The sequence below is a fragment of the Pinus tabuliformis genome, chromosome 8 (genome assembly GCF_031772625.1).
Source record: "Pinus tabuliformis cultivar Carrire ecotype Pingquan chromosome 8, CPIR1, whole genome shotgun sequence".
Lineage (NCBI taxonomy): Eukaryota > Viridiplantae > Streptophyta > Pinopsida > Pinales > Pinaceae > Pinus > Pinus tabuliformis.
In genome coordinates, this window is record NC_142294.1 from 432,589,346 (window position 1) to 432,661,434 (window position 72,089).

Sequence of the window (72,089 nt, forward strand, 5' to 3'; positions counted from 1 at the left end):
ACGACAAGGAATTCTATGCTGTCGTCCAAGCACTGAAGCATTGGAGACACTATTTGTTGGGGAATGAATTGTTTTATTTTCAGATAATTCTGCACTGTAATATGTGATGCAACAATATAAGCTAAATCACAAGCATGCTAAGTCAGTTGAATATTTATAGAGTTTCACCTTTGTGTTGAAACACATTAGCAGGCAGGCCAACAAGGTGGCAGATGCGTTGAGCAGAAGGGCCTTGCTCTTGTAGGAGAGTATGTTACAAGTGTTGGGCTTTGAGCATTTGAAAGACTTGTATCAGACTGACATGGATTTCAAAGAGGCTTATGAAGCCTGTCAGAATCCTTTGCTGAGAAACAATAGTCCATGGTTGGACTATAACTTGCAGGAGAAGCTATTGTTTAAAGGGGGACAATTATGCATTCCTGATTGTTCAATGAGAGAGAATATCATTCGGGAGAAGCACAGTGGAGGTCTAGCCAGACATTTCGGCATAGACAAAACATTAGAGCAGCTCAACCATTTTTATTATTGGCCAAGAATGTAAAGGGATGTGCAGAGATTTGTGACCAGATGTAAAGTGTGTCAGTTGGCAAAAGGACACAATCAGAATACGGGACTCTACACACCATTACCCATTCCGCGTAGACCGTGGGACTAAGTTAACATGGACTTCGTCTTGGGTCTACCAAGGACGAAGTGGGGTTATGATTCGGTGATGGTAGTAGTAGATCGGTTTTCAAAGATGGCACATTTCATCCCTTGCAGAAAAACCTGCGATGCGACTCACGTGGCCCGCTTGTTCTTCACAGAGATCGTCAGGCTACACGGCCTACCTAAGTCCATTCTTTCTGACAGGGATGTGAAGTTTGCAGGGCACTTCTGGTGCACCTTGTGGAAGAAGATGGACACACAGTTAAGTTTCAACTCTACTTATCACCCGTAGACCGACGGGCAAACAGAGGTGGTAAACAGGAGCTTGGGGAACCTGCTACGAAGTTTGATCGGGGAAAACTCACGAATGTGGGATCGAGTACTTGCCTAGGCGGAGTTCGCTTACAACGACTCGCCCAACCGCAACACGGGTTACAGTCCTTTTCAGATCTTATATGGCATGCATCCTCGCAGAGTGCATGAGTTACGAGATCTAGGACAACAAGAAAGATGGAGTGCTGATGGGGAAGATTTCGCCAAAGCAATGAATGATCTACACGAGCAGGTGAAAATGAAGTTGCAGGACAACAGTAAAAAATATAAGCAGCAAGCAAATTTGAAACGGAAAGAGGTACAGTTTAATGTGGGGGATGAAGTCCTCGCGCATTTGCGTAAGGAGCGTTTTCCTAGAGGTGCATACAACAAAATGAAGTACAAAAAGATAGGCCCCCAGAAAATTCTCCGGACATTTTCAGCAAATGCTTATGAATTACAGCTGCCACCAGGAATATGCATCTTGCCCATCTTGAATGTGGCAGACCTGTTTCCATATACTGCTAGTCCAGAGGAGGACAACACAACATGGACTACACGGGACACACAGGAAGGGAGTGAGACTTGGATGAGACAAATGCCTTACGCTCAGCCCCTCAAGATCGAGAGGATCCTCGACAGTCAGGTGGCTAAACGAATACGGCGGAAAGAATATCTACAATATCTGGTCAAGTGGAAGAATCGTCCCATTGAGTACAGTTCGTGGCTTAACACCAGACAGATAGAGCAGGTGGGCTATTCAGTCGAGAAGCTCATGGACCGGAGTCATGAATTTTTCTTACCCCGGGAGCCTGATGCAGGAGCATCCAGCTAAGAGAACCATGACCCGGTGTTGGTCTCAACTAAGGAGGACAGGTTCAATGTCTTTTAGTTTCATTTACATTTATTGAATAAAACAGTGTCTAGAAACTAGTTTTTATTATTATTATTATTATTATTATTAGTTAAGGAATATTAGGAATAGTATAGTTAGGATTGTTTCATTACAGGTATGTTGTTCTGTCATTTTCTTAATCCATTTTATAGCTGTCTGTTCATAAAAAAATATAATATTGTAAATCCTACAGTACAAGAAAACCCAACATAGTCATCGATAGTGTAACTATAAAAGTAACTGAAGGGTAACCGAAAATAGTTCAAGTAACTGTCTAAATACAATAAAAAAACCAATGTAATACATTCTGGAGGGGTTCAATGCATGAGAAGAGAAATACAATAAAGAGAAAGTAATTTTTCATTCGAATATCTGAATCCATCTGTAACAGTTTGTCCATGACATTCATTTACTTTCCTCTAACTATTGAGTATGCAAACTAAATAGCACTATGCATTCCTATCTATTGTATTTTTGTTTCCCTTCTATAAAATAGAGAGAGCAAACGGAGAAACCAAACGAGCATTCCCAGCACGGAGTTTCGGCAACAACCACAATGGAGTCCAAATAAACGAAAGCAAACAACAGTACGAGCAGTTTGGAATCGAATGAGAATGTAATCACTGAATAACGACCCCAAAACAGAGGTAAACAAATTACACAATTTTTTTTCCCGTTAATTCCTTTTATAACCAAAAATATTTGTATACATTCAAACAGTCCCGAATACTCAGTTAAGAACAGAGGAAAAGATAACACGATATAGAAAACCCTGAAAGTGAGGGTTTAGTCGGCCACCATAGAAAGGTGGACAAAAATTACAAGTGTTCAGAGCACAATCAAAATTTATATACAAATTGAATTCCAAGTCGCACAACAACAAGAATAATCAAACGAAGGAGTACTGGAACATTGCCCAGTAACCTGACAGAGACAACCAAACTATAAATTGACAACAGTAGCAGAGAACGACCCTACCGGAGCCATTGCTCATAGCAGTTACGTAGACCACGCCTGGGAACAAACCCTCACCTGCACAGTGAGCCAACGGAGTACTGTCAGTCAAATGTATGCTGAGTATAGCAAGGAAGTAACAAAAGAAAAAGAGAATTGAAAGCACAATCAGGAAAATCGTTTACCTGAAGAGCATTCGCGTTGGAGGAGTGAAACCCCACTAAGCGACAGTCAACGGTGAAACCTTGTAGACCAAGGAGCGAACATTGATAGTGCTGAAGAAAACTGAAGAGGGTAAGAAATAGCATGAAGGAACAACTTACCTTGCTAGGACCACGACACTGAGGAAGCCACCGTGACTGCGACCTGTTAGAATATAGAACAGTCATCCATCAACCATAAGCTAACAACCAAAAAGACTGTAACAAAACGAAACAATGGAATAGGGGAAGGTATAATAAGCAAGCAGACGGAACAACAATAACCCTCTCACACAGACCAAGAAACCTTCCATACAGTGCCCAGGCAACCAAGTGACAAAGCCACAAGTGCAGGCAGAGATATCTCGCTAATGGACAAAAGAACTCATAGCTGGGTGCAAACAGAACCTTGCCGCCAAGTTCTACACAATCGCAGCACAAACCCTCGTTGCAGGTATAAACCCTCATCGTAGCAAAAACACAAATGAGAAATGACCAAATGACAAAGAATCGAGGGTTTTGGTAACAACAAATAGCGGGAAAACAGTAACCGACGCGGGTACAACCAACAAACATCATTGAATTCCGATATAAATGCCAACAAATAAATATCCAGAACAATCATTTGTTTAGAGCCTAATCAAATGTATTGACCTCCGATTATTTGCTAATAATACAATTGTTGATTAAAGGATTGGTGCATTATTATTAATAGTATTAAAATATAAGTTACGGGCTGGTCCCATCATATTGGTATCAGAGCAGGATTTAGAGTTTTCCTGAGAGATGGAAGTTGGAAGATGAGGACGTGGAAGAGGTGCTTGGAGAGCAGCAGAGGAAGGATTGCGGGAGGAAATCAGGATCCTTACTGCCCGTTTGGAGGCAGTTGAAGCAGGAAGGAGAAGGGATCCAGAGGTAGGAGATGACAACGAAGAAGAAGGCATAGTGACAACAGATGGATCGGATGAAGAAGGGCCAGAAATGAGATTGTTGAGGCCGGAAATGAGATTGTTGAGGTCGGTCGTATTGGCTAGTAGCAAGCCTAAACCAGAAATCCCAAATTATGACAACAGCTTGTCCACAGAAGTTTTGCTGGACTGGATTAGCAAATCGGAAAAATATTTTGAGTGTGAAGAGGTCAGTGAGGATCGGAGAGTTAAGTTCGCTATAGCAAAGCTGAAGGGACACGCAGCCCTGTGGTGGGACAGTGTCCAAGCGGAGAGAAGAAGGATGAACAAGTTGCCAATAAAGAAATGGCCAAGGATGGTGGCCAGGTTGAAGGGAAGATTTCTGCCCAAGGATTACCAGATTGCACTGCATCAGTTAAATTGGTGTTCCACTAGATTCATTGGCTCGCACACTTGAAAAATCAGAAATGACAAAAATAAAAAATAGGGCTTCATTGAGAAAGACAACTGTTTTTAGGTGTTTCTCCTCCATGGCCATATTCTCTGGAACTTCCAATGCTTCACCATGAACTAATACATCATTATCCTCTGCATCAACAACTACATCATTATCCTCTACATCAACAACTGGCACTTCACTTCCAGACATTCCCTATTCTTCGAATGAAATAATAATCTCAATCTCAGGGCAATTTTTTTTATAAAAGACCAAGAAAACACAAGGACCATTAATATACTTCAAATAGAACAAAAGTCCAGAGCAATGGACTCAAAATATGTGAATATAAGATATCAAGCAGAAGCGTGTTGAGTAGCCAGGGCTCTAGAAAGAACGTGGTGACAAATGGCGTGTTGAGTAGCCAGGGCTTGAGAAAGAACATGGTCACAAATGGCGTGTTGAGTAGCCAGGGCTTGAGAAAGAACATGGTCACAACTGAGCAATGTTCTTTACGTGTCACATCCCAAACACACTACCAAACCTAAGTACCATGCAGTGATGGACAGAAATTTCAGTACAATTGAGAAAACATAAATACATATTTACCTAGATATAGGTGAATGTGCAACTCTTTTGAAATTGGAGGTTGAATCTAACATAAATACATATTTACCTAGACATAGGTGAATGTGCAACTCTTTTGAAATTAGAGATTGAATCTTTTTCCATTTTTAAAATCTGTATTGTGATTGTAAAAACAAAACCCACCATTTTTTATTTCAAAGTTCAATATCATATGAATAATAAACATGCCACAGTAATAAGAACATCCAAGACAATAAACTATGACTCATATATTTTAACCTTGCAATAAGACTATTTATATAATCATTATATCTTGATCAATCAACTCGGAACTGGTGTCCTTGATAAGCCATGATGCTGAACCAAATTTCAAATATACGATCTCATTATAGAAATTCATTTCAAGAAACAAATTTTTGGCAGATGAAAATAATAACTACATTAATAATTTAAAGAAAGATATTCCATCATAAGCAAAGCAATAGCATCACGTTTCCCTCTCTAATAATAATTTGGACAAATGGCCAATATGCCTTAATGATTGCTAAGAAATTATTAGCTGAATGGAGCTAATAATACACATTTATAAAAGTGATTTTCTAGCGATTCAAACAGCAAACCTGAAGACTCCACTTATGTATATGCTCATTGGTTGTCGGATATGCTAAATACTAATTATGAACATGAACATGAACATGGTACCTTTGACGGATATGCCTCTTAGAACATAGCACCTTTGAGCCAGACAGATAACATACCAATATAATGACAAAGTATATACCCTCCATCTAACTCAAAAGGATACGCTGTTTAAGGTTAATTTCACATTATGAAGCTTTACATATTTTGTCATCATGCAAGCCAATGACTGTTTTTTAATATGATTTTGTTAACATCACGCTATGTTAAATTTATAGTTATTTAAAATACTTTTCAGAAAGGATATCAAGTTATTAATCAGCATCTATGCGACATTCAAATAACCTACACGATGTTGTAACTGATAAAACTGATAAATAATAGGAGAATAGATTCTTGAAGCACATGCATAAAGGACTCTAGAGACAGTTCAGTTTTATCCTTCACACTCATATGCTATGCAAACACTAGAGGAGCCTGATATTGTGATTTCAGGCAGTCCATTGAAAAGCTTCCCACAGAGAAAAGGGAAAATGGAGACATAAACCATCCTCGAAGATCTTGAAAATGGTCAACTAAAAAGGTCCAAGATGGGCCAAGAACTAGTTTTAAATGAAACATTTTGAAAAGAAATTTTTGCATTCTAAAAGAAGAGAAGGCCAATATGCAAATGTATTGGATTATGGCCATGGGGTTGGATTGAATCTCAGTGGAATTTGAAAAGTAAGGGGCTACTTTGATATTAGATTCTCATTTACAAGTGAGGTTTACAAGTGAGGTTTTGAAATGAAGGCCATATTATCAAAATTGGGTTGGATTGAATCTCAGTGGAATTTGAAAAGTAAGGGGCTACTTTGATATTAGATTCTCATTCACAAGCGAGGTTTTGAAATGAAGGCCATATTATCAAAATGGTGCAAGTTCTGTCTGTTTATGACACATCAGGATGCTGGATTCACAACATTGCAGGCTCCTTGGTGGACTCTAACAGGGATAACATTACACGTTCAATAGCTTGATTGTTGGGAAGAATAGTTGATCAAATTGATTCACAATAATTTGGGAAGGCACCTTAAGGCCTGCTTCAATTGTGATTCAAGTGCAAAGGATAAAAGTTTGTGAAAAGAAGCGATGAATTTAAGGACACTATTATATAAGTTCATATAGCAGATTTTGAAAGCAAGAAGCGATGAATTTAAGGACACTATTACATAAGTTCATATAGCAGATTTTGAAAGCAAGTCCTTTGAAAATATGCGTTTGGGTGCAACACATACCACAAGTATGGTCATGTAAACCATTAATTCCCAATTTGGGGGGGTGGAAGAACTAAATGAATGACGTCAAGAAACTCTTTCCTATGATTTTGGTGGTGAAGCTTAGGGCTAATACATAACACCATGTGATCTATGTGCAATTCGTGCAAACTGCTTTAATGGTGATCTATGTGCAATTCGTACAAACTGCTTTAATGTAGATCTGCCCACTCTGCATTTGTACCAAAATGAGAATCGATCATTTTTCCTCCGCATTTTTGGCAACCTCCAAGGTAAGTAACACCAACCTCAGCAACACTGTTGGAAGTGAACCTATGCACTGTCAAATCCATAATCAGCACTATTGGTAGTGAACAAATCCATAATCAACACTATTGGCAGTGAACCTATGCGCTGTCAAATCCATCATCAAAGATGCACTTTAGAAACAAACTAAAGGAGATATATTAACACATCTAAGATCCTCCACAGAATTTAACCCCAAAAAGCACTCATTACAACCGTGTGCACCAGATCTAGAATTTTTGGAGGCTACGTTGCAGGAAATGCCTAACGCACCAAACTTGCAAAAACACCTAGAAATTGGCCTAAGCCATACCATATTGTGCTTTTCCACCAGTGTATACAAAAGGGATCAGGAGTCTTTTCAAGGCAGCTTCGCATGGAGGAATGTAGCTTTGTTAAAGATCGAATAAATTTAAATAGGACTGCAGGTTCCATGTCATTGCATGTTCACTCTGTGATTTATACTACGCCGGCAGGACATATAGGTTGCAAACAAGGGATGACAATTTATTGCATGTTCACTCTGTGATTTATACTACGCCATGTCATTGCATGTTCACTCTGTGATTTATACTACGCCAGCAGGACATATAGGTTGCAAACAAGGGATGGCAATTTGACTTTCAACTACAATGTTTAGAATTCATTGACTTTGCCAAATAGTGAATTCAACAGTCTTAGATTTCACCATTTGAAAATAAAATGTTCCTTGCAATTTCCAAATAGCTGAAAGTGTAAAAAAAAATTAACCCTTGGGCATAAAAAAAAAGTGTAAAAAATTTAACCCTTGGGGCATAAGAGAAAAAGAAAAAGGTGTAAAAAAATTAACCCTTGGGCACAAAAGAAAAAGAAAAAGAAAAAGGGTGCCAAAGAGCAGAAACAACTCATGAAAAAAAGAAGAGAAATTTTGCAATATGTGACATCTGTATTTGAATTGAAAAAGTGCATTAGATACCCAAAAATGCATATCTACAATAAGGAAGGGAAGGTATGAAATTGGGGCATGTAAATCTAAAGTCTATGCAATGCCAAAAAAAAATTGTCAATTTGCTCAGTAAGTTCAAGATTGTTGGGAGCAGAGAAAAAAAAATATCAATCTGCTTAGTAAGTTCAAGATTGTTGGGAGCAGAGAACGGGAGTGGGAGTCTCGTTCAAGCAGAATTAAATTACAATCATAAGGTACCCAGGCACAGTCCAGAATTCCTATGAGGCCCATTACATTGATTTTCACAAATAAACAAATAGCGAAAAATATGGTAACTAAATAGAAAATACCCCTATAATGATAATTGAATGATATAGAGCTTAAATGTTCTTGATTTGCTTGTATTCAGTCGTGTAAATTCTAAATGGTATCTCATGGGTGATTTGTTAATTGGTGGGAACAATTACATAGTTGTATACATCACTCTTCTCTGTACTGTTCATTGTGTAGCCATACTCTGCAAGTAAGCAAATCGTTTAGTCTCCGGTACCAGGTTGTAACACCCCTTGTGAAAAGTAAATGCTGGTAACTAGTGAAGTAATTATGATACAAAGACTTTATTTAAAAATGTGTAATTTTGTTGTTAATGTTTTTATTAATAAAAAGACATTTGTGTTGGTACCATGTGGAATTGAGTTATGATTAATCATAGTTAGTAACTGGGAAATCAGTTACCCTAACTACCTGGAGGTAGTTGAAACCCCAAGGAAAAGGGGAATGATGCCAAGTCTGGTTGGGATCAGATGGCAGAAAGAAAAAATGAAAGCTATGCTGGTTAGGATCAGATAGCAGAAAGGAAAAAGGAAATTTTCCTGTGCACGCTACGTCTGGTTAGGATCAGATAGCGTTGACTGGCAAAGTCCAGTGATATTGCGGTCGAGTAGGACCTGCAAGTGCTTGGGGGTGGAAGCTCAGAGAAGACTTCCTACGGACGGGAGGATTGACAAGCATTATAAGAGGTTTGGCACAGAAGCAGGTAAGGCTTCATGCTTATGTAACTGTGAAAAGTTGAACTATTTACTGTTGGTTCTGTACAGAGGAACAATGAAAATATGCTGAACGTTAATTGTATTTATTATGGAATAATGTCAGAAAATAATCGGATGTTTTATGTACATTTCGGGTATCAAATCTAGCCTTAGAGAGTAGGCTCGGATTACTGAGTAAGTGAAATAGGTAGAGTCTGCGACTACAACACTCTCATGAAACCCTTATCAGTATTCCTTTAAAGAATATATTTACTGTGTAAATTATCCCTGGAACAGAACTCTGTATATATGAACATGAATGAGGGAAACCAACGAGATATTCCAAGAAACTGGAAACATCAACATGCAGACATATGTATAAATAAGCGTTATAGCAAAACCCTGTGTATATGTTACAGGAAGGGGGAAAATGCGAGTGAACCTACTCAAGAAAGGTGTTGTGACACATGCAGTTAGAAATACTTTAACTGAATAGCAAAAGCAGCGAAACACATAAGTCATGGTAACTTAAACAGGGTAAAACCCTGGAATATAATCCTACAAACTGTAGTCGGCCTAAAGGCACGAGTATTCTGTAAATATTACCAAGAAATAAACCTTGAGGATTCATGTATATTTCCAGCATCATTACGAGAGAGGCCCGCGGCCGAATAGAAGAAAGAGATAACGAACTAACAGTATAACAAAGCTAAAACAGAAATTGCATTATTTCTTGGAGACAGAGTAATCATCTGAGACATTACATTAATATGTTCATTGAAATATCTGAGAGGAAAACGCATCTAGAAATGATAACATATACATACATTGCCAATGCTTATTCTTGCCATTAAATACATTAAATATATTGATGAGAGAAAAGAATGAAAGTTGAGGCCGGCCATGGTAACCGCGAATAACAAGTAACCCTTTGGCCGGTTGGCAGCAGGTATCCGCTGCGATGAAACCCCTCATGCCGAGCCATGGCTCACGCTTGGCTGGCTGAGGCATCGAGCCGGATAACACAAAACCCATGTCATTTATCAAGCAAAAGAAACCAAATCGGAACAGAGAACCCGAATAGGAATACACAGATGCATTCAACTTGGAACAGCCATCAAATTAAATATGTGGAAGAGCGAATGCTCTCAGTAATACAAAGACATAGTATAACTCAAAACTGAAATCATTTATCACTTGTATATTTATACAATAGAAACCATCGAGTCAAACCCTTACGGGTTAAGAGGATTATAACTCAGTAGAAGTCAGGGCTGCATTCTGGAGAACCAGCAAATACCTTACAAAAGAAAGGAAACAGTCTATAGAGTATTGAAAATAGAAACTAAGGCTAGCAAGCCTCAGGGCGGAATTGAGCGAACCCGCCGTCCCTGTCATGGGAATAACCTCTTAGCACAGGTCCGAGACAAAAACTGCAAACGAGAGCTAAGCCTCAGAGACTTACCAGAGGTTGTCGTTTAGATACAAGGGATAACCCCGATTCCGTGAGGAGTATCTCCGCTTGTCTAGAGGAAGTGGCAATACCCACCTGTGCAAATAAACACCCGAATCTTATTAACCTGTGCAGAGAAACATGGAACAACATGGAACTGAAATCGAACCTCAGCTGTAGAAAAATCTCAGAGAACTGTAACATGAGTCCGGAAGGGAATTAGCAATTACCTGAACATTCACACAGAGGATATGCATGGTAGAATGATTACCTTCACGTAGGTGGGAGGTCGAAGACCTATGTAACCATAGAAGAGCATTAAGGAGCCGCGCTCTGCCAATACACTGAACAATGTGAAAATGAAATAAAACAAGCGCCGAAGACGGAGCCCCTCTATATATATCAGAGACTGTGTTTACCGTTTCGTGGCACCATGGTAGCCATTGATCTGTAGAAGGACAAACTCCACCGTCAGATAGCCGGTGATCCTCCAAGTAGCTTTGGCGCGAAGCTGCCTAGCCAAGCGGACATGCTGTAAAGCACCGTGTGTCACGTGGGCTAGTGACATCCGGCCGTTGAACAAAACAAATGGACGAAGATGCATCAACCACGCCAGAACCGGACAACGAACTGCAAGCTCGAGGTATCTCGGGAGTGGAGACTTTAAAAGGGTAATGAATGGCAGAGTGAGCTGACCCTTGTACTTATAACATGACATGGATTGCATTCGGTGGACTACAAAAACCTGGACTGTGTATTGTGCGTATCTTATAAACATGGATATAATCAATGTCATTACCTCTGTGTATTATGCACCCATTCGGTGATTCGTATGATTATTTAAAACAGGCATTATATATATATTGTGTAGGTGTTTCGTATGTTTAATTAAAGATGCATTATCCTATATATTATTGCGTAGGATATCTGGTGATGTAGGTAAAAGTAAAATGGAATGGTTAATAGATGTTAAATAAAAAAAAAATTCTTTATGTCATGTTTGGAGCGTGACAAATTGGTATCAGAGCCCAAGGTTTACAACTCTGTGACCTTTGGGAAAATTTTTTTAAGATTATAACCAGTTTATGGTAACAGTTCAGCAATACCCAAGATGAACTAAATTTGTATAATGAGTTGTGCAGAAGCAAAATGAGGAGAGCAAACAGTGCTCCTTATGGGAATCCGGAACCTCCGGATAATGTGGAACAACCTCAAGGGAATTCTGAGTTTTGGGTGCAACTGGGAGCAGCAGAACGCACCACCGATTCAACACTACAGAGGACATTGCAGGAACTAAAAGAGGAAATGGCTCAGCTGCGTGCAGATAACGCCAGATTGAACGTGGAACAGGAGAGGATCCTGAAAAGCTTATCTGATAAACAACATCAGCAACAATCACATCCGAGGCCGGAAGAAGCACCAATAACAGATGAACAAAGCTATCATACTGAACAGGAGGAAGCAGAAGACAGAGGAGAGACGCGAGGAGAAAAGTCTGTTAACGCCTCTGAATACCAGACTCCAAAAAGACCCCGGATGGAATTACACGGGGAATTCCGGAAGATTAAACCGCCTCATTTTGACGGAGAGTCTGAGGAAGCTGCAGAAGCCTGGCTGATTAACATGAACAAGTATTTTCAAGTGTACGAATACGATCATCATCTTAAGGCAAGACTGGCTATATTCCAGTTGCAAGCCAAAGCCACGCTGTGGTGGGAAGAAGTCAAAATGGTGCGGGGAATAAGTGAACAGGATGTGACATGGGAAAGGTTTCAGGGGTATTTTAAAGAAAAGTACCTGACAGAGCGATTTTATGATGAAAAGGCGCGAGAATTTCACGATTTACGACTGGGACAGCAAACTATTGATGAGTTTGTAACCAAGTTTACATCCCTGCTTCGCTATGTGCCCTATATTCGTGAAGAGAAGGCTAAAGTGCAAAGATTTGTTAGTAGCCTACCCTTAACAATGCGGGAAAGGATAGAGTTCGACAATCCAAAAACCATGGATGAAGCTATTCGAAAGGCAAGGCTGTGTTATCAGCAGAATAAATCCAAAGGAGAAAACCCTGGAAAGCGTTGGACAGATAAACGAGGCAGCAAAATACCTACGGGTAGTAAAGGAGCACGCAGTAATTTTCAGAAAGGATTTTCGAAAAGCGCCAGTGCTAAAAATCCAACCAGAACTCAAAGCAGATTCAAACCTCCTGCAGATTCCAAATACAGTGAGCAGCAAGTTAGATTGGATCCTGAAGGTGCTGCCCGACCACCTGTTCAGTGTTGGGGCTGTGGAGGACCCCATTATATCAGAAACTGCCCTCATCGAAAGGACAGCGATCAGCTATCTCAAATTTACGAAGCTTCAACAGTAGGAGATGTGGCCCGATCCATGCCCAGAATAAATGCAGCACTGGAAGATCGGCAAGCTGACTACCAGCCAACTATGATTGAGTTTGAAGGTAAGATCTTTGACCGAGCTGTTTCTGTTTTAGTAGACCCAGGAGCTACTTTAAGCTATATAAGTCCTAAAGTGGTAGAAAGCTGTGGTTTGCAAACCACTAAATTTAAAAGTCCTTGGCTAGTACAGCTGGCCACCGGGACCAAAAGAAGAGTTTTAACCAAAGTCAGCAATTGTCCATTAAAGTTAGCTGGCCAAATCATAACAACTGAGTTAAATGTACTGCCTCTTGGTTCCTATGACGTGCTGATAGGAATGGACTGGTTGGAAAGACGGTGGTCTATAATTAATTGCAAAACAAAAACAGTTTCGTATAGAGATGAGCTGGGTATGGGAAAGGAAATCCAAGGCATCCAGAAACCAGTTCAGATTCGTCCCATCACAGCCTCTCAGCTGGTTAAATGTATCCAGAACAAGTGCCAGATTTATGCAGTGCAAGTGGGGTTTGCAGATTCAATGGATAAGGCTGCAACTGTTAAGGATATACCTGTAGTGCAAGAATTTGCAGATGTATTTCCTGAGGAGATTCCGGGGCTGCCACCCAGAAGGGATTTGGATTTCACTATTGAGCTGATACCCGGAGCAGCCCCAGTATCCCGGGCACCCTATCGGATGAGTGTGCCAGAGTTGACTGAGTTAAAGATGCAGCTGCAAGAGCTGCTAGAGAAGAAGTACATCCGTCCCAGTGTCTCTCCTTGGGGAGCACCTGTGCTGTTTGTGAGGAAGAAAGATGGGACTCTGCGAATGTGCATAGACTATAGACAGCTGAATAAACTAACAATCAAAAACAAATATCCCTTACCCCGCATTGATGAGCTGTTTGATCAAGTGAAGGGGGCGACCATCTTCTCAAAAATCGATTTGAGGTCAGGATACCACCAAATCAGGATAAAGGACGAGGACATAGCCAAAACTGCTTTTCGTACTCGTTACGGACATTACGAGTTTGTGGTACTGCCTTTTGGGCTAACTAATGCGCCTGCAACATTTATGTGTTTAATGAATAGTGTATTCCATCAATACTTAGACAAATTTGTATTAATCTTTATTGATGACATACTTATCTATTCCCGGAATAGGAAAGAGCATGAGGAACATTTGAGGATAGTGTTACAGACATTACGGGAGCACCAGCTGTATGGAAAATTCAGCAAATGTGATTTCTATAAAGAGCAGATCCAATATTTGGGTCACATTATTACAAAAGAAGGTATAGCTGTGGATCCCGAAAAGATTAAAACTATAATGGAGTGGCCCACACCCAAGGATGTAGCAGACATTCGATCTTTTATGGGATTGGCTGGGTACTACCGGCGGTTCGTAGAGGGTTTTTCTAGAGTTGCCTATCCTATTACCTCCTTGCAAAAGAAGGGAAAAGCATTTAGATGGACAACAGACTGTCAACGGAGCTTTGAACAGCTCAAGCATCTACTTACTACAGCTCCTGTGTTGTGTGTGGCAGATCCCGAAAAGGAATATGTAGTTTGTACAGATGCCAGCAAAGAAGGCGTGGGTGGAGTACTAATGCAGGAAGGCAAGGTGATTTCTTATGAATCCAGAAAGTTAAAAGAACATGAGCAGAAATATTCTGCCTATGATCTGGAATTAACAGCTGTGATCCATGCCTTGAAGATGTGGCGTCATTACTTAATAGGGAGGAAATTTTTGTTGATGACAGATCACCACAGTCTGACTAGTTACTTTAGTCAACCTACCTTAAACGCAAGACAGGCAAGATGGGTGGACTTTCTAGGAAATTTCGATTTCGAAATTAAGCACCTAAAGGGTAAAGAGAACAGAGTTGCTGATGCACTAAGTCGAAAAGTGCATTGCATTTATGAGATTGGCATTAGCCAAGGATGGTCCACTCTTAACCAGGAAATTGAGGAGGCTGCGACACAAGATCAGATTTATATGCAAAAGAGACATTTGGTGCAAAATTCAGATGCTCGTTCAATACAACAAGGTTACACCTTGAATGCAGCCGGTATGTTGTGTTTTCAGAAGAAAATTTACATACCCAATCAGAGCAGTATTAAGGAAAAGATTCTGGATGAAAATCATAGAAGCCCCTATGCAGGGCATCCTGGGTACCAGAAATTAATCACCTCACTAAGGAAGGAGTATTACTGGCCAGGCATGAAGAAAGATGTGATAGAATATCTGGCGCGTTGCTTGGAATGTCAGCAAGTGAAAGCTGAGCATCAGCATCCTGCGGGACTGCTACAACCAATACCCATACCAGAATGGAAATGGGAGACCATAACCATGGACTTTATCACCGGATTGCCGAAATCTAAAAGGAGTAATGATTCAATAATGGTAGTGGTGGACAAACTCAGCAAGTCAGCCCACTTTATACCGGTTCAATCAACTTATCGTGCAGCTCAAATCGCAAACATTTTCATGCAAAATATATTTAAACTTCATGGGTTGCCGAAAGTAATAATATCTGACCGGGATGTTAAGTTTACCTCAGCTTTTTGGAGAACCTTATTTGAAGGTTTAGGAACTCAATTGAGTTTCAGCACCGCATACCATCCGCAAACCGACGGACAGACGGAGCGGGTGAATCAAGTACTGGAGGATATGTTGAGGTCTTATGTGATGCAGCAACCTGCACGGTGGGAGGAATATCTACATCTAGTGGAATTCGCCTATAATAACGGCTACCACTCATCCTTGAAGATGAGCCCATTCGAAGTACTATATGGCCGGAAGTGCCGCACACCCTCCAGTTGGGGTGGACCGGAAGACAAACTCTTGTTAGGACCTGAAATGCTGGAAGAAATGGAGGTCATGGTAAAAAGGGTCCGAGCTAATCTAAAGATGGCACAAGATAGGCAGAAAAACTTTGCAGCCCGAAAGAGAACATTTAAAGAATATCAAGTTGGTGAACATGTATACATCAGAATTCGAGCTAGAAAGAGCACTCTTCAATGGAATGCATGTGCCAAACTGGCACCACGCTTTTGTGGACCATTCCAAATTCTGGCACGAGTAGGGCCGGTAGCTTATCAGCTCGCCCTACCCAGCCATATACGGGTTCACAATGTCTTCCATGTATCTGTTTTAAAGAAATATGTGTACGACCCTAAGCATATTATAAGTTGGCAGGACATTCAGGTAAAGAAAGTCTGTCATCAAATGTAAACTGAAATGAAAGACTAGTAAAACAACTGATTTAATTGTTATGTGTTTCAGGTGGAACCGGAAGGAGAGTTCCTGGTCGAACCAGTGAACATATTAGATCAGAGAAGAGTAGAGCTACGAAGAAAGGTCATCAGCCAGGTTAAAGTGCAGTGGCAGCACTTTGGGCCTGAAGAGGCCACCTGGGAAGATGAACAAATGATGAGGGATACTTATCCCAGACTGTTTTTAAATGAGCAGCAACATCGGGACGATGTCGACTTTCAGGAGGGGGAGATGTAACACCCCTTGTGAAAAGTAAATGCTGGTAACTAGTGAAGTAATTATGATACAAAGACTTTATTTAAAAATGTGTAATTTTGTTGTTAATGTTTTTATTAATAAAAAGACATTTGTGTTGGTACCATGTGGAATTGAGTTATGATTAATCATAGTTAGTAACTGGGAAATCAGTTGCCCTAACTACCTGGAGGTAGTTGAAACCCCAAGGAAAAGGGGAATGATGCCAAGTCTGGTTGGGATCAGATGGCAGAAAGAAAAAATGAAAGCTATGCTGGTTAGGATCAGATAGCAGAAAGGAAAAAGGAAATTTTCCTGTGCACGCTACGTCTGGTTAGGATCAGATAGCGTTGACTGGCAAAGTCCAGTGATATTGCGGTCGAGTAGGACCTACAAGTGCTTGGGGGTGGAAGCTCAGAGAAGACTTCCTACGGACGGGAGGATTGACAAGCATTATAAAGAGGTTTGACACAGAAGCAGGTAAGGCTTCATGCTTATGTAACTGTGAAAAGTTGAATTGTTTACTGTTGTTCTGTACAGAGGAAAATGAAAATATGCCGAACGTTAACTGCATCTATTATGGAATAATGTCGAGAAAATAATAGGATGTTTTATGTACATTACGGGCAACAAATCCAGCCTTAGAGAGTAGGCACGGATTACTGTGTAAATTAAATGGTAGAGTCTGCGACTACAACACTCTCATGAAACCCTTATCGGTATTCCTTTAAAGTTTGTATTTACTGTGTAATTATCTCTGGGACAGAACTCTGTATATACGAACAAGAATGAGGAAACCAAACGAGTTTATTCCAAGAAACTGGAAATAATAACACATGCAGACATATGTATAAATAAGCGTTATAGCAAAACCCTGTGTATATGATACAGGAAGTAGGAAAACGCGAGTGAATCTACTCAAGAGCGGAGTAGTGACACATGCAGTTAGAAATATATTAACTGTATAGCAAAGGCAACGAAGCACATAAGTCATTGCAACTTAAATAGGGTAAAACCCTGGAACATAATCTTCAAACTGTAGTCGGCCGAAAGGCACAAATATTCTGTAAATATTACAAAGAAATAAACCCTGAGTATTCATGTATATTTCCAACATCATTACGAGAGAGGCCCACGGCCGAATGAAAAGAAAGAGATAACGGGCTAACAGTATTAACAAGGTTAAATACATAAATTGCATTATTTCTTGCTAAATCGTCGAAGACAGAATAACCATCTGAGACATTACATTAACATGTTCATTGAAATATCTGAGAGAGAAACGCATCTAGAAATGATAACCTATACATACATTGCCAATGCTTATTCTTGCCATTAAATACATTAAATATATTGATGAGAGAAAAGAATGAAAGCTGAGGCCGGCCATGGTAACTGCGAATAACAAGTAACCCTTTGGCCGGTTGGCAGCAGGTATCCGCTGCGATGAAACCCCTCATGCCGAGCCATGGCTCACGCTTGGCTGGCTGAGGCATCGAGCCAGATAACACAAAACCCATGTCATTTATCAAGCAAAAGAAACCAAATTGGAACAGAGAACCCGAATAGGAATACACAGATGCATTCAACTTGGAACAGCCATCAAATTAAATATGTGGAAGAGCGAATGCTCTCAATAATACAAAGACATAGTATAACTCAAAACTGAAATCATTTATCACTTGTATATTTATACAATAGAAACCATCGAGTCAAACCCTTACGGGTTAAGAGGATTATAACTCAGTAGAAGTCAGGGCTGCGTTCTGGAGAACCAGCAAATACCTTACAAAAGAAAGGAAACAATCTATAGAGTATTGAAAATAGAAACTAAGGCTAGCAAGCCTCAGGGCGGAATTGAGCGAACCCGCCGTCCCTGTCATGGGAATAACCTCTTAGCACAGGTCCGAGACAAAAACTGCAAACGAGAGCTAAGCCTCAGAGACTTACCAGAGGTTGTCGTTTAGATACAAGGGATAACCCCGATTCCGTGAGGAGTATCTCCGCCTGTCCAGAGGAAGTGGCAATACCCACCTGTGCAAATAAACACCCGAATCTTATTAACCTGTGCAGAGAAACATGGAACAACATGGAACTGAAATCGAACCTCAGCTGTAGAAAAATCTCAAAGAACTGTAACATGAGTCCGGAAGGGAATTAGCAATTACCTGAACATTCACACAGAGGATATGCATGGTAGAATGATTACCTTCACGTAGGTGGGAGGTCGAAGACCTGTGTAACCATAGAAGAGCATTAAGGAGCCGCGCTCTGCCAATACACTGAACAATGTGAAAATGAAATAAAACAAGCGCCGAAGACGGAGCCCCTCTATATATATCAGAGACTGTGTTTACCGTTTCGTGGCACCATGGTAGCCATTGATCTGTAGAAGGACAAACTCCACCGTCAGATAACCGGTGATCCTCCAAGTAGCTTTGGCGCGAAGCTGCCTAGCCAAGCGGACATGCTGTAAAGCACCGTGTGTCACGTGGGCTAGTGACATCCGGCCGTTGAACAAAACAAATGGACGAAGATGCATCAACCACGCCAGAACCGGACAGCGAACTGCAAGCTCGAGGTATCTCGGGAGTGGAGACTTTAAAAGGGTAATGAATGGCAGAGTGAGCTGACCCTTGTACTTATAACATGACATGGATTGCATTCGGTGGACTACAAAAACCTGGACTGTGTATTGTGCGTATCTTATAAACATGGATATAATCAATGTCATTACCTCTGTGTATTATGCACCCATTCGGTGATTCGTATGATTATTTAAAACAGGCATTATATATATATTGTGTAGGTGTTTCGTATGTTTAATTAAAGATGCATTATCCTATATATTATTGCGTAGGATATCTGGTGATGTAGGTAAAAGTAAAATGGAATGGTTAATAGATGTTAAATAAAAAAAAAATTCTTTATGTCATGTTTGGAGCGTGACACAGGTCCAAGGGTTAACTACTCCTCGAACATCCCCTGGATGTTTTCCTGGCCTTGTTTTCTTTTGAGACGTACCATTTGGATGGGGACAGAAAACAACCAGTGCAGATAAATCCTCTTTTGATCTTACCAGTGAACCGAGGTTCCTTTGGCACAGTACCAATCATTTTAATAGGAAGGGCTTCCCAATATGCACTTTTCCATTGGACAAAACAGGGCCACATTTGCCTTATTGGACCAAAGTAGTATGAACCAAACTGACTGACTAAATGATATTCCCGTTTTTCACTGAATGTGAAGCACACTGATACTATGCTTCTGAAAATGAGCAAACATAATGCCAATGTTGAAAGGTGTTGAAATATTAATTTCAACCGCACATTTATTGTAGCGTTGTTTTGGCAAAACCACCCAGACTTCCCCGCACCACCTATTGGCAAAAGTGGTATCCGTAAGAAGGGCTCCGAACACCCCAACCAATTGACACGTGTCTAGTGTACAACTCCGAAACCACCAATTCCCCAGACATTAAACTTTGATTAAGTTATGTGGCTTTAGCTTGCGTTGTTTTGGCAAAACCACCCAGACTTCCCCGCACCACCTATTGGCAAAAGTGATATCCATAAGAAAGGCTCCGAACACCCCAACCAATTGACACGCGTGTAGTGTACAACTCCGAAACCATCAATTCCCCAGACATTAAACTTCGATTAAGTTGTGTGGCTTTAGCTTGCGAAATGCGTCCGATCAAGTCAATGGACCAGGATCTTCTTCAACTTGCATGAACCTTTTTGGTTTTACCGAACGGTTTTAACTTTAATGCACTGTCATAGTCGTTGGTAAATGTTTTAATTTTTGTTTGCACGGAAGTATGGGGAATTTAAAATAGGTATGGGCAAGTCAACGAACATTTAAAAAATCCTTTTGTTTTGGTATATGTTTTCGTTTTTGTGTTTTTTATCGTGTATTGTAACAGGGGATGAAAAGAGGGCTCGCGCCTGTAAAGAAAACAACAAGAAATCCAACGCACAGCAGTGCCAATAAAATTGTGGAGCATATGCATTGAAACGAAATGGATGGTGTGGCGTAGTAGCTCAAATGTAATTGTTTTTTAATGTGTAATGTGAATGATCAGCAGATTGAATGTAATGAAAATTTCACACAGGGATGAATGTAAAGGATTTCTTTTACAGCAGTAAATTCATGTAAATTTATTTTACAGCAGTAAATGTACAAACTTTTTTTTACAGCAGTAAATATGAGTGAAGATTTTATATAGCAATGTAAAAATGAGTTGTAAAAGAGGCAGACCATTTTTTTTGGTGAAAGTTTTTGGTGAATCCCTCTGAATGAGAGGAAGAAAATTGTACCAGACAGTTTATAAATTAATACAAGTTTATTTTGGTTGAGAAACTTTGTTCTGCTCAGAAATTTTTTTAAGCTTCCCGGTGCAAAAAATCCTGTGGCAGAAACAGAGTATTTCCTCTGTTCAATATTTGTTTGAAATTACCAGAAATTTCCAACAAAAGACAGCCCCACTTCTGAGACAAGAGAGAAATATGTTGTTGAAAGTAAAAAAATGAAACAGAGGCAGAGAACCACATCAGTAAAAACGCGCTGGCTAAAAATGCACGATAAATCTTGTAAAAACGCGCTGGCTAAAAATGCACGATAAATCTTGTATCGGTGTGGACAAGTGATCAAGAGACTGACCCACAAATTTATTTATAATTAATTAATTACTTTACATATGCCCTACATATATCTTGTCCTGGTGTGTTTCTCTATGTGTGTCCACAATATTAGCGCAAGTGGCACCTTCTATGTCCAAGAATTGAACACTAAGGCAAATCAAACTCCTATTTACCAAGATTCATGTTTGAGAGAGGGAAAAGCCCATAATGAATCGGATTCATGTTTATCCTTCTCTTGCAAGGAAGAAGGATTCCAATATCTTAGCTTGGGTGAAATGCTTGGTTGAATGGGTGAAATAAAGTTCAAAAAGTTTATGTAACAACAATCAAGTACATACCTCGCGTTGTGCTGTGTTGTAGGGTATCAAATTAAGGGTTTGGTCGAATATCGTCTCAGTCATCCTCCATTCCCACTCCCTGCTCGTGCTTGAGCAACAATGAGAAATAACAAGGAAGTTAATACCCGGGTGAGTTTGAGTAGTTGAGATGTCATAAATTATAAAAGGTTACAAATTTATTACAGAAGCATATACAATCGTTTAAAGTTTCGAACCAGAAACTGTATTCTAATTGAACTCTGAAACAGATTTAATAACTGTTGTTCCCAAAACAATTTGAACATCCAATAATTCTTTATAATTGATTGCAGGCATCGTCATATAAACTTACTCTGGAGTCTGGGCTGGGATGTTCTGGCTGGACAAGGGATGGAATTGTTTCATTGGCTTCAGAAACCGCTACAAATATATTTGCCTCTACCTTCAATGTAAGACAATTGACACAGAAGTTTGCACTGAGAATTCCCAGCAGAAGAGAATAATATCCTAGCAGAAAAGAACAATATCCCAGTAGGCGTACAGGTACGAGAATTTTGGCCCGACTTCTCTGTTAGAATTAAATGAGAGCACTACTTACTCCATGAATACCCTTTGGTCTCTCGGCACCCATTCAAATAAGTCATAGCTATGAAATGAAATGAATCACAGTTGCGAAGGACGAGCCCCATTATTTCACTGGCTTCAGAAATCGCTACAAATATACCTGCCGCTACCTTCAATGTAAGCCAGTTGATACAGAGGTTTGCACGGAAAATTCCCAGCAGAAGAGAACAATATTGCAGCAGGCGTAGAACGTTGGCCCGCCTTCTCGGTTAGAATTAAATGACAGCACTTATAATCAGGTATACTTACTCCCAGCCTTCTCGGTTAGAACTAAATGACAGCACTTATAGTCAAGTATATACTTATCCATGAATGCCCTCTGGTCTCACGGCACCAATTCAAATGAGTCATATCTGCTAAATGAAATGAATCACAACTGCAAAGTGTACGATGTGAAATGTGAATGAGTGTACAATGCGAAATGTGAATTAAGTTAGGTTCTGAACACTCAACACAAAATCAAAATTTTTCCTAAAATATATAAAATAAGCTGTGGGAGTGAACATATTTTATGATTGGATTGGGGACTCGGTTGCTGTTGTCTTGTCCAAAGATTGTTCAGAAGATTATATTGTTGGGGTAAACCCAAATAGCCGTAGCGATGCTGATCTGTTTCCACATCACTTTTTTGGTATCAGCAGCGACAGGTAATTTAATTTGCACATCTACCGGCAGCACTTCCAGATTGGATATACTGTAGCACATTTCCTCCCACCCCATATCTTCCTCTACCACCACTACGTCTCCATCTTTCTTGTATTTGATGCGTATCTCAGTTGATTCTTCCAACTCAAAGACCCTGCGAACAAATTGTGCCAAATCTGAAAAAGAGATAGCGGGAGGGTCTTTGGATTTCTTGCGAACCACTAAACGCCGAGCGGAGCCATTGGGGTCTCCGAACTGACACATACACATGATATTAGATGTTACAACAAAAAGTATGATTATGATACAATGCAAATAAAATAAAAGTAAAGAGATCCATTCAGTCCTGAAAAGGAATTAATGACCGGGAAAATCCATTTTTAAGGAGCACAACACACACAGAGAACTCCAGACCTTTATCACGGCATGCTCCATGATGCTGAATTTTCTCTACAAAATTACACGAGATAATTGAAGATATCGAAAACCTTGGAGAAGAGGGATTATATAGTGTAACGGAACGGCATGCTCCATGATGCTGAATTTTCTCTACAAAATTACACGAGATAATTGAAGATATCGAAAACCTTGGAGAAGAGGGATTATATAGTGTAACGGAAGATGATAAAAGGGGGCTTATTATTAATATTATATTATTAGTAATGGTTTCTAAAAGTGAAAAGATACACCAAAGGAAGAGTGGTTTTGAAAAGATTATCTGGTCAAAAATAAAATCCAAAATTGAATGATGCTCGTAACGAAATTCTAAGTTATAACTAAATTTTAATTTCAAAAAACCTTTTAATATCACAAAAATTCATAAATTTTTATTTATAAATTTTACAACTTAAAAGAGATTTTTATTTAATGTAAGTGCCACAAGTTCTTATTTTTTTGTCGCCTACAAAATAAGATGTTATAATGGATTCCATTTTTCTTTTATTTTTCACTAAGGGAAATACAACATATATTATTTGAAAAAGATATACATAATGGCACAATGAAAGTTACAACACTCTAAAGTCATGACTACAAGGAAATTCAAGCCCTTAAAAAGCTAGAAATGGTAACATATGAAGCATTGACTCTACACATTGAAGCCAAAAACTAATGTTCTATCTTCATAGTTGGAAATCAACATTTGACATTTGGACATAGGAAAACATTTAACATTTGGACACATCCACAATGTTAAATGACACATCCACATACTGTAAAAGATAAATAGATTGAACTTGTAAAAGGTAGTTTTTCTTTGTTGGTTATGCCATACTCTTAGTTTTGTATCCCTCCTTTTATTGAACAAAAAAATACAAACTCGAGTAATCAAATGCACCTCTCATATAATTATAGTCTAAAACCTAACAAAATTCTCAAAACTACTGAGATCACACACAAAAGGAAAAAAATAATAATTTTAATACAGAAGAACATGAAAACATTTTGAAGCAAAGTTCACACAAACTACAGTAGTTCTCACAAACTCTAGTAACCAAATGCACCTCTCATATAATTATAGTCTAAAACTTAACAAAATTCCCACTGAGATTACACACAAAAGGAAAAAAATAATAATTTTAATACAGAAAAACATGAAAACATTTTGAAGCAAAGTTCACACACCTTCGTGATTTAAAAGACAAAATAAATGTAAATTTATTATTTTTGATAATATATACATAAAATTTTAAAGATTCATATTTATCTTATGTAGAATTCAAAGTAAATATTATTCATTTTCAAAATACTAACCATAAAAATGCATAATATTATCAAAAAAATCTAAATTTATAAAAAATAATTCATTTTTTTATAAACATTTAAAAAAATCCTAGTAATAATAAAATCTATATTATAAAAAATTAAATAAAAATTTAATAATCAAGTAAAAAAATTAATGAGATAAACTAATTTAAAAATGGAGTGAATATCTATCTATATATAATAAAAAAATTACAAATACAAATACAAATAAATAAATAAATAAATAAATATATATATATATATATATATATATATATAATATTAATTATAAAAATAAATCTTAAAATATATATATATATATATATAATATATATTAATTATAAAAATAAATCTTAAAAATTATAATATTAAAATATATGTAAAAATTTTAAAATTTATTTTTAGTATAATACAAAATAATGATTTCATGTTTAATTCTTGGATTTTTATTAATACAAACAAAATACAAAATATATGATGTTGACCACTTATCAAAACTAAGCAAAAAAAAATTAGTTGTATGATATTACTAGCATTTGCACCTTATGTTGCAAAGGAAACGCCGTAAGGCATAGAGTGGGGAAGAATAGCGACATGTGAATGGGCATTGTTGAAAGCAAGGGTGGACGATAATGTGTATTCTGAAAATGGATATTTTGTTATGGTCAACCTAATGCATTCATTAATTAGATGACAACAAAAAAGTTTCGAGCCCAGGTTGAACCAACACAAATCTTTTCTACAAGACTGAAATTGCCTAAATGATTCCTCAATTAATGGAAATAACCATTTCCCTCCTCTAATACCTAAAATACATTGTAGGAGACCGATTTTTCAAGTAACTTAATATAACTAGCAATTGCCCCAAAAAGTGCAAAGAGAGGTCGATTACAAACAAGTTTTTTTATGTATAAAGTGTTGAGAATGGAGGATCTCGGATTAGACTTTAGTTGGACTCTGTTGGTTTGGGAGATGTATCATGTGTTACCATTTGTGCATATTATGGGCATAAAGTTGGTTATGATGATGGAGATTATTTTCAACCAATTGTGTGTTGGCAACAACTTTTGTGAATTCCTTGGGTAAGATTCGATCTTCTGGATAACGGAAATTCCAGTGTCCATTTAGTCTATACTAGAGTACAATGATTGTTGGCAAAGCTAAAGAAACTGCCATCAATGTATAGAGCCAATGTAACTGGTAGTCATCATTTTTATCCATACAGGGCTATGATTATAGGTACCAACCATTTGAGCAGGCAGGGGGTGTATTTGCTAAATAGGGATCATGTTATCCTCGTGGAGTTATTGGTTGCACTTAGAAAATATAAAGTAGGATTGAGCATCGACTATTTGGCTGGATGGAATTTTTGATAAGCGCTGGCCAATTTTATCTATTGTGTAATCATTTCCCTGATTTAAAGGCTGCTCTGAGTTACTAATAGAGACGGTTCTAAAAGATAAGGCTTCGAGAACCTTACTTTAGTTGGTGGAGGCTTAGTACATTTTCTTCTGAAGCTTTGGCCTCAAACTCGAAAGCTACTTGTAAAGCATTCTCCAAAGCATTTATACTAAGCAGGTCCATTTTTCTTTGGATATTTTGGTTGAGAGTCCTCTGAGAAGTGAGTCGAGGAACTTCCAATTCGTCACCATGGACTTGAAGCCATCAAAAATATTGTTTGATGCCTTTGACTAGGTACTTGCCTTACATGAATCCACTGCTTCATGATTTCCTCTGCTTTCCCCTTCAGGTATAACCTATCTTGTATTTCTTGCTTGAAGCATATCAAAGTTTGTGTAGGAGGTGAATTTGAGTTGACTAAGTCTCGTACAAGAGCCCACCGCCATGTTAAGGGTTGGTCGCTCCATACTGACTTCTTTTAGTATCAACTTCTATGCATCATTCAGTTGTTATATTTGAAAGAAGGCTTCTCGTACAAGAGCCCACCACCATGTTATGGGTTGGTCACTCCATACGGACTTCTATTAGCATCAACTTATGTGCATCATCCAATTGTTACATTTGAAAGAAGACTTCTAGGCTTTGTAATGAAGCATCCATCACTTATATTTTAGGATTAAAAGCTTGATATATAGTTCATATATCAGTGATGTCATTGTCCCATAATACCATAAGACTGAAAGATTCATATCTGGTTGGAATTTCGATGATAATGACGGCCTCACATTCTGCTAGACTCCACATTTTCTGAAAGGCTGGGAACATATTTTTCATTTTAGATGCAATTGTTGGTTGTCAAATATGTCTTATACATTATTTTTATTGGACTTCATGCCTGTAGAGATATTTACTCTTGGCTACTTCCCCAGCCATGATAGAGAAAAGGAGCCCAAACACTTGTGAAGCTTCTTCCTCTGCATAGGTGGTGTGTCAAAATGGGTTCTCTTTTTGGCAGACATTTGAGTAACGGTCTTCCGCCAATATAAGATTCTGGTATGCAAGTATAATTTCAACATAGAATTGCCTACATGAACTTAGACCTGAACATTGCGTGAGAATAGAGACTTCAAAGCTAGTTCTTCAAGCGCATGTAATGTAGATTCATTTAGAAAAAGGATGCGTGAAGACAATTGTAATGTTGAAGACAGACTTTGATCACCATATTGAGGAACTAACATTGTGCCCGAGCCCTACTGGCTTGAGAGTTTTGACAGGGTTTGTGTTCGACTAATATAGTCAACGAAGGTGAGTATTGAATAGGTTCTGATTGGACCACAAAACCATGATGAGTCTCAATGATTCCTCAGCAAGGCATCAACCAAAACAAAGCAGGAATTACACAAGCCTTTCGGGATGCTCTCTAAAGAAGCATGAAACTTCTCATTGTGTTCAGCAACATTTCTATTGAAGGTCAAGTTGGCTCATGTAAAGCAAGGGAAGTTTTGCATCTTCCACAACTTCACATTGTCAAAGACAGTCGTATTCTCTTGTCCAATGTAAGAAGAGAGAACACTTACAATGCAATATATTCATAAAAACATACTAAGAAATGATAGTTATCAAGATAGAATCTGAATTCAAATGTGGATACTGTACAATACAGAAAACAATTGGCCCACAAAACTACAGTTCAGAAAATTTTAGGAGTACTCAGTATACATATTATTAAAGCAAAAACATGCACTTCTTCAAATTTATTGAAAAAAATAGGCATGTGGATAGTCCAGACTAATTTTATCAAAAATTTTAATGATTGTATAACATAAACCCCTACAAAAATGCTCAAAGGTCCGTTGAGCCTTCTGATGCAATCCCTTCAAGAAATGTATTTCCTTATGATACACTATAAACTGTACGAAACCCAACAAAAACTAGAGTAGCAGGTCTTCTCTAAAGAACATTAGATTTATTATTGAGATTATTACAAGTTTGATTTAAAAAAGTTGATAGCCATCACACTATTTTCTTGTGCTTGGTGGGCGTATGTATTTGTTTGCGTGTGTTGTGATTCTACTTTTGATAATGCAAATGATGTAACCTATTCTAGGTGTTCTGGAAGTAAGAAGGATATGCACAGACATTAGGTACACCCTTTCAAGTTGAAAAATAAAAAATAAATAAGCACATATCAAACAGAGAATATATGACTAAATACCTAGTGGAAGCTACTTATTTAGTATGTTGGCTCGGTTGGCATGCTTCATTTGAATGTAACTTTGTTTATGAAGGTCTAAGCAGGCCTTTAAGGTGCAGGCAACAGTGTCCCAACTACAAATGCAGTCTCCTCGAGACTTCACACATGAACAAAATAGACAAACCTCTCTAGGCATCAGCAGCAGCATAGTCTTCTAAAATCTCCCATGGCTAGCTCCTAAAACGTCGTTAAACCATGCACTGAATCATTGTAAACGCTCACTGTATCTTAAAAAATTATTATTACTTGTAAAATTTGTCATTGAAAACAAAATTTTTGTGCGACAGGATAAACAAATTAGTGCAGCACGGACAATCAAGTGAGGATCCGCAGGTTGTTAAAAGGCGAGCCCGTTCGAAAATGCACCTCCCCTTTGAACTTTCTCATTAAATAATTTTAGGTCGAGGGGACCCATGTGAAGGCTTCATAGCAGCACGGATTAAGAGCATATGGATGCTGGTTATATGGATCTTTCAATTTTTGTAACATGTCAAAGGCTGTACTTGAATGGAGTGGTGTTCATTTTTTATGAAATGAAATAAAGTGCAAGGTTGAACTGCAGGGAAAATGGACACCATTTTTTCCAATAGAATTAATTTAGATTTATTTTAAATATAAATCTAACATGAGTTTAGAGGGATTTAATTTATTTAACAAATATTATTTTAATGTTTTGTGTGGTTATTTTTTTTATTTTTGTTTTTGTAAAGTTTTATTTTTTATTTTATTTTGGTTGATATGAGCAAAATTTCAACTTTGATGATGGAGGGACACCCTTACACATCATACTCGATCGGTTTAATGAGACAAGTAAGAAACTTGCAAACTAATGACATTAAGTAAGTTAAAAGACAGGAGAATGGAAAAAAGGGATGCATGGAAGGTGTTGAGTATGAAATGATATAGCCACTCTATTTTAATTTATTTAGGCTTATTATTCTTAATGAGGTTGGACAAGTCCCTATATGGTTACACTTCACTAGAAGGAGGATATAACCACAAAAATGAAATAATGCAACAAGTATAAGTTCCAAGCATCATGATTCATTTCCAACTTCAACCCACAATCTTTACATCCCAATATACTAAATGAAAAATATTCTTATGAATAAATGACTAATGTACCTCATGCGTGTTGAGTCTCCATCATTGGATGAGTACACTTATTTCAAAAAATGACCTGAGCATATGAGAAAGATGCATCACAAGAGTTGTGTATGTGGATAATGTCAATTATTATTTCTATAATGTGAATCATGGAGGGATGATGATTATTATCTCATGATGCCCATGGCTTCTTTCACCCTGCCCTTCACCAGGTATCACCGCGGGGGCTCCCAAATGAATGGCAGAACGAAGATGCAATACACGGCCGAGGGGATCGAACCCGCGACGTACATATATCTCCAGTTGCTGGAAAAGTAGGACAGAGCCGGCAGCACTGCTATGCCGAGAGAAAATAAGTAGAAAGTCGACATGCCAACCGGTGCTCTCTTGGACGGTCCGACGGCTTCCGTCGCCAAGACGAACGACGACAACCCCAGGCCACCATTGCTAATTCCCGTCAATAGACGGAGAATTAAATAAACCCAGAAATTCGGCGACATTGCCGTCAAGAAACCAAAAAATGGCATTGCAGATGTAGACCAACTTCAAGACACCCTCACGCCCCAGCGAAGAATCCGATAGATGCCCAGATATCCCTGCACCTGTATCAAAAAATAAATCAGAAACTGAAAGAAAATCTTAATGGCGATCAGCCGTCAGATATAAAAGCGCACAGGGGCTGAAAATATCAATTACTGAGCAAACACCCGACAAAGAACGCAGACTGCAAAAACCCAACTTTGTATTTCTGGCCGCAGACGAGATCCCATCCGCAGACCGTCGAAACCCCGGGGCCTCCGTCCCAGTCCCATGAGGTCGGGTCCATGGAGCATATAGATCCCGTCGGGCTGCAGGATTCGAACCTTGGCTTCACGGAAAGGAAATCCTCTGGAGTTTTCCCTCCATTGCAATGCCAATGGGGTTCATAGTCGGCGAAAATCATGACCATCGTAGGAAAGGCCTCCAGTGTCCGTGCGAGGCTCGACAGCAAGAAATGCTTAATCTGCCACCGCCCGAACAATAACTCAGAAGACACAGAGGCCATTGGGTTGGGAGACAAAAGGACAGTGTGAGGATCAACGACCAAACTTCCTTCAATCGTCTAACACCACAAATCTACGGTCAACAATAAGACACGGCATCGGCTGGGGCAATTCATTTCAAAGGGAAATGCCTTACGGCGTAATGAATTGAATTTTGTATCCCAAACTCAGTCAACAATAAGACACGGCATCGGCTGGGGCAATTCATTTCAAAGGGAAACGCCTTACGGCGTAATGAATTGAATTTTGTATCCCAAACTGTTTTCGAAATTATATCCATATGGATTAACTGTTAATAGTTGTTGTGAAGATCTATGATAAACACTTCACTGTTTTTGTGGAGATCTATGATAAACACTTCACTGTTTTTGTGGAGATCTATGATAAACACTTGCACTAGTGGATCACTTTGAAGAATACCTGCAACCAGGGCAAAGCCATGTCCAAATGACTTGGTCAGCTAGCCAAATAATGCTAGAACATAAATTATAAACTAATGAATATATTCTCTATTCTCAGGAATCCTCTGCTTTTTATATTCGGATCATATAGATAATGAGATCAACATATATGAATCAGAATAAGTGATTAATAAACCAACACAAATCCACAATACAACGAAAGTCACCTTCCTGATCTTAAAATGACCTTGCATTCTGCCACCAACCAGCATTTTCTATTAATTAATTTAACAAGAGTTCTCTCTTGTTTATTTAAACTGCATGACTCCATTCCATTAGGCCTGCACAAAATTTAATTTGAATATTATTAAATGCGGGCCTGCTAATGGTGATGGAGTAGTTGATGGCCACCATTTCCAAATCTTATATTAAGTCGTAGAGATGGAAATCGTGCTATAAATATATATATATATATATATATATATATATATATATAGTTAGTCACATTAGCAATTATAATTCAATGGTGCTGGCTTGGGCATTGATTTTGAGAATATCATCATTCAAATTCAAAATTCAAGTAAGCAACCTGCCTACTACTGCCTACTCTTTCCGAATCAGAAAGGGAAGTTATTGGTTTTTTCTCATTTCAAGGATAATCTGTGTTATGAACTCACAAAGAGTTTATTATAGATAATAGAATTTTTCGTCCAATTTCTGTGTTGCAGGGTTTTTTTCTTTTCTTTTCTTAGCGCTGTTCCCTGCAATTGGAAGTTATATTGAGTGGTAGATTCATCGTAACTGCTATGTATTAATCATGGATAGGGATCATTATGAATAATATGTACATGTGCATGGGAAATGATAAGCTCTTGTTGCTTGCTCTATTAATGATGAAGGGAAAGCGTGAACTTTCACAGGAAGTCCTCAATTTTTGGAATATTTGATGGCGTCTAAGCTGGCGGTAGAGGATAACTTTGACTTTCTCCATCCATGGCACTGAAATTCTATCTTCGCACAGATTTTCCTAAAGCTAGAATCTCATCAGAAAGCCTTTTCAACCTTAAATTTCCGATAAAACTTTAATGCTCTTAAATTGTTTAGGTGTGCGTATTATATGACTTGGAATTCTGAAACTGAGTCTAACTTGAGAGATTTTGAACCAGAACTCCTTGATGTGTCAGTCTTAATTATTCAAAATCATTGAAATTGGTACATCCAGGAATTTTACGAAGTAAAGATGGAATTGTACCACTAAGTAAGATAAAACAAGATGGATTTCTGCGACGAATTAATAGATCAAAACATCATAATGAGAGTCCATGAACTCATGGGTATCTTAACGTAGATAAAACTGAGTGAATGAGGAAACTTGCAGGCATAAAGTAGAAACCTGAGCTTAGAGAAGCCAAAAAGCACAGTAGATTTTGGAATAGAAATAAGCTTTCCTATTTTGGGTATTCTAAGATATCTGTTTTTGTATTTGAAAAATCAGGTGATGTGGCAAATTTATCTCGACACCAGACTTGTGACTGAATTTTGATAATGTTGGTCTGTGATGAACAATTGAAAGGCTACAGTCCTTAATGTGAATAACCTATGCAAAATTATCTTTAACTGCTTCAATATAAATGAGTTCCATGGCCTTACAAGAAGGAAAAGTGTCTGATACCAACTTGACAACTTCTGATAAAAACAACATACATGATACAGTACAGAAAATCATACAAAATATTAAGAGTTCAAAAAGAGAATTTGTTGGTGGAAGTACTTTGGTAGAGGATCTCGATGCTGAAGGTGCACTCAAATATCATAGAAGGAAAAGCAACCGAAAAAATCCCAAGTACTTTCAGAAAAGAAAACTTGTTGCTGGAAAGAGCAAATCTACATCTTCAAGATCATTCAAAATATACCAGGGATTTACCGATGAAAACCATCCTGCAGCTCTGAATTCCTTCCATGAGTTTACACTGCCTGTAGATGAAGATGATTTTTCATTGATTAGTTCTCCCGCTAATACTTGCAAAGAAGAAAGCTTCGAACTTGTTTTAGATGACAATGGGGCTTATACTATAGACCCTTACATTGGGCCTTATGATCATAAAACTTTAAGGGAGGAAAATCTGCAAAACAACACCGACATACAAAGAAATGTTGAAGAGTTTGGGGGTTGTCAAACAATTTCAAGAAATGGATGCAGACTTCCTTGGTCCTGGTCTGGAAGGCGAAATGGTAGAGGTAAAAAATTGAAGGGCATCAGAGGGAAGAGGTTTTCATGTGGTGTGCTGGTTGCCAATAGGAGAAAATCACTCTCTGATTCTGCTAGTACTCTGCACTATCAAGAACCTATTCAATTTGAATATGTTACAGATTTTTCTTCCTCGGATTGCTCCTATTCAAAGGATGAAACCCCATTGGTCAGATCCCCCCCCACACGAATGTTTTAACCTTGGACTCGCCTCTGGACGATTATGGTGATTCTCCCCATGTAAACAACAGACGTTTCAGTGAGCTAGATCTCCATCCTCTCATCAAAACTCATCACAGGACCAGAAAGTCAGGGATTAGTGAATATGAGACAGAGGAGGAATCCTTACAGATGAGGACTAACGAAAACATGTTAGTGAATAGAAGCTTGAGTCAAAAGTACAGTCCCAAGTCTTTCGAGGAACTGGTTGGGCAGAGCATTATTGCTCAAGCTCTTTCCAGTGCAATTAACAAAGATAAGATTGCACCCTTTTATCTTTTTCATGGGCCCAGAGGTACAGGGAAGACATCTGCTGCAAGAATATTTGGTTTTTCTTTGAATTGCATGGCTGATTGCAATGCAAAGCCCTGTGGAAATTGCAACGGGGGAAAGAATAAGAATAAAGAATAAGAAAGCTTTCGCCAACAGAGAACGAGAATGCCGAGGAGCCATGAAATGAGTGACCACAAAGTAGAGCGATCAAGTGAAGAACTGGTGTGAACTGGTGTGAATATTCGGCTCACTGTGTACCATGGGTTTTCTGTCACCTTCTTCACCGCCGAATGGATGGACGGCTCTCCTCACCACACCCTGCCATCTTCGTCAAGGGACATGATCCGCTTCATAGAGCTCCCTGATGTTCAGATCGAAGGGGATCGAAGCGCCTCAGATTGCTGTCCTCTCTCATCCATCCACAGACGCTTGGCCTCTCTTCGGTGACGCTTGGTTTCTAAAAAGGCCGATGATCTAATGGTTGGAGTTTATTCCATCGTCTAACAATCGATCTAAGGGCCCATAACCAGACACCGCGGCACGGAGGGGAGTTCCTCTCAGAGGGAACGCCTTACGGCGTAATTACGGTATTCCAACCACTATTTTCTGCCATTTTGGCTCCGAAAAATGACATTTCCTAAATTTAAGATCAATTTTATTTCCTGATTAAAAAATTGAATGATATAAATCAAGTACATTGTTGTAATAATTATTTGCCATTGGTATAAATTTAAATAGTCTAAAAGGTTTGGAGACTAATTGAATCCTATGAACTTGGAGTTTGACTATTAAAGATAACACATGAATGAACTGCCAATGAACTGTGTTCAGAATCTTCCTTTTAACCTCTGAAAAGTAAAGAAACTTTACACTGCCAGGAAACAACACGGGTCCCAAGAGATTTCGAAATTTCCAAAAAGAATAAAATGATAACTCTATAATATGACATTTGGCTGTCAGCGACCTGAAGTTGAAAAAAAAATGTTATTTAAAATGCATTTATGTTACAAATATCCATCAAAGACGCTAAGCGAGATGAATATGCTAACATTACAGATAAAATTAACAAGATCCAACCATCCGCCAAAATGTAGAGAGACCAAAAATACAATTCGCAATATTTTAGTATATATTTCAGTTGTGCTGTAGGGATCTCCCCTCAATACATAAAGAACCAGCCCAGAGATGCTGCATAAAGCTACACTCGCTTAACAAGTTGATATTCCAGATTCTCCTGTAATGTACACTTTTGAGAAAAGCACAGCCTTTCTCTAAAATCTATATACAGCTTCTAGCCATCACAACTTGACGACATGGCTCTCTAAAACTGATAAACTGAGATCTTCTCTTGATTGTGATCGTCGACTCTGCAACCGCATTTGACCTCTGTGAGGCGTCCACAAGGGTCCAGTATCAGTTTGTATTTGCCCCAAATTGCTTGGAAAACACAATCCAACTGACACAGTTGACTGGTGCTTGAGAGAATCAGCATGTTGCACACTTCCACCCGCAAGGCTTTGCGCAAGTCCAAATGGTTGTTGACACCCTGAATTTGAAGGGCTAAGTGGTATCTTTGCTCTTCCATCCCCTGAAAATAATGAAGAAAAATAATTCCAGTTACATTACAGAATATGATGCTTGGGAAAACACAGACAGAAATCATATACAATTTGCAACATCATGATTCATAACTGTTTTAATTTCATTTCAAGGAAGAATAAACAACATTATTAGAATTACATGACAAATGAATTTGGAAGGTTTCTTGTGATGAGATCAATAAAGTAGATACAAAATCCTTCTTGTAAAGTAAAACTAAACAATAGAAATCTTAATGGCGACCACATGAATTTCTATCCCATCCAATCAGGATTAGTAGACTGAGCATGTTATTAAAAGAAGCAAAGCTTCTCCCCCGAACCACTTATAGGGAAGGCAGTTTCACAACACATGAGACAGAATAAAATGGGGGAAACTAGTTGAAGGATCAAAGCACCAAAGACAATAGAAACAGATCTACAAACTGTAGTCCTGGACTTAAATTTCAGTTCAATGATAATACATGAGAAGAGTAGAACATGCAGCCTACCTCCTACAATGGATGTCAGCCCATCCCCTAGAATTGCCTTATTTGATCCTTTTTTAGTTTTTTATAGTAGCTTCAACCACACCAGTTAGCAATTCTGGAAATGAGTTCAAACAACTTTAGGAAAATGGAAAAGAACAGATGAAATTCCTCATTGTAAATAAATGTCAGTTGCATAAGAACCAAGCCCATAAAAAAAGAAATCCAATCAGATCCAAAACGTATCCATGTTTACAGTATGTGTAAACAAAGCTAAAGCTTTTGGAGAGATGCAAAAGTGGTGAACTTCTATTCGATCCTTGCTAATTCTGTCCATGATATGAACAACTTCCCCATATAACTCCGTTTGTCAAGAATAACTTAGAGCAATGCCTTTGGAGAAAAAAGGAAATGATAAGCAAATAATGAGCATGTAAGAGGTTGGGGAAAGTTAAGCCTAGATCACACGGGAAACACATTCAACTTGAGTTTGTCACCATGTTGATGGTTATCCCCTGGATTAACTACCTACGAAGGTGCACTGTCTTCGATATCTCTTGCATGTAAAATTTTCCCTCAATTTCCAGGATCGAAGAAGTATGCATTGTATTAAATTATAACCAAAATTGGAATCAAACTATTCTAATGTTAAAAACTTCTTCTGAATGTCACTCATCAGAAAAGGAATGCATTGCCATGGATCAGTGGCCAATGAAGAGGAGCATAAAAAAAATAGTGACAAGCATGATCTGCAATGTTACAATTGATGTTATAGCTCAGATCTTTTTGACACATTTCACAAGCAGGGAACAAGGAAAGAATCCTGAGCATATGACCAGAAACAAGGGTCAACTAAGATGCCCTAAGGCACATGCCAAGAAACGTGTTGGTGTGAAAACAGAACTAGAGAGGACACTCCTTTGTGACCAGATGCTGAAAAGAGTCATGGCTATGCAGGTTAGCCCAGTAGCAAATTTAGGCACTATGGATCTGGTCTTGAATAGAAAAAACGAAATAACTAATTGCTAGATTCCTGTTTGCATATTAAATACAAGGGGTGAAAAACATATCATTAATAATTTCTCAGTACTACAAGGTACCTCCAGGGAAATACACTTGCTGTTTCTTCAATTTGGTCGCTTCTTTAACATAGTTACGACACATACTAATGACCACACAACATTTCAAATTCAAGTTAGCCTCTTTTCCTAAATGACTATCTCGTCCGTAGAAAAGATCAGCTCTATAAACTCTATTATAAGGTTTATTAAGGAACACACACATGGTATGACTTCTACATTTGAGAAATATATGTGTTTTATAATTAAACAAGCTTTGGGAAGTATCCTGTGTACAGTGTTAAATCTTTTATATTTGCTTTAAGGAAGGCATGCTTTTTGAAATTCATGGAATCTCCAAATGTTTCATTGTCCACTTTGACTGTTTGACATAATCCAACAACGTCAACGATATCATGTAGAATGTCATCGAGTATCCCATTCTTCATATCCACAGTTCTTGACTCACGCAAATGGTGCATCAAAGGCACTTGGTTTCATCCTTGTGAACAAAGCATCCAGGAAGGGAGGCACCTCAGCTCACTTGGAATCCCAGAAACCTGATTATGAGGAAACATTAGATGCAGCCACAATGCCACATTATAATATACCCATTTTCCACACAATACTGCCATAGGTGTTCCCAATCATCTGAAACACTTCATAGACTTTAAACCTGTTCTGCATTTAATTGTGTAGTAATCACAAAAATGAAAAATGTGGAACAGCAATAGCCAAACATATCAAGAGCCCATGAGCTTTTAGTCTTGAACAGCTCATGACCTGAGGATGCCTCTTCTGTGGTTTTACCCTTGTTGAGATTAGTGGAACATGAGAAAATTAATTGACATCCTCAACGGGAGTGAGCTGACTTTATTCCACATACTACAGGTTCACATGTACAGATCCTTTGTTGTGTGTTATTTTTTCATGGAACAAATCATCATCATGAGTATAGTTACAGAAATTATAAACTATTGCTAATACTCAGCTGAGCACTAGTCCAAACTAATCGTATTAATCTTCTCAAAACCTTTGGCAAACCAAAGACAACCAAGCATGGCACTCAAGCAACAAACACTTGTAAATTCAATAAGAAACTTAAGTGAAAATTTTATGCAAAAACAGGGGAATCAACATTTCTGTAACCACGGAGGTTAAAAACTTGACATAAGCATAAGATGCAGCGAACAGTAATAAATGCATAGCCTCTGAAAGAAAAGAGAATTAAAAGGCAACATAAACACAAACATATAGAGGCAGATTGTCAAGTGAGTGAAGGAAAAGAAAAATGATCAATTAAGATTATTCAATTGGTAAAATAAGTTTTTTCTGAGTTAAGGATTCTGTGATGTGAATAACTTTGATTAATTTTTTTTGGATCCATCACACTGAGTTTTTTGAGTTGATATTTGGAGGCTTCGAGCCAGCAAGCGTTTTTTGAGTCCTGATGGTGAGCCACTCTGGCTGGATCAAAATGTCAACTCAAAAAACTCACTGTGATGGATCTGGAAGAATTTAATCAAAATGGCAAAAAAACTGTTGAAGATGAATACAAGAGCCCACCACCATGTTATGGGTTGGTCACTCCATACGGACTTCTATTAGCATCAACTTATGTGCATCATCCAATTGTTACATTTGAAAGAAGACTTCTAGGCTTTGTAATGAAGCATCCATCACTTATATTTTAGGATTAAAAGCTTGATATATAGTTCATATATCAGTGATGTCATTGTCCCATAATACCATAAGACTGAAAGATTCATATCTGGTTGGAATTTCGATGATAATGACGGCCTCACATTCTGCTAGACTCCACATTTTCTGAAAGGCTGGGAACATATTTTTCATTTTAGATGCAATTGTTGGTTGTCAAATATGTCTTATACATTATTTTTATTGGACTTCATGCCTGTAGAGATATTTACTCTTGGCTACTTCCCCAGCCATGATAGAGAAAAGGAGCCCAAACACTTGTGAAGCTTCTTCCTCTGCATAGGTGGTGTGTCAAAATGGGTTCTCTTTTTGGCAGACATTTGAGTAACGGTCTTCCGCCAATATAAGATTCTGGTATGCAAGTATAATTTCAACATAGAATTGCCTACATGAACTTAGACCTGAACATTGCGTGAGAATAGAGACTTCAAAGCTAGTTCTTCAAGCGCATGTAATGTAGATTCATTTAGAAAAAGGATGCGTGAAGACAATTGTAATGTTGAAGACAGACTTTGATCACCATATTGAGGAACTAACATTGTGCCCGAGCCCTACTGGCTTGAGAGTTTTGACAGGGTTTGTGTTCGACTAATATAGTCAACGAAGGTGAGTATTGAATAGGTTCTGATTGGACCACAAAACCATGATGAGTCTCAATGATTCCTCAGCAAGGCATCAACCAAAACAAAGCAGGAATTACACAAGCCTTTCGGGATGCTCTCTAAAGAAGCATGAAACTTCTCATTGTGTTCAGCAACATTTCTATTGAAGGTCAAGTTGGCTCATGTAAAGCAAGGGAAGTTTTGCATCTTCCACAACTTCACATTGTCAAAGACAGTCGTATTCTCTTGTCCAATGTAAGAAGAGAGAACACTTACAATGCAATATATTCATAAAAACATACTAAGAAATGATAGTTATCAAGATAGAATCTGAATTCAAATGTGGATACTGTACAATACAGAAAACAATTGGCCCACAAAACTACAGTTCAGAAAATTTTAGGAGTACTCAGTATACATATTATTAAAGCAAAAACATGCACTTCTTCAAATTTATTGAAAAAAATAGGCATGTGGATAGTCCAGACTAATTTTATCAAAAATTTTAATGATTGTATAACATAAACCCCTACAAAAATGCTCAAAGGTCCGTTGAGCCTTCTGATGCAATCCCTTCAAGAAATGTATTTCCTTATGATACACTATAAACTGTACGAAACCCAACAAAAACTAGAGTAGCAGGTCTTCTCTAAAGAACATTAGATTTATTATTGAGATTATTACAAGTTTGATTTAAAAAAGTTGATAGCCATCACACTATTTTCTTGTGCTTGGTGGGCGTATGTATTTGTTTGCGTGTGTTGTGATTCTACTTTTGATAATGCAAATGATGTAACCTATTCTAGGTGTTCTGGAAGTAAGAAGGATATGCACAGACATTAGGTACACCCTTTCAAGTTGAAAAATAAAAAATAAATAAGCACATATCAAACAGAGAATATATGACTAAATACCTAGTGGAAGCTACTTATTTAGTATGTTGGCTCGGTTGGCATGCTTCATTTGAATGTAACTTTGTTTATGAAGGTCTAAGCAGGCCTTTAAGGTGCAGGCAACAGTGTCCCAACTACAAATGCAGTCTCCTCGAGACTTCACACATGAACAAAATAGACAAACCTCTCTAGGCATCAGCAGCAGCATAGTCTTCTAAAATCTCCCATGGCTAGCTCCTAAAACGTCGTTAAACCATGCACTGAATCATTGTAAACGCTCACTGTATCTTAAAAAATTATTATTACTTGTAAAATTTGTCATTGAAAACAAAATTTTTGTGCGACAGGATAAACAAATTAGTGCAGCACGGACAATCAAGTGAGGATCCGCAGGTTGTTAAAAGGCGAGCCCGTTCGAAAATGCACCTCCCCTTTGAACTTTCTCATTAAATAATTTTAGGTCGAGGGGACCCATGTGAAGGCTTCATAGCAGCACGGATTAAGAGCATATGGATGCTAGTTATATGGATCTTTCAATTTTTGTAACATGTCAAAGGCTGTACTTGAATGGAGTGGTGTTCATTTTTTATGAAATGAAATAAAGTGCAAGGTTGAACTGCAGGGAAAATGGACACCATTTTTTCCAATAGAATTAATTTAGATTTATTTTAAATATAAATCTAACATGAGTTTAGAGGGATTTAATTTATTTAACAAATATTATTTTAATGTTTTGTGTGGTTATTTTTTTTATTTTTGTTTTTGTAAAGTTTTATTTTTTATTTTATTTTGGTTGATATGAGCAAAATTTCAACTTTGATGATGGAGGGACACCCTTACACATCATACTCGATCGGTTTAATGAGACAAGTAAGAAACTTGCAAACTAATGACATTAAGTAAGTTAAAAGACAGGAGAATGGAAAAAAGGGATGCATGGAAGGTGTTGAGTATGAAATGATATAGCCACTCTATTTTAATTTATTTAGGCTTATTATTCTTAATGAGGTTGGACAAGTCCCTATATGGTTACACTTCACTAGAAGGAGGATATAACCACAAAAATGAAATAATGCAACAAGTATAAGTTCCAAGCATCATGATTCATTTCCAACTTCAACCCACAATCTTTACATCCCAATATACTAAATGAAAAATATTCTTATGAATAAATGACTAATGTACCTCATGCGTGTTGAGTCTCCATCATTGGATGAGTACACTTATTTCAAAAAATGACCTGAGCATATGAGAAAGATGCATCACAAGAGTTGTGTATGTGGATAATGTCAATTATTATTTCTATAATGTGAATCATGGAGGGATGATGATTATTATCTCATGATGCCCATGGCTTCTTTCAGCCTGCCCTTCACCAGGTATCACCGCGGGGGCTCCCAAATGAATGGCAGAACGAAGATGCAATACACGGCCGAGGGGATCGAACCCGCGACGTACATATATCTCCAGTTGCTGGAAAAGTAGGACAGAGCCGGCAGCACTGCTATGCCGAGAGAAAATAAGTAGAAAGTCGACATGCCAACCGGTGCTCTCTTGGACGGTCCGACGGCTTCCGTCGCCAAGACGAACGACGACAACCCCAGGCCACCATTGCTAATTCCCGTCAATAGACGGAGAATTAAATAAACCCAGAAATTCGGCGACATTGCCGTCAAGAAACCAAAAATGGCATTGCAGATGTAGACCAACTTCAGGACACCCTCACGCCCCAGCGAAGAATCCGATAGATGCCCAGATATCCCTGCACCTGTATCAAAAAATAAATCAGAAACTGAAAGAAAATCTTAATGGCGATCAGCCGTCAGATATAAAAACGCACAGGGGCTGAAAATATCAATTACTGAGCAAACACCCGACAAAGAACGCAGACTGCAAAAACCCAACTTTGTATTTCTGGCCGCAGACGAGATCCCATCCGCAGACCGTCGAAACCCCGGGGCCTCCGTCCCAGTCCCATGAGGTCGGGTCCATGGAGCATATAGATCCCGTCGGGCTGCAGGATTCGAACCTTGGCTTCACGGAAAGGAAATCCTCTGGAGTTTTCCCTCCATTGCAATGCCAATGGGGTTCATAGTCGGCGAAAATCATGACCATCGTAGGAAAGGCCTCCAGTGTCCGTGCGAGGCTCGACAGCAAGAAATGCTTAATCTGCCACCGCCCGAACAATAACTCAGAAGACACAGAGGCCATTGGGTTGGGAGACAAAAGGACAGTGTGAGGATCAACGACCAAACTTCCTTCAATCGTCTAACACCACAAATCTACGGTCAACAATAAGACACGGCATCGGCTGGGGCAATTCATTTCAAAGGGAAATGCCTTACGGCGTAATGAATTGAATTTTGTATCCCAAACTCAGTCAACAATAAGACACGGCATCGGCTGGGGCAATTCATTTCAAAGGGAAACGCCTTACGGCGTAATGAATTGAATTTTGTATCCCAAACTGTTTTCGAAATTATATCCATATGGATTAACTGTTAATAGTTGTTGTGAAGATCTATGATAAACACTTCACTGTTTTTGTGGAGATCTATGATAAACACTTCACTGTTTTTGTGGAGATCTATGATAAACACTTGCACTAGTGGATCACTTTGAAGAATACCTGCAACCAGGGCAAAGCCATGTCCAAATGACTTGGTCAGCTAGCCAAATAATGCTAGAACATAAATTATAAACTAATGAATATATTCTCTATTCTCAGGAATCCTCTGCTTTTTATATTCGGATCATATAGATAATGAGATCAACATATATGAATCAGAATAAGTGATTAATAAACCAACACAAATCCACAATACAACGAAAGTCACCTTCCTGATCTTAAAATGACCTTGCATTCTGCCACCAACCAGCATTTTCTATTAATTAATTTAACAAGAGTTCTCTCTTGTTTATTTAAAATGCATGACTCCATTCCATTAGGCCTGCACAAAATTTAATTTGAATATTATTAAATGCGGGCCTGCTAATGGTGATGGAGTAGTTGATGGCCACCATTTCCAAATCTTATATTAAGTCGTAGAGATGGAAATCGTGCTATAAATATATATATATATATATATATATATATATATATATATATATATATATATATAGTTAGTCACATTAGCAATTATAATTCAATGGTGCTGGCTTGGGCATTGATTTTGAGAATATCATCATTCAAATTCAAAATTCAAGTAAGCAACCTGCCTACTACTGCCTACTCTTTCCGAATCAGAAAGGGAAGTTATTGGTTTTTTCTCATTTCAAGGATAATCTGTGTTATGAACTCACAAAGAGTTTATTATAGATAATAGAATTTTTCGTCCAATTTCTGTGTTGCAGGGTTTTTTTCTTTTCTTTTCTTAGCGCTGTTCCCTGCAATTGGAAGTTATATTGAGTGGTAGATTCATCGTAACTGCTATGTATTAATCATGGATAGGGATCATTATGAATAATATGTACATGTGCATGGGAAATGATAAGCTCTTGCTGCTTGCTCTATTAATGATGAAGGGAAAGCGTGAACTTTCACAAGAAGTCCTCAATTTTTGGAATATTTGATGGCGTCTAAGCTGGCGGTAGAGGATAACTTTGACTTTCTCCATCCATGGCACTGAAATTCTATCTTCGCACAGATTTTCCTAAAGCTAGAATCTCATCAGAAAGCCTTTTCAACCTTAAATTTCCGATAAAACTTTAATGCTCTTAAATTGTTTAGGTGTGCGTATTATATGACTTGGAATTCTGAAACTGAGTCTAACTTGAGAGATTTTGAACCAGAACTCCTTGATGTGTCAGTCTTAATTATTCAAAATCATTGAAATTGGTACATCCAGGAATTTTACGAAGTAAAGATGGAATTGTACCACTAAGTAAGATAAAACAAGATGGATTTCTGTGACGAATTAATAGATCAAAACATCATAATGAGAGTCCATGAACTCATGGGTATCTTAACGTAGATAAAACTGAGTGAATGAGGAAACTTGCAGGCATAAAGTAGAAACCTGAGCTTAGAGAAGCCAAAAAGCACAGTAGATTTTGGAATAGAAATAAGCTTTCCTATTTTGGGTATTCTAAGATATCTGTTTTTGTATTTGAAAAATCAGGTGATGTGGCAAATTTATCTCGACACCAGACTTGTGACTGAATTTTGATAATGTTGGTCTGTGATGAACAATTGAAAGGCTACAGTCCTTAATGTGAATAACCTATGCAAAATTATCTTTAACTGCTTCAATATAAATGAGTTCCATGGCCTTACAAGAAGGAAAAGTGTCTGATACCAACTTGACAACTTCTGATAAAAACAACATACATGATACAGTACAGAAAATCATACAAAATATTAAGAGTTCAAAAAGAGAATTTGTTGGTGGAAGTACTTTGGTAGAGGATCTCGATGCTGAAGGTGCACTCAAATATCATAGAAGGAAAAGCAACCGAAAAAATCCCAAGTACTTTCAAAAAAGAAAACTTGTTGCTGGAAAGAGCAAATCTACATCTTCAAGATCATTCAAAATATACCAGGGATTTACCGATGAAAACCATCCTGCAGCTCTGAATTCCTTCCATGAGTTTACACTGCCTGTAGATGAAGATGATTTTTCATTGATTAGTTCTCCCGCTAATACTTGCAAAGAAGAAAGCTTCGAACTTGTTTTAGATGACAATGGGGCTTATACTATAGACCCTTACATTGGGCCTTATGATCATAAAACTTTAAGGGAGGAAAATCTGCAAAACAACACCGACATACAAAGAAATGTTGAAGAGTTTGGGGGTTGTCAAACAATTTCAAGAAATGGATGCAGACTTCCTTGGTCCTGGTCTGGAAGGCGAAATGGTAGAGGTAAAAAATTGAAGGGCATCAGAGGGAAGAGGTTTTCATGTGGTGTGCTGGTTGCCAATAGGAGAAAATCACTCTCTGATTCTGCTAGTACTCTGCACTATCAAGAACCTATTCAATTTGAATATGTTACAGATTTTTCTTCCTCGGATTGCTCCTATTCAAAGGATGAAACCCCATTGGTCAGATCCCCCCCCACACGAATGTTTTAACCTTGGACTCGCCTCTGGACGATTATGGTGATTCTCCCCATGTAAACAACAGACGTTTCAGTGAGCTAGATCTCCATCCTCTCATCAAAACTCATCACAGGACCAGAAAGTCAGGGATTAGTGAATATGAGACAGAGGAGGAATCCTTACAGATGAGGACTAACGAAAACATGTTAGTGAATAGAAGCTTGAGTCAAAAGTACAGTCCCAAGTCTTTCGAGGAACTGGTTGGGCAGAGCATTATTGCTCAAGCTCTTTCCAGTGCAATTAACAAAGATAAGATTGCACCCTTTTATCTTTTTCATGGGCCCAGAGGTACAAGGAAGACATCTGCTGCAAGAATATTTGGTTTTTCTTTGAATTGCATGGCTGATTGCAATGCAAAGCCCTGTGGAAATTGCAACGGGGGAAAGAATAAGAATAAAGAATAAGAAAGCTTTCGCCAACAGAGAACGAGAATGCCGAGGAGCCATGAAATGAGTGACCACAAAGTAGAGCGATCAAGTGAAGAACTGGTGTGAACTGGTGTGAATATTCGGCTCACTGTGTACCATGGGTTTTCTGTCACCTTCTTCACCGCCGAATGGATGGACGGCTCTCCTCACCACACCCTGCCATCTTCGTCAAGGGACATGATCCGCTTCATAGAGCTCCCTGATGTTCAGATCGAAGGGGATCGAGGCGCCTCAGATTGCTGTCCTCTCTCATCCATCCACAGATGCTTGGCCTCTCTTCGGTGACGCTTGGTTTCTAAAAAGGCCGATGATCTAATGGTTGGAGTTTATTCCATCGTCTAACAATCGATCTAAGGGCCCATAACCAGACACCGCGGCACGGAGGGGAGTTCCTCTCAGAGGGAACGCCTTACGGCGTAATTACGGTATTCCAACCACTATTTTCTGCCATTTTGGCTCCGAAAAATGACATTTCCTAAATTTAAGATCAATTTTATTTCCTGATTAAAAAATTGAATGATATAAATCAAGTACATTGTTGTAATAATTATTTGCCATTGGTATAAATTTAAATAGTCTAAAAGGTTTGGAGACTAATTGAATCCTATGAACTTGGAGTTTGACTATTGAAGATAACACATGAATGAACTGCCAATGAACTGTGTTCAGAATCTTCCTTTTAACCTCTGAAAAGTAAAGAAACTTTACACTGCCAGGAAACAACACGGGTCCCAAGAGATTTCGAAATTTCCAAAAAGAATAAAATGATAACTCTATAATATGACATTTGGCTGTCAGCGACCTGAAGTTGAAAAAAAAATGTTATTTAAAATGCATTTATGTTACAAATATCCATCAAAGACGCTAAGCGAGATGAATATGCTAACATTACAGATAAAATTAACAAGATCCAACCATCCGCCAAAATGTAGAGAGACCAAAAATACAATTCGCAATATTTTAGTATATATTTCAGTTGTGCTGTAGGGATCTCCCCTCAATACATAAAGAACCAGCCCAGAGATGCTGCATAAAGCTACACTCGCTTAACAAGTTGATATTCCAGATTCTCCTGTAATGTACACTTTTGAGAAAAGCACAGCCTTTCTCTAAAATCTATATACAGCTTCTAGCCATCACAACTTGACGACATGGCTCTCTAAAACTGATAAACTGAGATCTTCTCTTGATTGTGATCGTCGACTCTGCAACCGCATTTGACCTCTGTGAGGCGTCCACAAGGGTCCAGTATCAGTTTGTATTTGCCCCAAATTGCTTGGAAAACACAATCCAACTGACACAGTTGACTGGTGCTTGAGAGAATCAGCATGTTGCACACTTCCACCCGCAAGGCTTTGCGCAAGTCCAAATGGTTGTTGACACCCTGAATTTGAAGGGCTAAGTGGTATCTTTGCTCTTCCATCCCCTGAAAATAATGAAGAAAAATAATTCCAGTTACATTACAGAATATGATGCTTGGGAAAACACAGACAGAAATCATATACAATTTGCAACATCATGATTCATAACTGTTTTAATTTCATTTCAAGGAAGAATAAACAACATTATTAGAATTACATGACAAATGAATTTGGAAGGTTTCTTGTGATGAGATCAATAAAGTAGATACAAAATCCTTCTTGTAAAGTAAAACTAAACAATAGAAATCTTAATGGCGACCACATGAATTTCTATCCCATCCAATCAGGATTAGTAGACTGAGCATGTTATTAAAAGAAGCAAAGCTTCTCCCCCGAACCACTTATAGGGAAGGCAGTTTCACAACACATGAGACAGAATAAAATGGGGGAAACTAGTTGAAGGATCAAAGCACCAAAGACAATAGAAACAGATCTACAAACTGTAGTCCTGGACTTAAATTTCAGTTCAATGATAATACATGAGAAGAGTAGAACATGCAGCCTACCTCCTACAATGGATGTCAGCCCATCCCCTAGAATTGCCTTATTTGATCCTTTTTTAGTTTTTTATAGTAGCTTCAACCACACCAGTTAGCAATTCTGGAAATGAGTTCAAACAACTTTAGGAAAATGGAAAAGAACAGATGAAATTCCTCATTGTAAATAAATGTCAGTTGCATAAGAACCAAGCCCATAAAAAAAGAAATCCAATCAGATCCAAAACGTATCCATGTTTACAGTATGTGTAAACAAAGCTAAAGCTTTTGGAGAGATGCAAAAGTGGTGAACTTCTATTCGATCCTTGCTAATTCTGTCCATGATATGAACAACTTCCCCATATAACTCCGTTTGTCAAGAATAACTTAGAGCAATGCCTTTGGAGAAAAAAGGAAATGATAAGCAAATAATGAGCATGTAAGAGGTTGGGGAAAGTTAAGCCTAGATCACACGGGAAACACATTCAACTTGAGTTTGTCACCATGTTGATGGTTATCCCCTGGATTAACTACCTACGAAGGTGCACTGTCTTCGATATCTCTTGCATGTAAAATTTTCCCTCAATTTCCAGGATCGAAGAAGTATGCATTGTATTAAATTATAACCAAAATTGTAATCAAACTATTCTAATGTTAAAAACTTCTTCTGAATGTCACTCATCAGAAAAGGAATGCATTGCCATGGATCAGTGGCCAATGAAGAGGAGCATAAAAAAAATAGTGACAAGCATGATCTGCAATGTTACAATTGATGTTATAGCTCAGATCTTTTTGACACATTTCACAAGCAGGGAACAAGGAAAGAATCCTGAGCATATGACCAGAAACAAGGGTCAACTAAGATGCCCTAAGGCACATGCCAAGAAACGTGTTGGTGTGAAAACAGAACTAGAGAGGACACTCCTTTGTGACCAGATGCTGAAAAGAGTCATGGCTATGCAGGTTAGCCCAGTAGCAAATTTAGGCACTATGGATCTGGTCTTGAATAGAAAAAACGAAATAACTAATTGCTAGATTCCTGTTTGCATATTAAATACAAGGGGTGAAAAACATATCATTAATAATTTCTCAGTACTACAAGGTACCTCCAGGGAAATACACTTGCTGTTTCTTCAATTTGGTCGCTTCTTTAACATAGTTACGACACATACTAATGACCACACAACATTTCAAATTCAAGTTAGCCTCTTTTCCTAAATGACTATCTCGTCCGTAGAAAAGATCAGCTCTATAAACTCTATTATAAGGTTTATTAAGGAACACACACATGGTATGACTTCTACATTTGAGAAATATATGTGTTTTATAATTAAACAAGCTTTGGGAAGTATCCTGTGTACAGTGTTAAATCTTTTATATTTGCTTTAAGGAAGGCATGCTTTTTGAAATTCATGGAATCTCCAAATGTTTCATTGTCCACTTTGACTGTTTGACATAATCCAACAACGTCAACGATATCATGTAGAATGTCATCGAGTATCCCATTCTTCATATCCACAGTTCTTGACTCACGCAAATGGTGCATCAAAGGCACTTGGTTTCATCCTTGTGAACAAAGCATCCAGGAAGGGAGGCACCTCAGCTCACTTGGAATCCCAGAAACCTGATTATGAGGAAACATTAGATGCAGCCACAATGCCACATTATAATATACCCATTTTCCACACAATACTGCCATAGGTGTTCCCAATCATCTGAAACACTTCATAGACTTTAAACCTGTTCTGCATTTAATTGTGTAGTAATCACAAAAATGAAAAATGTGGAACAGCAATAGCCAAACATATCAAGAGCCCATGAGCTTTTAGTCTTGAACAGCTCATGACCTGAGGATGCCTCTTCTGTGGTTTTACCCTTGTTGAGATTAGTGGAACATGAGAAAATTAATTGACATCCTCAACGGGAGTGAGCTGACTTTATTCCACATACTACAGGTTCACATGTACAGATCCTTTGTTGTGTGTTATTTTTTCATGGAACAAATCATCATCATGAGTATAGTTACAGAAATTATAAACTATTGCTAATACTCAGCTGAGCACTAGTCCAAACTAATCGTATTAATCTTCTCAAAACCTTTGGCAAACCAAAGACAACCAAGCATGGCACTCAAGCAACAAACACTTGTAAATTCAATAAGAAACTTAAGTGAAAATTTTATGCAAAAACAGGGGAATCAACATTTCTGTAACCACGGAGGTTAAAAACTTGACATAAGCATAAGATGCAGCGAACAGTAATAAATGCATAGCCTCTGAAAGAAAAGAGAATTAAAAGGCAACATAAACACAAACATATAGAGGCAGATTGTCAAGTGAGTGAAGGAAAAGAAAAATGATCAATTAAGATTATTCAATTGGTAAAATAAGTTTTTTCTGAGTTAAGGATTCTGTGATGTGAATAACTTTGATTAATTTTTTTTGGATCCATCACACTGAGTTTTTTGAGTTGATATTTGGAGGCTTCGAGCCAGCAAGTGTTTTTTGAGTCCTGATGGTGAGCCACTCTGGCTGGATCAAAATGTCAACTCAAAAAACTCACTGTGATGGATCTGGAAGAATTTAATCAAAATGGCAAAAAAACTGTTGAAGATGAATAATTTAAAGTTTCAGTTACAGAGCTTACCAGAACGACTTGGAGAAATTCCATTACCGATGGAACAATGCAGCACCTAAAGTCCAAGTAATGCTACCAGACCCCACAACTACTTGTTGCTCCTTCAATTGCAAACCATCTCTCAGGAGTGATACTATATATGGAGCACGAAAACAATATTGTTCTATAAAAGGCTGTGGAACAACACTCCGCTCAGCATCTTGCCAAGTTTTAGTGCAGAACTCCCGACCCTTCTCTAGAACATCATTAAATGAAGCAGCAGCAGATAGATTAAAAAACTTGAACACAACAAAGAAACCTGACATAGCATAGAATTGCCCTTGAGATTGTTGCTGCTGATCACTGATAGCACAAGGATGTTGTTTGCAGTCTGTCCCTGCCCCCGAATGTGACCATTCAGAGGCATTTATGGTTGATTTCGCTAGAGCTTCACATTCTTCCCAGTTGGGCTCACCAATCAACTCAAGCCCTACTCGAGATTCTTCTTTACTTATGTCTCTTCCACCAACCAGAGGACTTCCATTCTGGAGTAAGAAAGAACACTGAGAACATGAGTATTGCTGTCTATAACCAGCATGTATGCAAGGATGATTGAGATGCAACTGACCACCAGAGAATTTCCCACTGTCAGTTTTTAAATTTTTTCTGAGTAGAAGTACAACGGACTTTTCAAAGGCATCATTTAGGCCATAACCTGTAAGAGAATATGCATTTAGATGGCGTTCCATTGTTCCAATGGTCAGATTCAAGCCATATTTAGATTCAAATGTCACCTGTAATGAGGAACCCCCTAAGTCAAGTGCACCAAACGTCTCCAGAATCGGCATATTCTGCAATCTACCCATCATATAATTAAGAGCTACCCATCCATAGTAAGCCTCTTCTACCCCAGTAATTATCCTAACCCAGTTTCTTCGACACATAAATGGAGATTCTTCTAGAATTGACCATGCCTTGTCCAGGATCCATCCTAACCCAGTTTCTTCGACACATAAATGGAGATTCTTCTAGAATTGACCATGCCTTGTCCAGGATCCATTCTGAATCTGAACTTGGCATCCTGCGAAGCCCTGCTGTGGCCAAAAGGAAAAGAGGGCTATTTTTATGAGCATGAGCCGGTATTTGCTTTTCAGCCCACTGGAGCAGTGGTTCCATGGCTGACCTCAACCCTGATTCATTGTGTAAAAGTTTATCAAAACCAGGTTCAGTTTCCATGCGATGATAAGCTCGACCATTCTGTTGCCTTGACTTGCCATCAGTACCTTCAGGAAATGGGCGCAGCACCATTGGAAGACTCCCTTGATGCTTGCCATCATTCCGCACCCACTCATACACATAAACTCGGGTACCAGTGCTCCCACAGTCCAAAACTATAGAAAAATGTGATGCCTCTGTACTCCGATAAGATTTTAACCAACCAAATCCCGCAATGATCAGAATTAAAAGCATTAAGAGAAGTAAAAACCCAACAGCCACCTTTAACCAGCATTGTTTTCTCAATGGTGTTGAAGGTAGGCCCTTCTCCTTTGAAAAGCTAGTGCCTCCTCCTGTGCCCTCCCTTATCGATGAAGGTTTTGTTCGAAGAATACCAGCACCGCTCAAGGCTAAATCCCCTTCTTCAGAACCAACCTTGCGGTATGTTGAGAAGTCTTGGAGAGACGATGAAAGCCGCAGGCCACCTGTCTTTCCATACCCTGCCCATGCAGACCTGAAGGGTGAAGCTAAGGGCGGCAATGCAGAAGATGAAACAGAAGAGCCAGAAGTTGATGAAGATGCAGAGAAATGACTCGCCGATGATCTAATGGTTGGAGTTTATTTCATCGTCTAACAATCGATTTTCATCGTCTAACAATCGATCTAAGGGCCCATAACGAGACACCGCGGCACGGAGGGGAGTTCCTCTCAGAGGGAACGCCTTACGGCGTAATTACGAAATCCGATAGACCCGCCCAAGGATTTTTATCCATAACCACATTATCGAGATGATTTGACGTGCAATTTTTTAAAGTATTTTATAACATAAAAATTTAAATAAATAATTCTTTTATCTATTAAAAAAAATATAGAGAGAAAAATTTAAAATATAAAGTGAATTTTATTTTTTTAAATAATATTTAATAAATTTTTTATCAAAACTTAATATCACCACAACAACAACATTAAAAGACTTAAATATATGATCTATTTATAATACCAACCCAAAATAAAGTTAATATTAAAATACTCAAATATATGACATATTTATAATATCAATTCAAAATAATGATTTGGATATTTAACTCTTAGATTTTTACCAATTAGAAATAAAATATAAAATCCAAGCTAATTTTTTCAGAAGGAAAAAACTGAGAAAATATTTATAATACCAATTCAAAATAATGATTTGGATATTTAACTCTTAGATTTTTCCCAATTAAAAATAAAATATAAAATCCAAGCTAATTTTTTCAGAACGAAAAAACTGAGAGAATATAAGTTCTAAATTGTACATATAACAGTATTCAGATGATCCTAAATTTTAGGATGCAAAACTAATTACAAAAATTCCCAAAAAAAAAAAATAAAAAAAAAATCAAACATAAAACAAAACCATGCATATGCGACACATACTACCTCTATTCAGGCTAATTACCAAAACGATACAGGCTAGTTACCAAAACTATTTTCGTCAAAAACTCGATTTACCATATTATTAGGTGACACCCACCAAAGGATTTTCATATACAACCGCTGTTACCGTTTAAGATTTAACTTGCTATCTTTTTAAAAGTATTCTGCAACACTACTTTGGAATTATTTTTATAAATGTTTACTCGCCCGGCCGAGATAAATGCATAGTCGGCAGGAATACTCAAACTGAGGTTTGCAAATCCCAACAATCCCAACAGTCATTGTGACATTAACAAGGAGAGCAACGATCTCTGTCTGTATTTGTGTTTGCCAGACGATAATTATGAATTCACAGCACGCAAATATTTGATGCAAAAAATTGTCATAACTTTTCAATCGAAGCTGTATGTGTAATTCTTTTGATAACGGAAGAAAGTGCGACCGGAAATGCATAATAGAAGCGTGCCCAGATGTTGAATATTATCAAATATCTACAGTCACGGGCATGTTGTTGCAAAATTGTTTTCAAATGCTGGGAATTGACAGTCAAAGGCGTGGTTTTCCTATGGGAGCAGCGTTTATTAAGTACCCACGACTGGACTCCCGAACTAATTTTTGCAGAGCCGCCCCTAATTATTGAAATTGGCCGTCGATTGCGAGGGATTTTCATGAATTACCTCAAATCTCTATCTGCCTCAGGGAAAGGCCGCGAAAAAGTGCAAGAATGAGATCAAGTTTGTGGACAAAGAGATCCGTAAGGCTTCGACTGTGAGGAAAATCTGGAATTCTCAAGAAGTATTCCGAGCTGTATTTGATTCATGAAGATGGGGACAATGCCATTGGGCATGTTAATTGTGCAGATAAGGCCAGTTTTCGTGCTGGAAAACGCTCGACGTGGCATCAATCGCATAATAGTCGGCTTTGCTCATCCATTTTCTAAACTGGAGTCAAATCAACCGTAGAAAACCATGACATCTGTTCTTCCAATCGACGGTGGAAAATAAAAAGATAGACAAAAATCAGTGGTGAAGCTCTTTCAAAAGAGAACATCAACCGTAGAAAACCATGACATCTGTTCTTCCAATCGACGGTGGAAAATAAAAAGATAGACAAAAATCAGTGGTGAAGCTCTTTCAAAAGAGCACCTTCTGTGTAATTAGTGGTAATGGAAGGTAATATTATATCAGTAATTCCATTTAATGGAAGGTGGGTCTTTCTCGAATTAATAATATAATATTAGTGGATATATTAGAAGTAATAAAATATATATAAATAAGACTTTGAAACTTAGTATTTTTTAAAAGTATAAATTATTTTAAGATTTATGTGAATATTAACTTCATATATATCTATATATAGAAAAAATGTTAAAAAAAAATATTATATAGAAAAAAAAATGTAAAAAGAAAATATTATAATGTTGTATATAATAAAATATCCTATGCAGGGTATGAATAAAATATTTTAATATGAATTAATATTAACGTATATTTAAAAATTATATAACATTTAAGAGTACACTTTAAACTATGAAAAAATACATGTTTCAATATGAAATAAGTTTGCCCCTGAAGAAATTTGAAATTTGATCCCTTTTGGCTTATGGTAGATATGTGCTTAAGATGGATCTACGCTCTTAAACGGTTTAATATGGTGAAAAATTATTTTCCATTGATACGAGTGTTTATCAATAATTTGAAATTTTATCCTTTTTGGCTCATGGTAGATACGTGCTTAACATGGATCTAAAATTTGATCCCTTTTGGCTCATGGTAGATCTGTGCTTAAGATGGATCTACCCTCGTTAAATGGTTTAATAGGGTGAAAATTATTTTCCATTGATATGAGTGTTTATCAATAATTGTTAGGAGAATGATAAAGATTTAAAGTCCATGAAATATTCTAGAATAGATAAATTAATTATATAATAAAACTGGATCATTGATATGAGTGTTTATCAATAATTTGAAATTTGATCCTTTTTGGCTCATGGTAGATACGTGCTTAAGATGGATCTAAAATTTGATCCCTTTTGGCTCGTTACAGATATTTAAAGTCCATAAAATATTTTATAATAGATAAAATTAATTATATAATAAAACAATGAAGGTAAGCAAATAAAATTGTTTATTTTTTGGTAGGTAAGCACCCACAAGGGATTTGAACCAATGACCTATAGAAAAGAGTGCTTTAACAGTGCACCCATTCACCATCAATCCAAGGCCCTGTGGGCTAAGCAAATGAAATTGTTATTATCAAGTTCCAAATTGTATTGTTTAACTAATCATTTTTTTTTACTTGAATTTGGTATGGTGTGAAATCTTACTTCCAGAGAATTTTATATATATATATATATATAGTTTTAGAATTTTAATTCTAGTTGTAATCTCCACAAAATATTCTAAAATAGATCAAAGATTAAGATTTATTTTAAAAATAATTTTGTGAGTTATTCTATTTTCATTAAATTGATTAATTTAAAAACAACTTCATAGACCATGTATGAGTAATAGTTTTTTTGGGCATGTGATATTAGTAAGCCAAAGTATTGGCCCATATAATCGTAACAAAGTCTATTTACATCATTTTTTGGGTATATTGTATTAGCAAGACACGATATTGATCCACTATATTGTAATAAAGGAGACTATTCTTTATATAGTATAACGAAAGATGATAAAGGTTCTCTTACAACTAATTATGCCGATAGGAATTTTCCTTGCCAGCTTGGGGTGAGGAGACATTGTTCACCCCATCCAATCACAAAGCTTTATTTTCGTCATCCACACTAATCAATATTTGACATGTACTAAAGTCACCGAGCGATTTGCATGCGAATGTACTCCACCTTCCCTTCTTTGTCTTTTTCGTTCCTCTTGTACTCGCAGTGGTTCACCTCCCCTTCTTCCTCCTTTTCGTTCCTCTTCCTCTCACAATTATTCACCTCCCCTTCTTCCTCTTTTTGTTTCCTATTTTCTCTTTGCTGATGTTCAAAACTTCTTGTCTTCAACTTGAACCTTCACAACACCCAACAGCTTGAACCTTCACATCACATAGGGACACATTCAGCTAACGTACATCTGGCTAACATTTCGATAACAGTGAATGGCGTCACTCTTTGTGGAGCTCTGGCGAGATAAATATGCAAAAGTTATTTGACTCTAATAGGGTACTCTAGACATTATTAGAGAGACTTCCCATTTTCATATTCTTCTATTCGTCTGCTTTTGTGTGCTGAAGACGACGGTTTTGTTCTCTACAAATCCATCATGCCATGGCAGGAATGGGGCTTCATCATTAGTACCATCAGCCATGTGCATCTATCCCTTCAACATTTTCTATACAAGCGAACTCACCTTATCAACCTCACAACCTCATGGAAGAGACACACACTCCTATTTTTTAGGACACTGTGCATCATGTCCTTGTTTTTAAAGCACACGATGCTTATATATGCAACTGGCAGTTTCTCCTCTGTGTGTTTGCAGGTCATTGAACTATTTTTTTTTCGAAATTTTATTTTAGATAGTTACATTTAATAACCTCCCTTTTTGGGATTCTAGTAGAAATTATTGTACAATTTTTTCTTGGTTGTTGTATTTCTCTTTTTGGGTTTTCGTATTTCTTTTATTTTCCTTCGAGGGCTTAGGGTGTATGCATATGAATATGAAATGGTTGATATGGCAACAGTTCGAGTCTTTGCAAAAAACTATTCTAATCAGGTGCCAGGGTTTGTGGAAAGTCGAGGGTCAGTGCCTGCTATGGGTGCCCACAAATATTTTACTGCTCAAATACATACATAAATTGTTGAGAATGGGATATTTGTTTAATTTCATCTCAACTAAAACCTCGCATTAGTTAAATTTCGATGACATTACATTTCATAACGTTTGAAAGTTGTGGTCAAAGAGTTAACTGCAACCTTCAAATAAAGACACCAAATTGAGAAATCATGTATTTTACATAAAATTTGCTATTTTTTATCATACACAAGATTGAAGGGTTAGCTAAAAGGAATTCCTTAGGCTTCAAATCCATGTTTGAGGGTTAAATATTTCACTAAAATCGCCACGTCCTTGCACCTGGTCTCATCCCTTTTATTTTTGGGACATATAATTTGTGTGGGGTTGACCAGGTGTGAGAATGGAAACCCGGTTGATGGCTTAATACTATGTCAACTTCTCAAATGAACTAAAGGCCTCGCAAATGAACCGTGGTCCATTGGCATATAGAAATCACAAACATTTAACATAACTTTGATCAGTGTCCCATCAAGTCTAGTACCCTATCTCATCTTTTTTTTTGAGACATGCGCCTCGAGTAGGCAGACTACATTGAGAATGGAATCATTGGGAATGGATTAATGTTTTGCTAAGAATCCATGGGAATGTTTAACTCAGACGAAAATTATGATCAACTAATGCAATCTGGGATCAATGTTCGAGCGTTTGGCCCATTTTGAACTACCACTCGTATTTCGGGTTGTATGTGATCTCTTATTACATGACATATATTTCTGACTTGGGACTTGATGGATTGCTTCAAGATACAAGAGGAAACATTTATCTGTCTCTTGGATACTTCCTATTTGGCTAGAACAATGGTTTCCCTAAACACATTTTTTAGACACTTGCAACTATTTTTTTATTTATTAGAAATTACATTTGCTTTGATTTGTATTTGCATATGTAAACCCACAACTTTAAAATCGAATATGATTTTCAGATCTCTGAAATATCTGTGTGTTGCAAAACTATTGTGTACTTTTTAACTTGGCTAAACTAGAATTCTGTCAAAATCTCTCAGTACTTACAGTCGGTCTCATCCCATTTTTGAAACATGATATTTGCGTGGTGCAGACAATGGTGAGAATGGAACCCTTGTGGGCAGCTTAATACAATGTTGAACTCACCAATAGGGTGAGGTACATTGGCATATTGACAATTTACAAATAACTGAGGCAACTTTGTGTTGACATCACTGATAGGTCGAGGTACATTGGCATATTGACAACTTACAAACAACTAAGGCAACTTTGGATCAATGTCTACGTAAACCTGGTCCATTTTGAGCCATGCCTTACATCTCGTGCTCAAATGTGATCTCTTTAAATGTTCATACATGACTAGTAATTAAACATTCCAAAGAAAGTTTGTCACTTGATAGAGGAGTTCTTTAAGATATAAGAGGAAGCCTATGTCTATCTCTTGATTGCTTCCCGTTTTGCATGAACAATATTCTTTCCAAATATTTTTCTATACCACTTGCAACTAGTTTCTTTATTGTTAGTTATGTTTTCTTATGTTTGTTCTTTAGAAATATTTGCATTTTCAGCCACACAACATTTTAAGATTAAATTTGATTTGCAGATCTTTGAATTCCTCTTTAATAGGGATTTGAAAGTACTTTTTAATTCAATTGACAATGCACTGCATTACATAGGCTACATTGTTGAGATTTACTTTTGATACATACATTCCATAATCCCTGTTATTGCAAAGTCAAAGATGCTAATTGATTAATTTGACTGCTACTACATATTGGTCACAGGGAGAATGCTAGTGAAGTAAAGGCTAAATTCATTCATTTGAGGAAATTTTAGCCTAAAAGTGACCTCCTAAGGAAAAATAATAAAATAATAGTTAAAATAATAAAATAAGAGATGAATTTTGGAGGTAAAATAAAAAACTATTTTTTAATTGTATTTTTGGTTTATCTCCTTGTAGGTTTAATCAAATTTCAAATGTAGATAATTGTTCAATGCGGAATTAAATTCCACACCCAACGAGTATCCATTATGCATACTTTTGAGAAAACCCACATTGAAAAAAATTAAACATACATTAAAAAAGCACGATGAACATGATTTTTTAATGTATATTTAATTTTTATCAATGTGGCTCTTCTTAGAAATATGTATAATGGGTACTCGTTGGATGTGGAATTTAATTCCACATCCAACGAGTGTCTACACTTGAAATTTGAGTTAACTTACAAGTAGATAAGCCAAAAATAGAATTAAAAAAATAGTTTTCTTCTTTTCCCTCCGAAATATTTACATGTACCTCTTTTTGAATTTAAATGACCTTGATTGGTTGACATGGAAATTACATGAAAATTTCATGGGCACTTTTAGGTTGAAATCTCTTGTAATGGTAGAGGCAGCCAATCATCCCACAAATTCAGAAGCTGACAAGGTGAATTAGATAATTAGTTAAAGTTGTAGAGGTTTTGGAGTAATTTTACTTCTCTCATGATTCTTAAATTTAGCTATGTTATGTAATATTGGATGCATTACTGCATTTCAGATTCTATACAAGAAGGTTGTTGTAGTACTACAAGACATATGCAAATGTTTGTGGTATGATTGTTAGCTACTTTGAGTGGGTTCAGGTATATATCCTTGAGGGAATTATTTTTTTGGACTTGATTATAGAAACTTCAGTCACGACACTTTTTCATCTACATATGATTGACTTGCCAATTTTCTTGTGTTTATTTGTCTGTTATTTGATTATTATGTTATTAAGGTTGGTGAATTGATGCTTTACAATACAAGAATAGACTTGTATTTGTTGCCTGAATTATTTTTCAGATCTCTAACAATGATATAGGTTGAGTTTGGTACATTGATGATATACTGAATTGAATACTGATAGTCCATTAAATTTCTTGCAATACTGCCTCATATGAATTGATAGACTTTCCAGTTTGCTTTTTATCCCAAGAAAAAAATCACAATTTTTATTCAAAAGAGAAAAAATCATGGTTCTTATGTGTTTATAGCATGATACAAAAAAAAGTAATCCATGACTGCACTTTGGAAATGCTGTGCACTGTCTATCTCCTTTTATATTCTTTAGAAAACAAAATATATAAAATAGAACAAGAAATAGCTAAAAGAATTGTCGTCCTACCATTTAACAATAAGCTTCCCATAATGTCCAAAATGACAAGAAGAAATACATGATTCTTGCCAGTTTCGTTGTGTTCATTTTTCCATTATTCGATGATTCTATTATTGTGTTTGGTAAGTTGATGTTTTACTAGATTGAATTAGACCTTTTTTGTTGCTAGACTTATTTCTTCAGTTCCTGAACAATGATATATGCTGGGTTGGGTAAATTGACGATTTAAAAGATGGTAGAGCTGAGTACTGGTCGTTATATTATTGCAATTATGCCCCATATAAATGTGAAGGATTTATATCAGTGATCTTGAAAATTACAGAGTTCATTAACTCCCCTGTATCTATTTATTTTATTATGTGAAAAGGATTTTGGTGAGCGGTTTTGAGTGCTATCCTTCAGTAAAAAGTTGGTATAATCATGGTATGAGTGAGGTGGTTGAATTTTGGGCGAGTTTTTTAATTTTAGTTCCTCTTTCTAATTATATCACTTTTTCTTGCAGAACATCCAAGTTTTTATGTGGGATGAGCAAAAGGTTAATGTAAAGCTGAAAAACTATATGACAAGCACTTTTCAACATCTCAAGGAAAAGTGTGACACTTATTATTGTGATCTTCGAATGGGAGCTTTTACTCTTGGAGTGAATGATGTTTCTCTTGCCACTCTTCTAAGAGGATGGGAAGCTTAAAATACATCTGCTGAAAAACATCAGATTCCTTTAGATAACCGGTCTACTTTGTGGTTATAATTTCAATAAATGGTGCTTGGAAGAAATAGATGTGAATGATGATCTTACCTCCTCTGCCAGTTGGAGATTTCCATAAAGATTCATACTTCTCTTAATACTAGAACCTATTAAGAGAACTGATCATCCAATCTGTGACCATCTTTGAATCTTCAAACATGTTGAGGTCATTTAATCTATGCTTCGATGCAGCATTCAATAAAATAGTTGTTTCTTACACTTCTGCATTGTTATTTTCCTACTCTGAGCCCACTGAAAAGATATTTTGGAAGGAGAAAAGATGTGTAAAATACCCCAGTTCCACAACCATTGGGATATCTATTTGCTACACAATCAAAGTAAACAAAAGGGATGCGACAATCTATATCCGATGGCTCAATCATTTTTTATTTTTTCATTTTTGATTCCTCAAAATTTATGTATGCTCCTTTGAGATTGTAAAAAGATCCATGGTGGGAGATGGAAGTATCCTAAGGGATATTCATTTCTTATGACCCAAACTACCCATAAAACAAAAACAAGGTCATAATGTTGGGTCTTATTTAGGTCCTTTAGCAAATCTTTTAGGGCCTCTTCGATTACTACACCTTCCCAAATCCCCTTTCCACCACTCATTGATTTGGTTGCAACCCAGATTTCCTTGGTTAAATGGCATAGAATGAATGATTTGGTTGTGGCCCATATTTTCTTGGTTAAATGGCATAGAGTGAATGACTTGGTTCAACCCAAATTTCCTTAGTAAAATGGCATAGAGTGAAGTGGTGATTTTATTTTATTTAATGTTAACTTAAAAATAAATTGAGTAATGCCTTGAAATTCCAAATAAAGAACCATTTCCAATGTGCTTCTCCTCTGGAATTCATCGAGAAGAAGTCCCCACACCTTCTTGGCAAAGGCGCAGTCAAGAAACAAGTGCTGGGCAGTTTCTAACTGACATCTACAAAGAGCGCATCTATGAGGCCCTTCAAACTTTCTTTTTGTCAGATTGTCCCCTGTCAATAACTTGTTGTGTACCAAGGTCCAAAAGAAAAAAATTATTTTTGGTAGCGCTAATGGCTCCCAAACCTGCTTCCAAAAGGCTGGAGTATGGTGGCTGATCCTTTTTCCCTGAAGAGACTTATATCCCTCTGCTGAGGTATATATTCCGGACTTTCCCCATCCCCATCGATCCTTTTTGAATCTGCTGTCTGGGGTGGCATCTTCTAACAGGTTCTCAAGCTGGATCTGTTGGTCCTTTAGGCGCTCAGGGACTCCGTGGAAGTCCCATTTTAACCATTCTCCACGTTCGTCCCAGCTTGCCAGATCATATACTCTGTTAACTCCTGCTCTTTCCAGCCAATTTCTGAGCTCTGCGATATCCTCTCTTTCCGCCAGCGGGTCTTTCCCCATAATTCGATCCTTCCATAATTGTGTGGACTTACCATTTCCGGGTATTCTGTACATGTGTTTTTTGAAGAATTCGCTACTCTTGCAACATAGCCTCCATACCTGCGAGCTGGCCGCTGTAGACTGTATTTGCATTTTCCTTATCGCTTCTTTGTCTGAGTATTTTGACTGTAAAATTATGTTGATTGGATGTGAGGGGTCGCTTATTATTTTCCACAACAGTTTGCCGCCCAGCGATTTGTTGATAAAGGAGGGGTCCCTAATTTGAAGACCACCCTCATCTATTGGCCTCTTGACCGTATCCCATTTAACTAAGTGCAACTTTTTTTCGTTTCCTTTCCCGCCTTGCCATAGGAAGTTCCTGATCAGGGTTGCTGATTGATATATGGGAAGAGCTGACAGCTGCGTTTTTATAAGAATGGATTTGCCTCCTTTTGTTAACCAATAACCACCCCAATTTGTGATTTTGGATTTAATTTTGCTGATTATATGAGTCCAAAAACATCTCTTGTTCGCCCCAGAGGAAATGGGAAGACCAAGATATCTGAAGTTGTCCCACTTGGCCTGGCCTTTGAACCCGAGTATCCTCGAAATGTTGGTGATCTCTTGTTGTTCCGCATTCCAACTGTAGATTTCGCTTTTGCTCTCATTGATAAGAGCTCCAGTCACCCTGCAGTAACTTTTCAGTACATTGTCAAATGCTTTCGCTATTCTGGTGGAAACACCTCCGAGGAGCAGAGAATCATCCGCGAAGAGGGCATGATTTAAGGGAGTTGATACCTCAGAAGGTTTAAGACCCGGGAGGGAGCCGACGGTTTTTTCAACTGCTAACTTCCTGCTGAGAGAGTCTGCCATGAGAATATACAGGAAGGGAGAGAGAGGGCATCCCTACCTAATGCCCCTTTGAGCTTGGAAGAAGTTGGTGGGACGTCCATTGACGAGAGGGGCAATCCACGGGGATTCTATGCATGCTTTGATAAGCTGGACAAAGTGCTGAGAGAAACCAAAAGAAAGCAGGACTTTGCATAGAAACAAACGATTTACTCTATCGAATGCATTTGCCATATCGAGTTTGATCAACATACCTTTCTCGCCCCGTTGTTTGCTTGAATGGATGGTCTCCTGAACCTGAATGACATTGTCCATAATATATCTGCCTTCCACAAATCCGCCTTGGTTGCTGGAAATCAACTTTTTGAGCAAAGGCTTAAGTCGATTTGCTAGGAGCTTGGCTATGATTTTGTAAGAAGCATTACACAACGATATTGGCCTGAATCTTGCAAAGGTCTCTGGATTGGTTTCCTTTGGGATTAAAGCTAGGAAGGTGGATTTGATACCTCCTCCTATTTTAGCTTTTATCATAAAGCCTTTGATCATTTTGAGGAGGTCAGATTTGATAACTTCCCAACATGATTGATAAAAATGGATAGAGAATCCATCGGGCCCAGGGGCCTTATCGGCTTCCATTGACCAGATCACTTGGATAACCTCCTCGGTTGTGATAGGTCTGCATAGGACTGTATTTTCTTCTTCATTGACAAGCTGGGGAATATTAGAAAGAAAGTCATTGGTTTCCTCTTCTTCAGCTTGAATTCCAATATTGTATAAATTCCTAAAATGTGCTTCAGCAGCGGCTTTCACCTGATCAAACCCTTTGCAGACCTGTCCCTCCATGGTTTTAATTTCCGCTATATGGTTCCGGGATAGTCTAGCTCTGTATTGTTTGTGGAAATAAGAAGTATTCCGGTCCCCTGCCTTTAACCATAAACTTCTAGACTTTAATCTCCAGTACTCTTCTTCAGTTCGGAAGGCTTGATAGGTAGAGCGTTGTGTTTTGACTTCCTCATCCAGAAGCTCAACTGTAATATCTTTATTCTCCATTTCCATTTGCATTGAGTGCATCCTCTGAACTGCCTCTTTCCTTTGGTTGGTTGGATTGGGTGCAGGCTTTTTAATCCACTCCTTCAACGCATGTTTTGTTGCCTTCAACTTCTGTTCCCAGATGTAGCTGGGGGAACCTATGATGGGTTTGTCCCATGCCTCTTTCACTGTCTCGATAAAACCCGGTTTCTCAATCCACAGAGGGCTGAATCGGAAGGGAATGGGGCCCAAATCTTCTTCGTCCTCTAATAGCAGCTGTATTGGCTTATGGTCCGAGGTCAATTTGGGCAAAATTTTTGTGCTGGCGATCTTTTTGTTCAACAAGAGGCCGCTTTGGATCATAAATCTGTCCAGCCGGGCAGAGATTTGTTCCGACCCGACCCGGTTATTCGACCATGTATAGAGTCCATGTACTGGAGGGAAGTCTAAGAGATCCCAGTTCTGTACGATCTCCTCCACCGTGGCCAGCATGGGGTCTCTGGAACTGGAGCCTCCCCTCTTCTCCTTTGGCTTCAGAACTATATTTAAGTCTCCCGCAATGATAATATTGTTTGGAGACTGCTGTTCTAGGTAAGTTGATAAAGAATACCAGCATTCTCTTTTTTCTGCATAATTTACCGGAACATACAAATTGAAGAGAGAGACATTCAACTTACTAACTTTGTGCGTCAATTCTGTGTATATCCAGTGCTGAGTTTCATGGTATTTATTGAGCTGGAATGTGCTATCTGACCATAGAGTGGCCAATCCTCCGGAGGTTCCCCTTGCGCTAACTGCCTTGCCTGTATTTTTGTTCCATTTTAGCCTACTGGTATCAAGAAGGGAATGCCCTTCAATTTTGGTCTCTTGGAGCATGAGGATGTCTGTGGGTTCAGCTTTAAGAAGATCCTTAACTGCTTCTAGTTTTGCAGGGCTCCCCAATCCTCTACAATTCCAAGAGACAAATTTCATTATTTACCTGGTGGGGGGGTGGGACCTCCCTTGGAAGGTCTCGGCCTGGTATTCCGCCCAATGGACATTTCTATGGTTGCTTGGCTCCCTTGGGTTTTAAGTCTCTCGGCCTCTTCTTCTCTCTTTTCTTTCCGGGATTTCCTGCCAGCTCTTTTGGTAGGACGCTCGTAGGCTTCATCTTCTGATGTTTCTGAACTTTCTATTGCTTTTTTCCTTGTTATTTCTGCATATGAAGGGTTGGGCGAGCTGCCCTGTGTGGCTTCGACCTGCTTTTCTTTCTCACTTTCTTTACTTGGAGGGGTGCTTTCTACATGCACCAGGTTTTCATGCTCCAGATCTGTTGGGTTGATCTGTGCGCTTGATGTCCCTTGTACATTTGCTTCCTCTTCTTGGATGGATTTGGAGCTGCTTGGCATCCCTGTTTCCTCTTCCTGGATGGGTTTTGAGCTGCTTGTCATCCCTGTTATCCTTCCTTTGCTAGGGCCTTTTTTTGGATTTGTTGTTTTCTGGACTAGAGTCCATTGTTCCTCTTTCTGTTTGTCTGTTTGCTCTTCTGCCTTCTTCTTACAGTGCTTCGCGAAATGTCCGTGTTCGTGGCAGTGTCTACATTTGAACGGAAGCTGTTCATAGTCCAGTTCTTGGATATGCTCCCAGCCTGCAACTGTAAGTTTGATTGCTTCCGGTAACCCCTCCTCCAGATCGACTTCAACACATATTCGAGCGCATGAATACTGATCTTTTCTTGCAGCTCTGTCAATGTATTTACCCAATGCATTGCCGATGTTTTCAAGGGATTTTTGGTTCCAGCAGTGGAGAGGCAAGTGGGGAAGTCTCACCCATACCGGAACTGCTGAGGGGACATCCTGGGTGGGGTCGAAGTCTGGGGACCATTTATTCAGATACAGGCCTTGTGGTCCCATAAAATATGGCCCATTTCTGAATATTAAGCTTCTGTCTTCCGGATTATCGAACACAAAGACGAAGTATCCTTTCCCGACGAAGTAGCTTTTCACACCCTCCTTGATCAGGGGGTTCCAATTTCTCTGAGTCCAATCTTCTACTGACTTTGGTGAAGGCCAGAGGCCTGTGAACTGGCCAATAAGACCTCTCTCTGCCAGGTTCAGTGCTGCTTTACACGTCTCTTCTTCTGAAAGGGCGACTGTGGGGATCTTATCCATCCTCTTGATGAACTTTTGCTGAGCCACCGATGGGGCTCTCTTCGTGCAGGCTTCGATCATTGCTTTGAATGCCAGGACCTCCGCAGGGGGGGAAGCCGAGCCCCCATTGGAGTCCATGTTCTCCGAAAAAGAGTTCCTCAGACCTGAACGCAGTGGCACAGCAGCCACTGAGGCGCAGTAAGAGTCTCTGCGATCAGCAGGAGGGAGCAGGCCCTCTGCGGCAGCCAGGGGCCAGACGGCCAACAGCCTTTTGCGCAGCGCCGGCTAGGTCAGGACCGCAGCGATTCCACAAAGAGTTTGGTTATATTCGAACTTAACCCATAAAACATTTATCCACTTTATTTCTATTATAATTCTTATATAATGGAAATAATCCACAAAGCGTATGTAAACCTTACCTTTCCACCAATCCACGGTCTTTGAACATTTCCCGAGCTCTACCTTTATCGCATTCATCCTCCACCATTCATTTCACTCCATCAGATCAACGACTGTCACGTTGTATCACAACTTAAACCCGTTCATCTGCTGGAACTCAAATCACTTAACTCGTGTTGATAAACTTCTTGAGTCTGCTCAGGCCCAATCCTTATCGGCTTCAATATTCACTATTGATCTCACCCTTCAATCCGACGGTTGATGATAAACCCGAGCATCGCACATCGCAAATCACATTTTCTTAAGGCCAAGGTTCATCCACTCATGAAATATTGTGATGCGAAACTAATCGGCGATCCCCCACCATTGATCAAAGCACACTTGATCCAACAGTTAACAACAATATTGGGTGAGGCACTTGCATGAGGATTACCCGTCCGATAAAGTGGTTTCCTCTCTCCTTCAACATGCTACGTGTTGACTGATAAATGGAATCAGGTGACTACCCCGAATTAGCACTTACCATTTTTTCTCCACCTGATAAACAGATTCCACTTATAAACACGTCTTTCTTACTTGACTATTGTACGAGTTGATTGGTGCGCGATAACTGTTAGATATAAGAGGCCATCAAATATACAGTTTGCGTGACTTCAAATAGCACACGGATTAAAACGGCCTTAACCCCCGCAGTTGACTGTGATCTAAGAGGTTGAATATGAGATCGACAGCTAGGAGCAAGTGTGGGACTTCAGCCACGATCAAGGAAACCTATACTATCCTACCCCCGTAGTTGCTGATCACCGTTGATCTAACAGATATATCGATCTAATGATCCATATCTATTCCTCCGCCATTCTTCTTTCGCCATTAATATTCGTCGATCTAAAGGATCTGTTGATCTGACAATCTAGATCAATTTCCGCGATTCACCTTCCGCAAGCACTTGGGTTTGATCTTCGTCATTCATTTCTTGACTCCATTCTACGTGACTTAATCCTGGCCACTTATCACAAACAATCTCGTCCGTTGATCTAGCTGATCCAATGGCTCCTATGCATCGACACTTCACTTCTTCGTTCTTCCCTTTACTTCGTTTTTATGCCATTTCTTCAGTGTTCTTCTGTGGGTTCTGGTTTCTTCCATGGTTTCGGTCTTTAGATGCCCTGCATCACAACTTCCTCTTGAGCTTAACTCTGCATGCTCTTAACACAGTCACTCCTGAATCTCGACTGTGATCCTTCGAATGGATTCAAGTGATCCATTATGATCCTTCATATCATTCTTCTTCTCTGTGTTATGCTCAAATTCCACCTGCAACCTCTGTTACACAGAACTTACTCTAGTTCACACATAGATTATAACTAAATTACTCCATACACACACACAAACTCAGAATCAAGTTGTTTGTATTAATAAACATGTATTTACATAGGAACTCCCTCCTTGGCCTGATCTTTTGTATCAATGGCCTCTATTTTCCTAACTGCCCGTAGGCTTACAATCAAACCTCTAACTCACAACCTTTAACTAGCTAACCAGCTAATAAACTAACTTGACTAACTTTTTCTCTGCCTTTTTGGCTTACATTTATACAGAAGGATTCTATAACCAATTCCTGGTTTAGATTCATAAACTTCTCAACAAAATCCTAAAATCTCATCTTTATCCCCATGGATCCTCTTTAATCCACAAATCAGGAAACCAACTCCTAATCTAAGATTTACAATTGATTCTCAAATCTCTCAACTATCCTGAATCTCTCATGTTCTCCAACATTCGAGAACATTTACAAATATGACTCACTATACTTAATTAAATCTCTATTCTAGCTTCTCTCATAAAAATCACTCGAAACCTTAATAATTACAATAATTCAACACTTAGGAAACTAACTTCCTTAAAACACAAGACCCCCCTATGTCTACCAAAATACAATGATTCTTTTGAGCTGAATGCTCCTGCATCAGACTCCCAAAGTAGAAAACATTCATGATCTCTTGATTATGTGTATTCATCTGTTGATAGAAAACCTCCAGGGTCCCAAACTTTAGTTTGTAGTTGTCTGAACGCTCTGCACCTTTGCTGTTGTTTTATGTCTTTTGTCTTCTGTTTCGTTTTCCTCTCCTTGTCAATCAGGTTCAAGTTCTAATTGAGATTTCTTCCTGCTACTGTCAATCTTCTCCATATGGACTGTTTCATCATCAACTACCATAATTCTCCAATCTCCATTTCCAGCACATTCTTGGACTAGTCCATATTTTGCCACTTACTTCTACCTCTTTCTCTTTGTTTCAAGTTGCTGTTGTTCACTAACTCTTAAAACTGTTGTTCTTCTCTTCGAAGTTGTCAAAATCTTACTCTTACTCTTACTTTTTCTGCCTTCCTTTCATCCTTACCATTTTTCATGATTATCTCTTTCTACATTGAATCCTAACTTTCCGGCATTCTCTCCAGAAATTGAACATCTCTTCTCCATGGATTAAATTCTTCCACAAAATCCTCTTCTACCATCTTTACTTGGCTACTCATCTATGCCAAATTTCCTCCAACATCTGCAACTAAACTTGCACTCACAAAATAATTATTAAAATAAAAAACATAAGGCCTCAATGCCTCTTCTTCCTTTGGCAACACTTTAGTATGCTGCTTTGATTTCTCCTCTTCTATCAGCACATCAGTACGCTAATTCAACCTCTTTAAAGAATTATATAATCTACCCTCAAGACTATCAGTTAGTCTTCCCTCCACATCATCTGCTCTAATGATGTCTTTCTGCTCTTGTCCACTATAGTGAACTCCTTCCTCTGCAATCACACTGTCATACTCTGAATTTCATAGAAAATACTCCAACAACTCAATTTCTCTGTGACACTTCATAAGTACTTGATCATTACTTAGGATTCATGTATTTATACACAAATTATCAGTTTGAGAATTACAAGGTTCAATAGTCTCAATTGTTGCTTCACATATCAGTTCTTCAGACTGAATTTCATCTCCTTTCACAAGAAATTTTTCCTATGTTGTCATAGCTTCAAACATCAATGTATTACTAAATTCTTTCTGCTACAATAATTCACTGCTTTTCTCATTCAAGAGACATTCTCCATCATTCTTTACTTCAGAGTTTTTATCTTTTGAAAGATACTCTTCCATACTTTTGACAGCTTCAAAATATTGCTCATCCTCTGCAAAACTTTTAATCACATAAAATTATTAGATTCAACAATATAAGGTTTTACATTCTCCTGTTGGGCTGCATTTGTCCAACAGTTCAGAAAATCATCAATAATTCCTTCTTCTTCACCCAGAACTTCACCCTGCTCTGGTTCACAAATGGACACTTCCATTTCCAACTCAGCTTCTCTGAGTTTTTCCATCAACCACTTTACTTGCCTCTGTTGTAGCCTTCTCTGTAACTTATGCCACTTCACTGGCTTCTTCTTTAATACCCAACCTAGTCTTTGGTTTTCCTCGAGTATCATCCTTAATATGTTGAGTTGTTCTTTCTTCTCAGCAATTTGTTTGTCAATTTCCTCTTGACTCATTCTCTTGCCATTTGCCTTGGCATCCTCCTTCTTCACCTTTCTTCTGTTGTGGTCTTCCTCAGAACCTCTACTATGACTATCAGTAGTCATATTCTTCTCCATCTCTATGAGTTCTTCACTCACTCACTATGAGCTGCACTAAAGCCTCTGCAATAGCAAGTCCTCCCTGTTGTCACTTACCTCACCAGGCTTTCCTTTGTACTTGGTCTTTTGGCAAGCCCTTGCTTCTCTATCTCTGGAACCTCTTTTTATCGCTTCTCTCTGCTCCTTCTAGGATTCAACTCATATGAACCTTCTAAGAACACAACTGTCCTCTTGTATTTCAATCACAATGAAATACTTGGTTCTGACCACCTCTTCTTTCACTTAGAAAGTCTTATCAACTTCCTTCATTACTTAGCAATTCTACCCACATCCTCTATGGAATTGCCTTTGTGAGCTGCAACAATACCTCTGCAATAATAAGTCTCCTTCTTTATACATATGCCTCACCAAGATTCTCTCCTCTGAGATCAGCCTTTTGGCATCTCTCTGATTCTTTCCTCTAGAACCAATTGAGCACTCCTTGCTTTAGGTTGCTATAATCTTATCACCTTATTTTTTTGTTACCTGTGCATCAATATAAAGTCCACATTCTCTCCAATCTTCAAATCAAATTAAAGCAAAACATATCATCTCACCTTCAAGACCTCTACATGATCTTGTTCTACCATTCACCTGCAGTTTGAATGGATTGTCCTCTGTTTCTTTTGCATCTGCAAGTTCTGCTACACATTATCTCTGTGTGCCTATTGTTTGTCAGATTAAACTCTGATCTCTTCTTGCCTGCATACACATCTTACACATCTTAGAAACATAACTATGTTCTAAATTATTTTCAAAGAAATGTCACATAAAATTTCTTTATGTTGCTCTGATACCAAAATGATGCCGGGCTAAGCCGACAATACCCACATTATGCAAATAAAATTGCATGTCACTGGTCCCAGCCCTTAATCACATGATCCATGGTGAAAACCTTCTTAAACCAAGGTTTAAGGTTCTTATTTAAATTTTATGCGGAAACATTATATTTGACTAACCACAGTTTGACACTTAATTAATCCTTTCTATCGGGACTTTATACACCCTCATAAACTTTAGTTAATCATTATGCCCATTAACCAATCCCCACTCTTTAACTTTGGTTATATTCGAACTTAACCCATAAAACCTTGATCCGCTTTATTTCTATTATAATTCTTATATAATAGAAATACTCCACAAAGCGTATGTAAATCTTACCTTTCCGCCAATCCACAGTCTCTGCACATTTCCCGACGCTCTACCTTTATCGCATTCATCCTCCACCGTTGATTTCACTCCATCAGATCAACGACTGTCACGTTGTATCACAACTTAAACCCATTCATCCGCCGGAACTCAAATCACTTAACTCGTGTTGATAAAATTCTTGGGTCTGCTCAGGCCCAAGCCTTATCGGCTTCAATCTCCGCTGTTGATCTCACCCTTCAATCCGACGGTTGATGATACACCCAAGCATTGCACATCGCAAATCGCATTTTCTTAAGGCCAAGGTTCATCCACTCATGAAATATTGCGATGCGAAACTAATCGACGATCCCCCACCGTTGATCAAAGCACACTTGATCCAACGGTTAACAACGATATCGGGTGAGGCACTTGCACGAGGATTACCTATCTGATAAAGCGGTTTCCTCTCTCCTCTGACGTGCTACGTGTCGACTGCTAAATGGAATCGGGTGACTACCCTGAATTACCACTTACCACTTTTTCTCCACCTAATAAACAGCTTCCGCTTATAAACCCGTCTTTCTTCCTTGACTATTGTACGAGTTGATTGGTGCACGATGACTGTTAGATATAAGAGGCCATCAAATCTATGGTTTGTGGGACTTCAACTAGCACACGGTTTAAAACGGCCTTAACCCCCGCAGTTGACTATGATCTAAGAGGTTGAATATGAGATCGACGGCTAGGAGCGAGTGCAGGACTTTGGCCACAATCAAGGGAACCCGTACTCTCCTACCCCCGCAGTTGCTGATCACCATTGATCTAACAGATCTGTCGATCTGACGATCCAGATCTATTCCTCTGCCATTAATATCTGTCGATCTAACGAATTTGTTGATCTGACGATCCAGATCAATTTCCACGATTCACCTTTCGCAAGCACTTGGGTTTGATCTCCGTCGTTCATTTCTTGACTCCATTCTACGCGACTTAATCATGGCCGCTTATCGCAAACAATCTCGTCTATTGATCTAGCTGATCCAACGGCTCCTATGGATCGACACTTCACTTCTTCGTTCTTCCCTTTACTTCGTTTTTATGCCGTTTCTTCAGTGTTCTTCTGTGGGTTTGGGTTTCTTCTAGGGTTTTGGTCTTTAGATGCCCTGCATCACAACTTCCTCCTGAGCTTAACTCCGCATGCTCTTAACACAGTCACTCCTGAATCTCGACTGTGATCTTTCGAATGGATTCAAGCGATCCATTACGATCCTTCATATCATTATTCTTCTCTGTGTTATGCTCGAATTCCACCTGCAACCTCTGTTACACAGAACTTACTCTAGTTCACACATAGATTATAACTAAATTACTCCATACACACACACAAACTCAGAATCAAGTTGTTTGTATTAATAAATAGGTATTTACACAGGAACTATCTCCTTGGCATGATCTTTTGTATCAGTGGCCTCTGTTTTCCTAACTTCCCGTAGGCT

The 72,089-nt window shown here is 38.2% G+C and overlaps 1 long non-coding RNA gene and 1 pseudogene across 1 annotated transcript; both read right to left on the reverse strand.

The window, feature by feature from the left end:
- Positions 1-3,024: 3,024 nt before the first annotated feature.
- LOC149235908 (uncharacterized) lies at positions 3,025-22,905 on the reverse strand. The gene is made up of 3 exons (XR_016268360.1): positions 21,747-22,905; positions 21,416-21,494; positions 3,025-3,175 (listed from the first exon to the last, which is right to left on the reverse strand). It is a non-coding gene; the product is annotated as an uncharacterized LOC149235908 (long non-coding RNA).
- Positions 22,906-41,071: 18,166 nt separating this feature from the next.
- Positions 41,072-41,900, reverse strand: LOC149235909 (organic cation/carnitine transporter 4 pseudogene; annotated as a pseudogene).
- Between the last annotated feature and the right edge of the window lie 30,189 nt (positions 41,901-72,089).